At 51.3% G+C, this 64,619-nt stretch overlaps 3 protein-coding genes across 4 annotated transcripts in view; 2 read left to right on the forward strand and 1 right to left on the reverse strand.

Annotated features, from left to right (window-relative positions):
• Window positions 1-15,411, forward strand: part of Adamts14 (ADAM metallopeptidase with thrombospondin type 1 motif 14) — a 76,572-nt gene extending 61,161 nt beyond the window's left edge. Inside the window, exons 16-22 of the mRNA XM_052744894.1 lie at window positions 2,912-3,075; window positions 6,426-6,597; window positions 7,047-7,179; window positions 8,828-9,035; window positions 10,350-10,479; window positions 11,237-11,347; window positions 13,480-15,411. Coding sequence (XP_052600854.1) covers window positions 2,912-3,075; window positions 6,426-6,597; window positions 7,047-7,179; window positions 8,828-9,035; window positions 10,350-10,479; window positions 11,237-11,347; window positions 13,480-13,955 — 1,394 coding nt within the window. The 3' untranslated portion in view covers window positions 13,956-15,411. The remainder of the gene's footprint in view (window positions 1-2,911; window positions 3,076-6,425; window positions 6,598-7,046; window positions 7,180-8,827; window positions 9,036-10,349; window positions 10,480-11,236; window positions 11,348-13,479) is intronic.
• An 8,616-nt stretch (window positions 15,412-24,027) lies between these two features.
• Window positions 24,028-36,574, reverse strand: Tbata (thymus, brain and testes associated). Its single transcript, XM_052743937.1, has 9 exons — window positions 36,513-36,574; window positions 35,032-35,261; window positions 32,409-32,564; window positions 31,545-31,618; window positions 29,181-29,357; window positions 27,297-27,378; window positions 26,410-26,551; window positions 25,075-25,127; window positions 24,028-24,113 (listed from the first exon to the last, which is right to left on the reverse strand). Exons 1-9 carry the CDS (start codon window positions 36,557-36,559, stop codon window positions 24,028-24,030), a joined length of 1,047 nt encoding a protein of 348 aa, XP_052599897.1. The 5' UTR covers window positions 36,560-36,574.
• Window positions 36,575-63,498: 26,924 nt separating this feature from the next.
• Sgpl1 (sphingosine-1-phosphate lyase 1) overlaps window positions 63,499-64,619 on the forward strand; it is a 52,767-nt gene continuing 51,646 nt past the window's right edge. The window contains exons 1-2 of one of the 2 annotated variants that reach the window (XM_052744897.1): window positions 63,499-63,618; window positions 64,283-64,357. In XM_052744897.1, the coding sequence (XP_052600857.1) occupies window positions 64,331-64,357 (27 nt within the window). In that variant the 5' untranslated portion in view covers window positions 63,499-63,618; window positions 64,283-64,330. Of the gene's footprint in view, window positions 63,700-64,282; window positions 64,358-64,619 lie in introns of both variants that reach the window. The other variant, XM_052744895.1, reaches the window with a different exon arrangement.

The following is a 64,619-nucleotide window of genomic DNA, read 5'->3' on the forward strand; positions in this document are numbered from 1 at the left end:
ATCCCTCAGGGCTGGCTTCTTCCCACGAAGAACAACTACTGTTTGAATTTCTTATGTGAGCAGACGGCTTTTAAAGAAAAGTCAGGTTCACAGAAGACTCAGGCAACTCCTGCTTCATGGCACACCACCGAGAATGTAAGGGTGAGAAGCAACAGTTGTTACAGGCTCTCGGTTCTGTGGCCATGGCCATGGCTGGCTCCGCTGGGTGGTTCTTCTACTGGGTGCCTGAACCCCGACAGGTAAACACTGGCAGCTGGTGGGTCGGTTGGGAGCTACTTGGCCTAGGAAGTGTGGAGATGGTATCGGCAGGTCGGCTGAGCCATGATTGACCCCAACAAGCAAATCCGGGGATATCCATTGGACATTTGTGCCGTGGCCATCTGCAGTAGCAAGAGGAGGTGGGGCCCCCAGGGTGGAAGCTCTCTGCAAGCCTCCACACTGTTTCCTGACATTGCATCGACGCAAGTCATGTGGCCAAAGTCCTGGGTTCAGTGGTTAGAAACACACTCCGTGTTTCCTCATGGAGGAAGTGGTAAAATCACAGGGCTAAGAGGAGTGGACAACCATTTCTGCAGTCCACCGTATGGGCCCTGTGTCCCTATTCTAATGCTGTTTAAACAGTTACTAAACAAGGTGTAATGGTTATACAAACCCGAAGCCAAGACACATGGAAGATTAGATCCCCGGAGGCTGGGAAGATGGCTCAGTGGGCAGAGTGTTTGTCATGTACGCACGAGGACCTGGGCTTGGCCCCCCAGGACCCACATCAAAGCCAGCGTAGCCGTGTGTGCCTATAATCATAGCATTCGAGCAGTCGTCGCCAAAGATCCTTGGAGCCGGACCCAGCTAAATTTCTGAGCCTCGTGTTCATCTAGAGACCCTGTCTCAAAAATAAGTAAAGAGATGAATATGGTAGAGTGATTGAGGAAGACTGTGATGAAGATTCCTGCCCTCCACGTTACACCACACACACCTATACACACATACACAAACATGTACATATATGAAAAACGCGTGCATGTACACACACACACACACACACACACACACACACACACACACACACACACAAACTAGAACCCCCCAACAGATTAAACTTGAAAAGTCAAGGCCAGACTTAGTGTTGGTAGTGATGCACACCTTTTATCCCAATCCCCGGAAGACAGAAGCAGACGGATCTCTGTGAGTTCAAGGCCAGCCTGCTTTACATAGCAAACTCCAGGCTAGCCAGGAGTACATAGTGAGATCCTCTCTCAAAATAGAATAAAATAAACATCCAAGTTAAGAGCCACTAAGATGGCTCCACAGGTAAAGGCTCTTGCCACACAAGCTGAGTTTGATCCCTGAAAACCATGCTAAAAGGTGGAAGAAAACTGACGCCACAAAGTTGACCTTTGAACCCCCACACGTAGGTCATCACGCATGCTCCCCTCACCGATAATAACAAACTTTTTTTTTCAATTTTTAAAGTTCCTGTTAAGACATTAATGCAATATGAAAGATGTTTTTATTTGGTTTGGTTTGGTTTTTACTGAAATGAAATTGGCAGTCAAAGAAATAAGCATATCCAAAAGAGATTCCTCTATAAAAACATCCCATAGACCCGTGGTGGTCGGGCCTGTGTGTGGGAGAGGTGGGATGAATGCTTATGTGTGCTGGGGTTCTTTTGGGGTGGCGGAAGTCTTCTGAGCTTACACAGTGATGATGATTGAGTGTGTTCAACCATCCCTGGGTTGCACACTTTAATAGGGTGAATGACACGGTGTGGATTTGCATCTCAGTTGCAAACCCAAGAGCTCAGTTTGGAACCCAGCCTGGCAGCTGCGGGCAGCGACTGCTTCTGCTTCAGGGGGTGCCTGTGTTTTCCAATGTCAGTCTCTGCTCAGACCCCCTCGTGGAGAGTATGCAGGCTATCTCCGTGGCACGTCCCAGAGGCCTTTCCAGCCTCTTGGGCTACCGAGTCCTGCCGCTTTCCATTGATCCATCACAAACACGAACATGAAATGCCATGTTTCTTGGCAAGCTCAGCTATCACAAAAAAATGTTCCCAATCATCATCGTTGTAGATTATTATCGGTAATATGCGACGCTTCAAGCTTCCTGGAGCTGTGTCTCTTTCTGTCACAGCTGCGGTGGCTCCCACTCTTCGGCTTTGAGGGCACCCGAAAGGCCATAACACATGGACACAGTGGCCACGGGGAAACTGAGGCCTGGGGTCTGTTCAGGGCCTTCTCTGGGTTCTTAGTCACTCGTGGGGGATGAGGCAGAACTATCCTGGGTCCTAATCTCCCAACACCAGCATCATGCCTTTGTCATTTCTGTGGCTACAGTGGCAGCCAACTGGTACCCATCACAGGTTGCGGAGGCTGTTACATACATGAGTTCCTTTCATTGCCTGGGACGGTGTGTGTGTGTGTGTGTGTGTGTGTGTGTGTGTTGGGGACTACTGTAAGATCTACCTGGGCAAGCAACCCTGGGTGCTGGCTACAGTGATCAGTCTCACTTTCGAGAAGGGCAAACTGAGGCTGCCCAGGGACAAAGGGACTTCCCTGTGATTAGCTTCTTCTCCTGTGCTCTGGGCTTTGCTGTAGATCCTACAGGGACAGCAGCATCCCTGAGGGCTGGGCTTTGGGAAAAACGTGAAACTGAGTCATAACTATAGGTAGCCATTCATCAGTGTGGAAGAAGGCGGGGGGGGGGGGGGGCGGGTGTGATACAGGATCGGTGGTGTGCATCTGGGCCCAGAGGCAGCACAGGTTTGCGGCGGGCTTCTAGGTGGTCCTGATGGGAGAGCTCAGGGGGATAAGTAGACGAGGAACCTGAGGAGGGGCCTCCTGGGAAAGCCTTGAATGTCAGAGTCACGGGCCTCTGTAGAGGGGAATAGAAAACTCTGCCCCTCTCCCCTGGCCAGCGGTGAAGAACCACGTGACTGGAAACTTCATCCTCAGCCCCAAGGGCAAGGAGGCCTCTACCAGGACCTTCACTGCGTTGGGCCTGGAGTGGGAGCATGCAGCAGAGGACACCAAGGACAGCCTGAAGACCAGTGGGCCCCTGCCTGAAGCCATCGACGTCCTGGTGAGCCTCCTTGCCTGCGGTGGCCTTTCCTGTCCTTTGTGCCCACTTTCTGGTCCGTACATTTTAAAATGGCCTCCCCCAGGTGTGTGGGAGGCCGAATGCAGCAGTTATATGTTCCTTTGCATGGGGTGAGAAATGGGGTCTGGAAGGGCAGCTCTGTGAAGCTAGGGCTAGTTCCTGTGACCTCACAGTATCCCTCAGCATCCACGTGCACTGTGGCAGGGTAATATATGTGTGAGGATTAAGGTGGTTTTTGGACCTTTAAGGCAGCTGGCCTGAAGAGACTGTGGTAGTGCCAGCCTCTGAGAAAGGGACAGGGCCCTTATCCTAACTGAGGTCCATTGCTGCCCATACTTCCTCTCCTATTCCTTCGCCAGGGCTCATGGAGCAGGAATTGGTAATTCCTCAGACTGGTTTACAAAAGCTTTGTGCCCATGTCATCAGCCTGAGCTGACAACAGGGGCCTTGGATGGGCTGTGTTCTTGGTATTGCCCTCAGTGGTCAGTGGTGTTCTGGAGGGCAAATTCTGAGGCTGTTGGTGCGAGAGTTTCCTCTAACGCATCCTTTCCATTCACCTTGTGTTTGTGGCCACCCGTGTGTCTGGAGCCAGCCGATGTTTGCTCAGGGGACAAATAGTCTCAACAATGATGCTGAGACAACACGACCTTCACATATAAAAGGTTGAGGTCCTACCTCATGCCCTATACAAACAACTCAAGGTAGACGAAAGGCCTAAATGGAAGAGTGGTAGCCTGATGTCGGGGGGGGGGGGGGGGGAGGGTGGCGGCGGTGCACGCCTTTAATCCCAGCACTCAGGAGGCAGAGGCAGGTGGATCTCTGTGAGTTTGAGGCCAGCCTGATCTACAGAGAGAGATCCAGGACAGGCTCCAAAACTACACAGAGAAACCATGTCTCAAAAAAAAAATAATAAACAACAACAACAAAAAAAGAATAGTAGCCTGTAACACTTAGAAGGAAATGGGTAAAATTTCAGTAACAAGATAAGCAACAAAAGGAACAGATGTGCAGCATTAGACTTCATCAACTTGGAGACATTTGTGCATTAAAGGACATTGTCCAGAAGTAAGAAGAGAGGCCATCAAGATAGTTCCTGCTTCAGGGTACTTGGTGCCAATGCCAAGCCTGATGACCTGACCTCAATGTCCAGGGTTCACATGGTGGAGAGGGAGAACCCACTTCCTCAGCCTGTCCTCTGACTTTCATACTCACACCATGGCGTTCACCCCTTCCCCAGTCCTGCCCTCAAATAATTAAAAAAAAAAAATGTAAGAAGTAAAAATGACCAGGCATGGTGGCACACATCTGTAATCCCAGCACTTGGGAGGTGGGACTATACATGAGTCTTTGTCTTTAAAAAAAGGAAGAGGAAAGAGAGAGGAAGGGAAAGGGGGAGATGTCGCTCTGTTGGTAGAATGCTTGCCTAGAGTGCAGGGGTGAACCTCCATGCCTGGTCTACACAATGAGTTCAAAGCCAATGCGGACAATGTGAGACCCAAGAAGAAGGCGGGGGGGGGGGGGGGGGGGGGAGGCGGGGGGGGCGGGCGGGGGGGGAGCCCGTTCTCAGGTTTCTCGTGGCTTTACCCAGCAGGTCCGCATAGAGGATGATTAGAACCACGGGCCTGAGTGCAGGTGTCTGGGATGGTCTGCACTTGGCTGTGCTGGGGGAGGAGGTCTTTTGCTCCACCCCTTGGCGTCTCTATAAATACCCTGGGGCAGAGACAGTGGGGCCCTTTGGAATAGGTTCCAGGCCCTCTCGAGGCTATCCTGTGTTTTCTATCTGTTTATCTCCGCAATAAATCCTTCTATCTAATATTTCCTGCTGCTCGCACTCAAGAAAACCCTGGGGAACTGTGGGGGTGGTTGGGTAAACGCCCCATGGGGGGGGGTAGGGAGGGTGAGGGGAGCTGTGGAGAGGAGGAGGAGGAAAGAGGGAAAGTTAAAAAGGTTGCTCACTGTCCCCATTACTCATCTGTCATGTGGCTGCATGCGTGGGGAGAGATCCACCCCCACCCCACTCCCCTGCCTCGGGTGGGAGAGCTGGCCCTGACATCCTAAGAGCGAGAGAGCTGTCCCTGTCCCTCATCAACTGCAGCACTTGGAAGCATGGCCCCTACACCTCAATTGAGCAACACGGTAGAGCTGGCCATGAAGGTGTAGGTGTGGGAGAGCCGACCCAGAGGATGTGAAAGCTGGAGAACCGGCCCCCGCCCCTTGCTCATCACTGCAAGGGGTGAACTCCCCAGGGCAATGCTGGAGAGCTCACCCTGGTGAAGACAGGGGAGAGATGGAGGGCTGGCCAACCCTGCAACTCCCCAGGCCCAGAACCAGGGTTAAGCATTGGCCCGCCCCAATGTCCACCCCACCTGTGATCTGCTGGAGCACAGGTGTGTGTGTTGGGTGGGGGAGTCCTGCAGACCCAGGGCTATAGGCTCTCCATGACACAGGGCAGCAACAGGACGTCCAGGAAGAGTCCCAGTGAGGACCCAGTGTCAATACCATAGCAGAGACCAGGCAGGGGCCTCAAACCCAACCAAGATTCTTTGCAGTTAACGCCTGCATGTAAAGATGTATGGATAAAGGGGTTTACGGCGTGATTCACTGTGTCACACTGCAGCTTCCATGCCGAGATTTTCCCTCTCTTCCTTTTTTTTTTTTTTTTTAAAAAAAAATTGTTTTATTTTGGGGTGGGAGAGGTTGCAGGGGCAGAGGGCAGATTCGAGGGGATGGGAGATGGGTGGGATCGGGATGCATGATGTGAAAGACACAAAGAATAAATTTTTTTTAAAAGTTAAAAATAATAGGTTGCTCACTGGTGGCCTGCTTAAGTCAGACAGTTTGGATGCCAAAGACTTGGGCCTAGGGTCTTCCTCTCCTCAGGGTGCAGGTCTATGGGAGAGAAAATGGCTCATGGCCTGGTCCTGGCTGCTCTTGGGTACATAGCAGGTGCTTATTCTGGGGAATGGGAGTTTGTGAATGTCCTGCCTGCCCCCAGCTAAGCACTGAACAATTGCTGGGTTGCACGCTTGAATAGGGCAGATTACATGCTGTGGATCGTGTCTCAATTACAAACCCAAGAGCTCACTTTGGAACCCGGTGGCTGTGGGCAGTGGCTGTTTCTGCTTCAGGTGGTGGCTGTGATTCCCCCACTCCCCACCCCGGTCAATCTGTGATTAGACTCCCTCATGGGGAGGGTTTGTAGGCTACAATATCACCGAGGCATGTCCCAGGCCCTCTGCCTAGTCCCCAGCGTGTTCCTGACCCCTGTGGACCCCACTGGACCTGCTTCTGTCTCGGGCCCTGCGCTGCCTCCTCCTTGTCTCCCCACTCAGGTGCTGCCTCCGGCGGTGAAGGGTAAGCCCCGAGGTAGCCTGGCCTACAAGTACGTCATCCACGAGGACCTGCTGCCCCTCATCGGCAGCAATAACGTGCTCCTGGAAGAGACGGACACCTATGAGTGGGCTCTCAAGAGCTGGTCTCCTTGCAGCAAGACCTGTGGAGGAGGTATCCGCTGTGGGGGTCCTACAGTTCCTTGTGGGGAGCGGCGGGGGGTGGGGGAGAACAGACCAGAGATTCTGGGTGGGGGAGTCAGGAAGAAGCGTCTCCATCTGAGGTGCCACTGTTCTTGTCTCAGTGTCTCCTTGATGATCTCCCATGCCTGGAAGCCTTTCTGAGCAGGGCTTTGGGTGGAGCCGGGGCCTGCAAGAGCAGGCTGCAGGGCGGGTTGTCTCTTCAGCTGTCCGAGGCCACTTCTCCCTTCACCAGGGCTGGCAGAGGGAAGAGTCCTATAGAAAGTCACTTGTGTAGGACAGAGTGCTGGGACAAGGAGGGAAAGAGGCTCTCTAGAAAGTCGTCCCCCCCCCCCCCCCCCCCCCCCCACCGAGGACAAGAACAGGGCAGGAGGCCTGGAACAGAAGGCCTCCAGCTGGCCCACAGCAGCCCGACCTTTGCAGGAATCCAGTTCACCAAATACGGCTGCCGGCGCCGCCGGGACCACCACATGGTGCAGCGGCACCTGTGTGACCACAAAAAGAGGCCCAAGCCTATTCGACGGCGATGTAACCAGTACCCGTGTCCCCAGCCCACGTGAGTGTTCGGATCCCTGCCTCTCTCCACCCTGGCCCACGGGGAAGGTAGCTAGAGTTGCTACGCCGGCACTTTCTCATGCACAAAGCCTGCGGCCAGGTCCTTGGGGGACACACGGCTGGCACTGTGGCCACCCTCCATGGCCAGCCATCCCTGTTGGGTTTCGTCATTGCCAATCTCCACTGCCCCAAAGAGGAAGGTACCACCTGGCTTGCACCAACTAGCATTCTTTCACTGATAGGGCCCGGGCTTTCTCTTGGTGAGGCAGGGGGTTCCTATCTCGGGCAAGAATGCTATCTACCGCCTTCTCCCTACCTGGTCTCTGGGGGGACCAGCCCCCCCCCCCCCCCCATGGCTAATCCCTGGTTAAGATTCCCTAGCCTGAGGAACAGGCTGATCCTCAGAGCCCAAGGTCATGTTCTTAGGATTATTCAGAAGAGTGTGAAGGGAGGTACTTGAGCTGGGCTTAAGAACTCCAGGTTGGTCCCCTCAGCCTGGGGTGGTGCTGCCCGGGGTCCCCCAGAGAGGTGGGGGTAGCTGCTTGGTAGGAAGCTGCAAAGGGTCTTCTTCACATTCTTGCTTCCCTGGGAGTGCCCCCTGGCTGGGAACAGGGGTACCCTGGAGCCTGGGGGATCTCCAGGGCTGGACATGTGATGGGGCTGGGATGGGAACTGATACCCAGCATGAGTCCACTGTGGTCCCCTGGTGCACACCCAGGCCAGGACAGAGTGTCACCCCCTGTCTGTGCGCCTGCCCCCGTTAGTTTCTGCTGTCATTCATAGGACTTCCTACAAGTGGGACCATGAGGCGTGCATGCGGGACAAACTGTCTAGGATTTGGGGGTGGGGATGGGGGGGTTATTCCCCAACCTGCCTCCCCCCTTCCTCTCCCCTCCCCCTCCTCTTCAACTCTCTCTCTCCCTTTCCCGTCTCTGGGGTGTGTGTGTGTGTGTGTGTGTGTGTGTGTGTGTGTGTGTGTGTGTACCCAGGCCGGCTTCCAACTCTCAGCCGTCCTCCTGCTTCAGCCTCCCAAGTGCTGAGATTACAGGCATATGGCAAGATTTGTCCTTTAAAGAGAAGGGTTGACTTTGAGAATGTGCCTCCCACCCCTGTTAGCTAAAAGACAAGGAGTGGGGGGGGGGGGCCCTTCCCTCTACCCCCGGAATGCCTGCACTGTTGCCCTGGCTCTGCTGCTGAAAAGTTTGCAGACCCTTCCCCCACCCCCGCTATAAAGCTGCAGGGGCTGAGAGCAAGCCTGGTCACACTCTTGTCCCCACCAGACGGGACAGCCACAAGAAGGGTGGCTCTGGTGTGTTTGCGGGCACCCTGGAGTCTCAGCATCCGGTCCAGTTCCTTCATAGGGTAGCTCTGAACTCCTTATGGTGTGCTAGAGCAAACCCGATGAAAAGATGGGGGAAACTGAGGCTTGGTGGAGTTCATGGCTGCCCAAGGACACTCGAGGGGCCAGGATTTAAATAGGTACCTTTCCCTTACCCAAGGAGACAGCAAGAGAGACTAGGGACCACCCCGAGGCCGGCTGATGAGGCAGCAGCATTCTGAAGCACGTGCCTTCTCTGGTGGGATGCAGCACCAAGGGCAAGTGTCCCCATGGTCCCACCTCCCTTCACCTCTGTCCTGTCTGTCTCCAGGTGGGTGGCCGAAGAGTGGGGTGCCTGCAGCCGGAGCTGCGGGAAGCTGGGGCTGCAGACCCGGGGAGTACAGTGCCTATTGCCCCTCTCCAACGGCACCCGCAAGGCCATGCCAGCCAAGGCTTGCCTAGGTAACCGGCCAGAGGCCAAGAGGCCATGCCTCCGTGTGCCCTGCCCAGCCCAGTGGCGGACAGGAGCCTGGTCCCAGGTGAGTGGTCCTTGCAGAGTGGGTGGAAGCATGTGGGACAGAAGTGGGTGTGGGTGGGGAGGGGAGGAGTCTGAGTTCTGATATACCCGTGGGCGGAGTTTCTGGGCCCACCTGTTGAGCTGACATTTCTCAGATGGAAGGAGAGCGGCCCTCAGGCACGCTGTGCATGATGGGTCTTCATGGAAACCCATGCCTCCATTCTCACCTCTTCATGCCCCCCATGTCATAGAGGAACAAATTAAGGCACGTCCTTCTGTTCCAGAGATGTTTACTGAGCAACAACTGCATGCCGGATGTTATTCAAGGAAGGCTGGAAGCCCAGTATTACTGGACAGGCAGGCCTCTCACCCTCCTGGAGCTTTCAGATCAGTGAGGGAACAAGACAAACAAGCCAGTGACAGGTGTTACACACCACAGCTGGACCTGCAAGGGTTACAGAGGATGTGACAGGCACAAGGGAGGAGGAGCTATGCGTTCCCTGGTTCCCTTTGGTTCGGTGACACTTGGGTCTTGATCAACAGTCACAGGTCCCAGTCCAAGTTCTTCCCCATCCTGCTAGGAGAGGCTGTAGGAAGTGCCTAGAAGTGACCCAGTCACTTTGGGTGATAGGACTTTCCCAGGGACCCTGCCCTGCCCCCCACAGTGCCCCTCAGTCCGTTTATCACAGTCAGGAGTGTGTCAAATACAAGGAAGGGAGGTGAGTGGCATTGATAGCCTTACACACAGAGGTCAGTTTGTCTTCTGTCCTGAGTGATGCTTCTCTTTGGAGGAAGACCCTGAGGACATACCCTTGCAAATCAGCGTTGGATAAAAGGAGTCCAACATTATTAAAGGTCTGGCTCCTGGTTCACAGAGTTGGAAAGGGAGCCAGGGTGGCAGCAAGTGCCACAATCCAGGCTCCTGCAAGCCCCAGGTCATGTCGCATGGTAAGTCAGAATTAGAGGAGCCTACCGGAGTGAAACATAAAATAGCTGAGACTTGGGCATAGAGTGGATGGAGACGGTGAACCCAGGTTGCGGTCGATGGAATTGGGGTCCTAGAAGACATCTCCTGAGTCGTGTTCACAGTTCAAGTTGTGGAAAGAGCTGGGGAGTCCCAAGCTTGGGTAGTGCTCTTCATACTGGCTCAGGAGAACCGTCATGACGGTAGCAGGGTCCTGGTGAGGCCACAGGCCTTGTGTGCCCATCTGATCCAGTGAAGGCATAGCAACCTTCTTGGACCTTTCCATCACCGAGTTCACTGCCCCCTCTTCTCTCTCCCCTACCCACCCCCTCACCTGGCACTGTGGCTCTTGACCTTCCTGCTCCTGTACAGTGCTCTGCCACCTGTGGAGAGGGCATCCAGCAGCGGCAGGTGGTGTGCCGGAACATCTCCAATGCCCTCGGGCAGTGCGAGGGAGTCAAGCCAGACACCGTGCAGGTCTGCAGCCTGCCTGCCTGTGGAGGTGAGCAGATAGGATGCGTGCGGGAGGCCCAGTCCAATCCTCTGGCCGTGGCCACCAGCAGCACGTATCCTGGCCCCTTGAAAGTCCAAAGACAGGTTGAGTATCCCTAATCCAAAATCCAAAATGCTTCCCGATCCAGAACTTTTGGAGCGCCGGCCAGCTGGCCGGCATGCTGCCGCAGATGGAAGATTCCATGCCTGACTGCATAGGATATGTTGCGATCAAAATATAATACCCAGTTAGCCAGCACCCTTGAGGGTAAAAAGACCTTCCCAGCCCCTTCCACTTGGATATACAAACCTCATTTCACTTCCCAAATCATTTAAAACATTGTACAAAATTCCCTGCACACTTTATGTGTAAGAAACGAATGGAGCCACCAAGATGGCTTAGCGGAGAAGGGCACCTGCTGCCAAACCTGATGACCGAGTTCAGTCTCCTTGGAGATTCTCCCGCCACATGGTGGAAGTAGAGAACTGACTCATCCAAGCTGTTCTCTGACCTCTGTACATGCTTGGGGCACACATACCCATGCTCGTACACACACAACAAAATGTAAATACATGAACTAAAAAAAGAAGAAATCCATGCACCATGTTTAGACTTGGGTCTCATCTCCAAGAGTCCTCATTAAGTCTATATGAGTATTCCACATCCCAGGAGAAATTATTAGAATTGGAGTGCTTCTGGTCCCAAGCATTCTGGATAAGAGATGCCCACCGGTGTGTGTATACTACAGCTCTGTCTCTGTTCACAGGAGCTCTCCAGAACTCTACAGTGAAGGTTGAGGTCCAGGACCCTGTGACCAAAGTGGGACACTGGGAACCCCAATCCAGGCCCCTGACTCCCATGAACAGGACTTCAACAAGTAAGCATAGCTGTGGGACCTTCCCCTCCCCCAACCTTGCAGGGCTTGGAGCCTGACAATGGAACAGACCTAGTGCCTGCCTGCCTGGGTGGCCTCAGAAAGTATGAATGATGCCATTGTGGTCCATGTCCTCTTCCATGATTGTAGTTGGAACTTTTCCTGTGTCCTGCCTCATCCTGCAGCCGCTCAGACCCAAGTAAACATACAGAGGCTTGTATTATTTTCAAGCTATGGCCATGGTAGGCTTCTTGCTAGCTAGCTCTCATATCTTAAATTAACCCATTTCTATAAATCTATACCTTGCCATATGGCTTGTGGCTTACCAGTACTTTACATCTTGCTTCTCCTGGCGGCAGCTAGCAGCATCTCTTCATTCTTTCTCTCTTGGATTTTCCCACCTGGCTCCATCCTGCCCTGCCATAGGCCAATGCAGCTTTATTTGTCAACCAATCAGAGCAACACATATTCACAGCATACAGAAAGACATCCTGCAGCACATGCGTCCCATTAACCCTGAGAGCTTTGGTTCTAAGTTTGGTGTTATTCCTGTGGTGGCCAAACTTGATCCAGACTGAATAGAAATCACATAGGCTTCTGCTGCAGAGACATTGGTCATGCTTGGTGACAAGGTACTGTCCCACCGTTGTGAGGGCGTCCTGTTTTAGAAATCCACAAAGCGGGCTGGAGAGATGGCTCAGAGGTTAAGAGCACTGACTGCTCTTCCAGAGGTCCTGAGTTCAATTCCCAGCAACCACATGGTGGCTCACAACCATCTGTAATGAGATCTGGTGCCCTCTTCTGGCTTGCAGGCATACATGCAGACAGAACATTGTATAAATAATAATAAATAAAAAAAAAAAAAAAAGAAATCCACAAAGCATGCCCCAGAGTTCTGAATTCTAAATCCTGGCTGCATCCACCCTTTGGGGATCTGCAGCTGTAGATACAAACTGCCTTCCCCAGGGCAGCTGAGAGAATGAACTATCAGAGTGAGCATCCTCCGCTGTGAGGATGCTCCTACACTGCAGTGAGCTCATCACAGGGGTAGCAATTCATTCCTCCTGTGGTCTCTCCTTTATGTCTCTGTGAATAAAGACTTGCCCTGCGCCTGCTATACTACACTTCCTCCCTAGGTTACCAGAGTCCTCTCTCTGCTCCCTCCAACCGGGGTCTGGCAAGATGAGCTGTAGAAAGAGCAGAATTCAGTTCTAGTTAAAGATGTGACCCTATGCAACCCTTTGACCTTTTTGTCCCTCCATCCTCCCCCCCCCCCCCCCCCCACCCCACACACACACGAGGCGGAGGCAAATCTTTCAAAGCAGAAGCTGATTCTGACTCTGGAGCTTTGGCGCCATCTAGAGGCCACTGGCTTCCATTGTTTCTGCTCCAGAGCCTGCTCTCGATCACAGCAGTCCTGAGCACCAATTAGTCCAAAGCTGCGCTCTTGCCATCACGTTTTTTCTCTAAAGAGCTGCGCCTGGACCAATCCTAGCAGCATTTTGGAACACCTCAGCCACAATCTTCTTGCTTGAGATTTAGTGGTAGGGGGTTAATGTTCCACTTGTACTCCGACAAGTGGCTGGAGACTGATCTACGGGTTACAGGTGAGCTCACTGGACATTCGCCTGACCATTGGCTGCAGGGATCATTGGGTGGCTAGGGGAGGCGGGGGCTCCAGCTTCCTCTAGATTCATACTTGGTGGTGTCTAGACTTTCAGGCCCCAGCCCAGACTCCCCAGGCAGAGCTTCCTGATGAAGACAATGTATAACTGAGTATATGGTTGAACCAGACAGAGCCCTAGTTCTTGGGTTTTCCAACGCACTGGAAGTTGTTGGAAGATTTGTTAAAACAGTGCTGCCCTACTCCAGAGGTTCTGGTGCAGTAGGTCTGCACAGAACCTGACCATTAGCCTCACCATCAAGGTTCCAGTGATGCTGATGCTGGGGGTGGGGGACATTTTAGTTTCTCTTCCCTATGGAAGGGTTCTGTCCTCTTGGGTGGAACTATGACCCCTCTGGAATGAGCTATGTAGCGATTCCAGCCAGGGCAGAAGAAGGAGGAAGGATTGCTGGTGGAGCAAGTCATCGTGTCCTCTCCTGATGGGCATCCCTCTGCCTCCGTGTTTGTGCAGTGGAGCCCTGTGTGGGAGACAGGTCCGTCTTCTGCCAGATGAAGGTACTGGACCGCTATTGCTCCATCCCTGGCTACCTCCGCTTGTGCTGTGAGTCTTGCACCAAGAAGGCCTCAGGTCCCAGTGCCAGCCTGGACCCACCCCCCGCCTCCTCCACTCCTGGGAGTCTCCTGCCAGAACCCAAGGCCACCCAGGAGGAGGTGGAGTCTACAAGGGGGCCAACCAGAGTAGAAGACCATCGGCAAAGCCATCCCACACAGCGGCCAGGGCTGGTGGACAGTCTCTCCTCAGGGACTCGGCATCCCTTCACCCCTCAGATGCTAAGTCCTAGAGCACTGGAGGGTAATTCTCCTGCCACCCCACCACCTTCGGGCTGGACCCAAACAGCTGTGCCAGCCTCTGAGGGTCCAGGTCAGTCCAGGGAGGAACCAGGACACGGAGGCACCAGCCTTCCTGCTACCTCCCCAGTGACTTGAACCCACCCCTCAGGTCACGTTTACACTCTGCACGTGGTCCCAAGTGACCTTGGCTCAGAGGACTCAAACACAGGAGACAGGAAGTAGCACAGGTTTCCTTTTAAATTATTTGCCCTCATGTTCTGTTTGGGGCTGTGATGCTCTTAACCCCATGAACAGGGTTGGGGGAAGAGAGAGATCAGGGATTGCCCTAACCAGAAATACCTCAGCCAAAAGAGCTTGGGCTCCACTTCCAAGTAGCTCCTGAGATCTGGTTCCTCCAGGCTCAGTAAAGCCCCTTCCCACAGCCGCTGGGAGGGGTGGGGGTGGGGGAGCTGAAGCTCATGCAGGGGTCTGTCCGAGATGCTTGCTTGTCCTTGACTTCTGACTGCCGGGGAGACCTGCACAGTCCCCCTCCCACAAAGGCAAAGCAGGGCTGGGGATGTGGGCTTGCTCAAAGGCAGGCAGGGGAAAGGAATTCTTCTCAGGCGTGGCTCTTGTCAGCTGAGGGCTGCTCATAACTCCAGGACAGAGATCAGTTCACCTTTGCTGGCTATGGGGTCACTTTTGTGACTCACTCTGTCCCTTGTAGATGTCACTGCTGGTGACTCCAGGTTATAGACTGACCTTCCTTTTTTTTTTTTTTTTTTGCTTTTGGTTTTTTGAGACAGGGTTTCTCTGTGTAGCCCTAGCTGTCCTGGATCTCACTTTGTAGACCGGGCTGGCCTCAGACTCAAGGAGATCCACCTGCTTCTGCCTTCCAAGTACTGGGATTAAAGGCATGTGCCACCACCGCCTGGCTCTGACCTCCCAATCCTACACCCACGCCACCAGAGAAAGAGGCCTGGATATATAACTTTAACATCCAGGAGTTTCCCAACTAGGGCTTGACCCCTGGTTGGACCAGGAAATGCAACTTCAGTCACCCCTAGGGCTCGAAGGAGGCCCAGCCTGAAAGGTGACCACCAGGTACCAGAGAGATGTCATTTCCCAGACTGTACCCCTCTCTGCTGAGGACTGCTCCTGCTACAGTTGGGGTCTTCCCTTCTGGCTCCAGGTGGGACAGAGTGTGTGATGCTCAGAAGTTCAGGCTGGTGGGTCACAAGACCTAGAGTCCACTCAGCCAGACCCTGTGGATGGCCTGGGCAGGATGCCAGCTGCTGCTCCTGGATTGGGGTAGGGAGGGCGCACGGAGCCCGGCTCACCTCCCTTGGCCCTCTGGCTCTCAGGAAATGGTCTAGCTCCTCACTTGGCAGGGTCAGTGGCATCGGTGCTCATCTGTCCACCTTCCTCAGATGGAGGAAGGGAAGCCTTAGGCCCCTGGCCTGCAAGCTTCGTGGGATGCAGGGACCCTGGGGACTCGGCGTGCTTTTCCCGTGACTGCTCCCCGCTTGGCAGGTGGCTGGGACTACTCTGGGTCAGTCCCGTGTGGACCAGCCTGGAGACTCTGATTTTTAAAGTGTTACTTATTTATTAACATTGCCCTCAGTGTTTTTGTTTGGGGCTGCAAAAGTGGTGCTGTGTGTGTGTGTGTGTGTGTGTGTGTGTGTGTGTGTGTGTGTGTGTTTCTGTTTTGGAGTATGGGGGCAATGAAACCAGTGCTCTACAGGGTGGGCCCAGCAGCTGTAAGATGATTGCAGGTGAGAACTAATTAGGAAGGGTCACCGAAGGCGCTGACTAGCTCTGGGCAAGCTGCCAAGCCAAGGATGGAGATGGCTGGGCAGGTATCTTTGGGGCCCCCGGTAGGATGATTTTTAATAATCAGACCTTTGCAACCCTACAAGGGGTGGGTTCCTTGGAAGGTGGTGACGAAACAGTGTTTCCCTGGAAGGATCAAAGCAGGAGCTGGGTGCCAAGCAGGAGGAAGGGTGGTGGCATCTTATTGGGCAAGAAGGGCTGGTGTGCAACTCACTGATTTTTAAAGTACCAGTCCGTTGGATTGGATACGGTTCAGTTGGTAGAGTGCCTGCCTGGCATGCGAGAGTCCCTGGGTCCCCAGCACTGCAGAGGTTGGGGGACGGGGAGAAAGAACCCATCTGTGCCTCAGCTTCTGTTAGTAGAGTGCTTGTGTAGTCGCGTGCCTGAGACCCTGGGTTTAATCCCAAGCACTTCTAAGAGAGAGAAGTGCTTGGGTCGTGGGGGAGGGATGGATGATGGAAGAATAATCCATATCTTACATTGTGTCTGTGTCAGACATCAATAATCTATTACTACACTGGCTCTTCCCTGACATTTGTGGGACCTTGGCCAAGACTATACAGACCCCCCTGAAACACACACACACACACACACATACACACACCTCCAACCTAGAGTACCTGCCTTTTTTCTGCTAACCTGCAAGGATTTCCCATGCCTGTTCAGACAGTGCAGGCTTCACAGCCAAGCTCCGTCTCCACTGCTCGACAGAATGCTTGCTCCTGAGAGCTGCCTCTTTGTGGACAGCCACATGGGCCTGGGAGTGCACACCTCAGAGGCCCGACCTAGGGAGATGGTGTTAGAACAAGGCAGAGAGACATGTAGAACACACGCTGCGTGTCCCCAGCCTGTGCTCACATCAGACATTACCAATCCATTGCTGCACTTTTACTTTGAATTGCTCTGGGCATTGGCAGTGAGTCTGTCTAAACGTTATACAACACGAGAAACCTTTGCTCAATAAACATCTAGGTTCCAGGGCCCAAGCAAGGAAGAGGGGCCCAGAAACCAGCCCAAGGGACCTCCAGGGCCGCCACATATCCTTGGGGCCCACAGAGTCCGGGCTGGGCATGAGGCCTCACCAAGGAGTCCTGAGGTCTAGCATTCCTGGGGTCCCTGAGCCCATCTGTACACATGAACAGGAAATGGGCTGGGGGTGTGACTCAGATGGTAGCGTGCTTGCCTGGCATGCTGGCAAGTTTCTGTCAACTTGACACAAACCTAGACCTATGCAGGTAAAAGGAATCTGGGTTGAGGCATTGTCTCCATCAGATTGGCCTGTGGGCATGTCTGGGGAGTCAATTTTTTGATTAATGATAGGAGAAGGCCCAGCCCACTGTGGACAGTTCCACCCCTGAGCAGGTGGTTCTGGGTGGTGTAAGAAAGCTGAATAAGCCAGAAAAACACTTTCCTCCATGGTTCCTGCCTCTGCTTTTACTTGAGTTCCTGCCCTGACTTCCCCGGGATGATTGACTGTGATCAGGGCATGTAAGCCAAATAAACCCTTCCATCCCCAAGTGGCTTGGGGTCAGTGTTTTATAGGAACAAAAAAAGCAAACTAATACATCTAGCAGGCAGGAGACCCTGGGTTCCATCTCCGGCATCACATAATGAAGATGCGGTAGTACATGCCTGTGATCCCAACACTTTGGGAAGTGGAATCAGGAGGATCCAATTTTTTTTTTTTTTTTTTGGTTTTTTGAGACAGGGTTTCTCTGTGTAGCTTTGCGCCTTTCCTGGATCTCATTCTGTAGACCAGGCTGGCTTCAGACTCACAGAGATCCGCCTGCCTCTGTGTCCCGAGAACTGGGATTAAAGGCATGTGCCACCACCTCCCGGCAGAGTCCAAAATTTAAAGTTGTCCGATGCTATATGGTTCAAGGCCAGCCTGGGATACAAGAGACCCTACCTCCGAAAGAGATGAAGTGGGGGGTGGAGGGTGAGGAGATGTGGGGTGGGGGAGCACACTTACTTATCTTGACTCCCTTGCAAACAGCATGATTGAAAAGTGGGCCTATGATAAAGGCCTAACAGGGGTGTCGCTGAGCTTCCTACTGTGTGACTATGACCATAGCTTCCCTTCCGGGGGGGCTTCGCTACTGCACACTAGGAGACTGAGATGAAGACCCGCCTGGCAGTGGCGCAGCCAAGAGATGTGGAAAGCACCTGGGAACGGCTCCCAACCTGGAGGCTGCGGGTGTGTGATGGGATCCTTGAACACGGGGTATGAAAGGACTGAGTTCTCCAGAGTGGACAGCCAGGGTCTGTAGCAGAGCTGAGGAGGGCTCTTGAACTCCAGGCAAAACCATGAAAACGAGGGTGTGCTGCCTGAGAGCTCTTGGCCAAGAATAAGAACCAGGTGTTCCCAGAATGTCCAGAGCAGACTCAGCTCTGGTGTTGCAGGTTCAAAACAAGTACTTCAGCCCTCTCCGGGCCTCAGTTGCTTTCTGTGTGCTGATGAGAAGCATAGGCCACTAGTGCCTGTTAAATGCAGCATCCTGCTTAGCATTTCTATAGATTATCTGAGTCTTCCTGGTAAGATCAGGGCTGTTATTATGCACACGTGTGTAGGGGGCTCATAAGACAACCTCAGCTGTCAGTCCTAGGCTTCCGCCTTGAGAGTGAGACCCTTGCTACCCACTACTTTGTGTATCAGGATAGCTGGCCCATGAACTTCTAGGAATCTCCTGTCTCTCTCGCCCATCTCGACATAGAAGTGCCAGGATCACAGATGTTCACTGCTGTGCCTAGCTTTTCGGTGGGTCCTGAGTATCCAAACCCAGGTCACTGAACCATCTCCCAAGCCCACACATGGTTTCTTTAAGCGCCTTACCTAATTGTGACAAGAGTATCTGCCTCCTAAAAGTTCTGTGTAGATTAAATATTTAAGAATCGAAGACGAAACTAGACTTGGTGGTGCATGCCGGTAGTCCCAGGACACAGGAAATGGAAACAGAAGGATCGAGAGTTCAAGGCCATGCTCCGGTAGTACATACTGAGTTTGAGGCCAGACTATGGGACAGGCTTCCCTGCCATTGATGAAAATGTTTCTCTGTCCCTTTCTCATCTATTGATGTGGAACAGGGCGGGGGTGGGGGGTGGGGGTTGGGGGGTCGGGGGTGGGGAGCTGATTGTTGAGCAAGCAGACTGGGTGAGAGAAACAGGAACTGGAACATTCCTATGTATGTCCACAGAGCTGTCTTCAGTCTTCATTGTAACACTATCTCGCCATCTCTTTCGATCAATACTCTCCAAGAAGATCAGAATGTTCTAGTAGCAGACTAGGTGAACTTCGGTGATGCAGAGAGACAGTTTATTTAGAGTAAGGGAGACTTTTAAATTTACAATTATTTTTTTTTTCATTTCATAGTCTTCCCCTCTCCCAAGTCCCTCCAGATCCTCTCCCCCTCCCTACCCAGTTTTTTATTTTTAAAAGCTTTTATTACATTTTATTCACTGTGTGTGTGTGTGTGTGTGTGTGTGTGTGTGTGTGTGTGTGTGTGAGAGAGAGAGAGAGAGAGAGAGAGAGAGAGAGAGAGAGAGAGAGAGAGAGAGAGAGAGAGAGAGAGTGTTTTTGAGGACATGTGCCAGGACACAGTGATGGGAGGTCAGAGAACTCACAAGGAGCCTGTTTCTTCTTCTACCATGTAGGTCCTCGGGAATCTAACTCAGGCCGCTAGGCTTGGCAGCAAGGGCCCTTACCCACAGAGCCATCTTGCCAGCCCCAGAATTTATTTTCATGTACGGGAGAAACTTTTATGAACAATACACCAAAACCACGATGTGGAGAGACTATTGCTTGGAACAGGATTACATCAAGGAATAAAATGGATAAATGCAAACAAATATTAACACTAGAATAGGCGATCAGCAGTTGTAACAAAATTCATGGTGGGGAGGTAGGCATGGCTCATATTTAGCAAGGAAGGGGCTTGTCAGGAACTGAGAACAGAACTCTGGTGATAAAGATTCCAATTCTAGCCGGGCGGTGGTGGCGCACGCCTTTAATCCCAGCACTCGGGAGGCAGAGCCAGGCGGATCTCTGTGAGTTCGAGGCCAGCCTGGGCTACCAAGTGAGTTCCAGGAAAAGGCGCAAAGCTACACAGAGAAACCCTGTCTCGAAAAACAAAACAAAACAAAACAAAAAAAAGCCAATTCTAGAACCTTCTCTCTAGCATATTACATACCTTTAGGTTAGTTCTAGGTTCTTTTGTTGACATGTGACACAGAAATCTATTGCTGTACCCGTGATGCTTATTCCCAGAGAATCATCATACGCAATGGGCAGAAGTGGGAGCCACCTGACATTGTGCATCAAGGAATAAATACACCAACAGTGTGGTCTAGGGGCAGGACAGGGAATGTAACTCAGTGATGGAGGGTACCAGGCTTTTTCTTCTGGGCCACCAACCATCTCCCAAATCATGACACAGAATTATTAGTTATGATTGCTCAGCCTAGCTTAGGCTCATTTCTGGCTAGCTCTTTTAACTTATTAACCTGTTTCTCTTATCTATCTTTTGCCTCAGGGCTTTTTACTTTTCTTTCCTTCTGTGTATCTTACTTTCACTGCTTCTTGTGTCTGGGGCCGCCTGGCTTCTTGCTCTAGGCGTGTCCCTCTCTTCCTCCCTCATTCTCCTCTTCTCCTGAGCCTAGGTTCCTCCTCCTATTTATTCTCTCTGCCCGCCAGCCCCACCTCCTCTCCTGCCTAACTATGGCCGGTCAGTTTTTTATTAGACCAATCAGGTGCCTTAGGCAGGCAAGGTGAAACAAATACCACACATCTTTACATAATTAAACACACGTCCTTACATGTTAAAAAAATGCAGCATAAACAAATATAACACACCTTTATACAGTTAAAGTAGTATTCTGCCACATAAACAAATGTAACACATCTTTGCCTGGTTAAAATAATATTCCACAGCAGTAGAGCACTTTTCTAGCAACACACACACACTAACCCCAAATACATGATCTATCCATGCAGTGGAATATTATTTAGCCTTCAAAAAGGTAGGAAACCCTGACATGCTACATGGATGAATCTTGAAAGCATTGTTACGTGGAGTAAGCTAACAGGAAGAGGTGCTCTAAATGAGGCATCCAGAGCAGCCAAACCCTCAGAAACAAAACAAAGAACAAGGGCTGGAGTGCCTTGGAGGAGGGAAGGAGAGTTCCTGTTTCATGGCAGCAGAGGTTCGGTTTTTGCAAGAGGAGCCACTCTGGGAGAGGATGAGGAAGATTCCAGAGCAGATGGAACATTATTGATGCTTCTGAGCCGTGCTCTTAAACATGGTGAGGTTTTATGTAACAAATAAGCATAAAAGTTAACACTTGGGGTTTTGTTTTTGTTGTTTGTTTGTTTTTTCTAGACAGGGTTTCTCTGTGTAGTCCTGGCTGTCCTGGAACTCACTCTGTAGACCAACCTGGTCTCAGACTCAGAGATCCACCTGCCTCTGCCTCCCAGGTGCTGGGATTAAAGGCTTGTGCCACTACCACACGGCAACGCTTAGTATTTTAATGCCTCACGTATGGGAATGAATGTGGGAGAATCAAGGACATAAAGTGGGTGTGTCCAGCACTTTGTCTCCATGGAGTGCTGATGACCAACGATAGACAGCATCCTGTGAAGTTTAGGGGTCAGCATCCTGTGAACTTCAGGGGCCAGCACAAAATCTTCCCAAGGTCGGCTTATGCTTGGCCCAATGCTTGTCTTCCCCGTTAGTCAGTTCTGTGCTCTGATTGGACAGAACTGGGCTTTCTGCAAACCTAGGAAGAGGAGGAGTGGACATCCCAGGTAGTTGCCCCCCACCCTGCAAACAGCTGAACCCATTCAACTCCAAGTGATTAAATTACAAGGGGCTCCTACCTCAAGATGAACCCATTGATGGATTCCAGCTGTTGGGAGGTGATGGGAACTTTTGGAGTTGGGGTGGGAACTTGAGGACTAGTTGGAGGGAAGTGCCCAATTCGGGGGCGGGGGGGCATGTCCCCAGAGACTACATCTTGTCCTAGACTCCTCTCTCTTCTCCCTGCTTCTTGGCTGCAATGAACAGCCTCTTTACCCCATACTCCTCTTCACCATGACATTTTGTCTTCATGACGTTCTGCCTCTCAGGACTGTAGCAGGGTAGCCACTGACCAGGGACTGAACCATGAACCAAAATGAACGAGAATCCACAGTGACAGGTAATCACGCCTTAGCAATACACCTTGAGAAATTAAAGAAGGGCCCACCATAGGGCCAGGGTTTTCATGCCAGCTGTGGTTTATTTTTGAAGCAGGTGTCGTCTAGGATTCTTTTCCTATGTGGATATTTTGGAGGGCACTGTTAGCGAAGGTGGGTGATGGTATTATGTCCCCTGCGCTATGAACAGACCTTCGGTGGGGCTCGGACCTTGATGAAACTGTGTAGTCTGGGCTGGAGAGCTTGACTGCTCCATCCATAAAACCAGGTGGCAGGAGACTGTGACACAGGTCACAACTTGTTTGACTCTCACAGATGTTATGCCAAGCAAAACAGACCTGCCACAAAGAGACAAAGAGGGTTCTTCTGGTAGACGCCTAGGAACCGTTCCACTCTCAGACACAGAAAATCGGAGGGTGGTTTCCAGCAGTTGAGAAGAGGGAAATGGGGGCTTACTGTTTTGTGGGTGCTATGGTCTGAATGTTTGTCTCCCCCCACAAAAAAAATTAATATGTTGAAAAGTGGTAGTATTAGGTACTGTCCCCAGGGTATCTGATAGTATTAAGAAATTGGAACTTGGCCAGGTATGGTGGCTCACATTTTGTAATCCCAGCACTTGAGAGGCTGAAGCAAGAGGATTTTAAGTTCAAGGCCTGTTTGGGCTAAATGGTGAGTCCCTGGCTCAATTTGAAAACATAGACCTTTGGAAAGGATTGGCTCATGAGGGTTCTGACTCTGTGAATAGAAAGTGAATAGGCACCCTTACAAAAGGGCTCACCTTCTAAAGACTTATAAAAGACTGTCTTCCCATTCTGCTGTGCATGGCATACAGAAGATACCATCTAAGAGTGGCAGATCCTCATCAGACCCCAAACCTACCCGAGCCTTGACTTTGGGCTTTTTGACCTCCAGAGCTTCGCTTGTCTGTGAATTACACAATCCAAGGTATTTTTGTGGTGGTAGTAGTTCAACTTCTGCAAGACGGAATAGCTTCAGCGACGCATGGAGTGATGGTCCCACAAGGGAGGGACCACTACCCTTCTGTCTCAGTCAGTGTGCTGTTGCTGTGCAGAGACACCATGACCACAGCAACGCTTATAAAAGAAAGCATTTAGTTGGGGCTTGCTTACAGTTTAGCCCATCGTCACGGTGGGAAGCATGGCGGCACACAGGCAGACATGGTGCTGGAGAGGTAGCTGAGAGTTCTATGTCTGGATCCACAGGCCGCAGGGCGAGAGACAGACACTGGGCCTGGCATGGCTTCTGAAACCTCAAAGCCCACCCCCAGTGACACACTTCCTCCAACAAGGCCACACCTCCTCATCCGTTCAAATAGTGCTACTCCCTAAGCATCTATGTGAGCCTGTGGGGGCCATTCTTACTCAAACCACCACACCTTCTGGGTGGCTAAGATGATAACTTGCCTTTTATATTTGACCTTATTTTCCAAAGATGGGTGAGGTAAATGTGGAAGCAACTAGTGACTGGGTGACAATAAAGCCAGAGAGGCAGCGATGGGCACAGCTGTCACTTATGCTGCCCCTGGGGGAAAAATATAAACCAACAGGTTGGCTAAGGGCTTTAAGAATGGGTGCTTTAATATTGAAAGCAGCAGCCAGGCATGGTGGTCGTGATACTTCACGTTAGTTGTCCGTTTGACAGGATCTAGAACAGCGGTTCTCAACCTTCCTACTGCTGCGACCTCTTAATACCATTCCCCACGTTGTGGTGACCTCCCCCCCAACCATAAAGTTACTTTCGCTGCTACTTCATCAATGTAATTTTGCTACTGTTATGAAAATGTAAATATCTGATACATGGCCTCCTAGAGGGGTCATGACCCAGAGGTTGAGAACCTCTGATCTAGACCCCACCCCCCCACAAGATAGGCCTCTGAGCATGCCGGTGGGAGATTATCTTGATTACATTAATTGATGGGAAGACCCTTGCTGACTGTGAATGGTACCCGGGCTTTCTCCATGGGAGGGCGTTCTACTCTTCTAGAGTAAAGCATCTAAACACAGACACTCCTGTGGGAGGGTAGAACTGTCCTCATCCAGGGGAGGCAGCACTTTATTTAGTAGAGTGTGGTTGGAGACCAGGGGCTGGTGTTGACATAGTGGGACAGGAGCCCCACCCTTCACAAGCTTAGAAGCTGCCTTTGAGCTAGGCAGACGTCTGTCTCCATGCTCTGGGCTGTGCTGCTCAGCTCTCGGCCTTTGTCTTGGTCGTTTTCTCCTCTGAGTCCTCGTCGGAATGCACGCGGAGGACTTGGGCTTTGCCCACAAACTCTGGAGGATGGGAGAGGCAGTGGCAAGAGACGGGAGAGCAGATAGGGAGGTAGGCCAGCTTTGCCTTCGGTTCAGTGAGGGAACTGGGACGGACGAGCTGGCTTACTTCTGTGAGCCATACCGCTCCCTGGTCCTTTCTTATCTGGATACCAAACCCAAGTCAAGCACCTACTGTGCGCTAGACACTCTGCTGGGCCCTTGGGAGGGCCACACAGCCTGACAAGGGAGAATCCTGTCCACTGTTGACAAGCATTCTCTCCCCTCCAGCTGTGCGCCCTCCGCTGTCCGTCGTCCGTGTCCCCACCCCCCGTCCCCCCCCCCGTCCCCCCCCCTCCCCCCCCCTCCCCCCCCCCCCCCCCCCCCGCGCACTCTCTGGTCTAAGATGCTATGCCCACTGCAGGGGGCTCCTGTCTGGGATCCTTTGTCCCTTCTTGCCAATACCACCTCCATCCATGCCGTGTATAGTGACCACGGGGACATACCACATCCTGCTCATAACCTCCAGAGTGTCCTACACTCTTCAAAAGGCTGGTCCTGTCTTGTCTTACCTCATACTGCTACCCTCCACCCAGAGGCCCAAATACCCTGGCCAACGTGTTCTTCCATCAGTATACCAGGTGAGGAGAGCTCTACTTGAAGACTCTCCCTGGGCATTCCCAGGTGGAAGCTTCTGTGGCTCAGGATAAGGAGTGCCCCCTGCCCACCCCCACCCCCGAAATTAACTTGCTGTCCTCCTGTGAGTTCTGTCCTTTGTATACACTTCTTCTCTAAGATGTAAGCCCCGATGACATAGGAACTTGTCCCAATTCCTCCCTCGTGACTCCCCAGAGCCCAACACATAGTAAGTATACAATAAATGTTTGCTCCATGAAGAAGTGACCCAGCTTCCTTGGGCAGGAATCCAGCCAGAGTTGGCCTCCGTGACCCTATGGGATCAATAACTCCCTTGGAGGGCTCTTACCTGGTTTTTCTGCCTTGGATAAAGGTGGTGTCTTTGTCTTCTTCAGGGATGGACTATAAACAAATACAAAAGACGGGCTTGGGAGGCCGAGTCGAAAGATGGTAGGTTGGTTAGGCGTTGGGAGGTGGCATCGGTGTGGTCAACCACCAGCTGCCAGAAGAGGCGAGACACCCCCTGCTGAAGAGCTGGTGCAGGACTGTCCACAGATGGACCCAGACAGTCTCCCTGCACCTCCAAAGCAGGAACCAGACAGCTCTGATTCTTTGTCTGCTGTAGCCATGGGGAACCAAGATCCTCTTGTCTGGGATAGCCAGGGCTGTGGCCTTTCTTACAGTCCCTTGCCTGTCAAGCTGGTTCTGGACAAGTGACTAGTAATCTTCTACCTTGTGTGATCTGTAAGCTACTGTTGCCCTTCACACACACCCGTGTCATTTCTCCTACAGCTCTGGCAGGAAGCTTTAGAGAGGGGTGAAGAGGCTGACGTGGGATCTCTCGTCTGAACCCAGTAATGCCTGCCTCTCTGTTTAGCTCCCCTTCCATTGGCACGTTTATTATGTTGTCGCCTAGGAAATGAACCCAAGGCCTGGACAACTCTTTACCAATGAACCCCAAGCCCTTGGTCTTCCTTTCTTCTCTCAAAAAGTAAAAGAACACCAACTCTAGGGCTGGAGCAAGAACCTATGTCCTAGGGATGAAGTTGTAGCTCAGTTGGTAGAAGGCTTGCCTACCATGGGTAAAGCTCTGGGTTCCATCCTCAGCACTGTTTAAACAGGATATGGTGGTGTACACCTGTAATCCCAGCACTCAGGAGGCAGAGGCAAGAGGGTTCAGTTCAAGGTCATCTTCAGATACAAAGCAGGATTGAGGCCAGCCTGATCCACAAAGCAACCACCCACCAAAATATGCCTCCTCCAAACCTAAGCCACTTTCTCAACCATGCCCCAGTACCCCAAAGTTTAGTCCCTACAGTCTGCTCATTCCCGGCCACCAGGCCTGGGCGCCTCCCACCTCCTGAGAAGGCCTTTTCTCAGCCTTTCAACTTTTTGGTTTCCAGTCCTCAACGTACGGCTGGGGAGATGGCTAAGTACTTAAGGCATTGGCTGTGCAAGCGTGTGAGATCCTGCACCCACATGGATGTTCTCCACCCTACTCCTTGAAGCAGGATCTCTCAACTGCCTCCAAAGCACACTGATACACCTAGTCTAGCGTTCTTCAAGGATCCCGCCTTCCTTTCCCAATGCTGCAGTGCTGGAATTATGGGGGGTCACTCAGCCAGGGAAGGCAGATGCTGACCGTCAGGGCGTGGTTCTGGGAACGGAAGGGCCCGGAGCCCACCTGTAGGTTGTCTGTTGTGTCTCTTGAGGTTCTTGAAGCTCTTGGAGTTGATTCAAGAGATTTTCTTCTGGGAGGGAGAGGAGGGGCTGGGGGATTAACTGAGCCAAAGCTGTCTGCAGAAGTCCCAGCGCCAGGTCTTTCTCTGAAAGCAGCACAGGGCATGTCCTCAGCCCTACCCCTTTCCTACCTCATGCAGCTAGTCCCAACCCTGGCGAAGGACAGCTTCCTCTAATCATCCTACACTTCCTCATAGGTTCCCCAATGCCAAGGAAGGTCCCCCACAGTGCTTGTAGCTCTGCGTGCAGAGCCCTCAGCCCTACATCACTCTCTCCTACCAGAAAAGCCTGTATACACTTTGGTTGTGACCCCTTCCGCCCGCTCCCACCTCCCTTCCTCTCTACTCCAGGGCCACATTTGGAAATCTCCTGGGATTTACCCTCCTCCCCCACCCCTCCAGTGCCTCCTTCCTCCCATCCTTCCTCCAGTGAGCTTAGTCCCGGGGGATTCAGCCTCTACCCCTACCCTCACTGTTCCAAAGCGGATGTGTCACTTTGGGCTCTGTGGGCCAAGCCTGTGTGTTCTTGAGTTCACATCATCGTGCATATGTTTCCTACAGCAGCTAGGAAGGGCTGGGTCTGCTAGGGACAGTCTTTGGCTGTTTTCCTCGCCCAGACACCTATGCCTGAGGTCAGTACTAAAGAGGGGTCCCCTCTGAGGAACAGAGCCACAGAAGTGCAGAAGTAGGGCATGAGGTGGTGCTGGGAAATCTTTGGGATGCTTTGGGACTCCCAAGAGGGACATCTGTCCTGCGGGATCAGGAACAAGGACAAGATCTTGGCAGCACACCGCACCCCCATATAGAGAGGGCCACATTATGGTGTCCTCACCCTTTGGTGGAGCGTAGAGCAGCCAGAACTGGATAGCGTGTAGGGAATCTGTTTGTAGAATCTGACAAAGAAGTTCCAAGATCTGTGTGAAAGAGGACAGGCCAGGGTCAGTGGGAGTCCCTGTCATACTCTAGCACACAGAAGTTCCGGCAAATGTGGGCTCCGGGAACAGCAGCCTCCTCCCCTTGACATGGGGTCTCTGGGCCACATGCTTGGCTAAACTGGCTCCCCCTAAAGGTTCATCCATGGGTCCTAACACTTTGAGGAGGGGGGGACTTTTTTTCTCACAATTGTCCTTAGGATTCCTGCTGGGCAGGTAAAGAATGTGAGGCTTTGAGAAAGGAAGGCATCAAGTGGGGGACTTTAGGACAGAATCAAGCCTCAGATATCAGACCGGTTAGACCTCTCAACCCCATAGTCTCCACTGGGCTGGTTGGAACCTAGGGCCCCTCACTGGGACAGCAAAATCAGAGCTGGCCAGTCATCTCCTCAGAGACGCACCGAATCCTACATGCTGGTATCTTTTGGGTGGTGATTTGGGGTACCCCACGGGCCTCCCCCCCCAGGAGCTCCAAGAATCTGGAGATGTTAGCCAGGAGGTAGGGGATTCGCTATAGGCAGCCTGCTGGCCAGAGTGGGCTGTTTCTGCCAAGTGCCTAGTAAGGGGCTCCATCCAGTGAAGTAGCCTGGACTCTTGACTCCTAGCTGCCTCCTCAGCCAGTGGCTTCCCCTGTCTCCTCCAGTCAAGTAGCCGCAGTATATGGTCCATCTGTGTCCTGGATGTGCTCTGGGGACTTCCTAGGCCAGGTTGCAGGTGGCGGCTGTAGCTATGGAAGGCTGGAGGGGGGACCCACCGTGGGAGGTGGAGCTCTGGGAGTCCTAGGAAAGTAGGGTTCCCTTAGCCCTTTCCAATCAGCCTTCCCAAGGACCTGGAGGGGCCTATCAGACCCTGGCAGGCCCACCTTATCCTTGGTGGAATAGGAACTGGATTGGGCTTCTCCCTCAGGCCGGTACCTGCTAGATGCCCACCCTAGCCTCCCTGCTTGCAGCACCCACCCTGAACTGGCCTTTGGGCCTTCCTTCCCCATTCTTCCAATGCTCCTTACCTGCCCTGGGCCCCCTCCCCACGGGACCTGAGAACCTAACTCCAGATGCGGTGAGGCTGCCCTATGGTGGAGAAAGTACCAATTCTAGCCCGCCTAGGCTAGTCGTCCATTGTGGGACCCAGTCACAGAACATCACCACCACCACCACCACCACCCCCCCCCGCAAAAGCCTAAACCTCTTCATCTGTTGAATGGGGATCCTGAGATCTGTCTGGGCCCCAAAGCAATGCCGTTCAGCAAGAGGTGGCGACACTTTGGCTCTGGGGGGCACTCATGCATTTTTTCATAGGGATCGCCAATGCCCTCATCCCCTGCCACACCGTGGGGCCTCATTTCAAGTTTTGAGGAGGAAAGGAGCACAGGAAGCCGAGTCCAGGCTAGCCTTGCAGGCTGTGGATTGAGAATGCTCTGGCAGGCCCGTCCCTCCCAGCTTCTCGGTCCCGCATGCAGCTTTCTCAGAACAGTGGATGTTGACACTGGAAAGGCGCTTCGGTGGTAATGCAGTGGTAACATACACATGCTCCCAAATTGCCCAATGACCCATGAGGGAAGACTTACGCAGAGAGGGTCAGGATGATAACAGGTCTGTCTAGAGGCAGAGAAGCTCAGAGCCCAGGACACTGACTCCTGGGGCATGCATGGTCTTGGTGGTCTTACAGTCTTAGGGGGCAGTGTCTCTGGAGAAGCCACCCTAAGGCAGGCCAGAAGGCTGGCTGGAAGGCCTGGGAACCTAGAGGCTGAGACCACTGCAAGCCCCTGCCTCCAGAGTGGGGCTTACCAGCAGGTCCTGGTCCTGCAGAATGGAGGCTTGGACTCCTCCATCTCTGCCAGAAGAGTGGCCCCGCTGCCCCTGGTGGCCACGGCGGCTGAGGGCTTGGCAGGAAGCTGGAATAAGCCTACCGGTCTCAGCTGAGTACTTTGCCCCCTGCTCCCTCAGAGGAGGCTCTTCCTTCTGCTGGAAGGAAGGTGATAAAGACAGTCTAGGAGCTGGTGAGAGTGGGAGAAGGCAGGGGGAAGAGATGAAGTAGAGGCCAGGCCACACCAGATGCTGCCTCCCCCAAATCCCAGCAGGGACCTAGGATGCTATCAAGCCAGCTCCACCCTGTCCCAGGTCCTCCTTCATTGGCCCTGGCTCCTCCTGCATCCTAACTCAGCATCCCAGGGCAGATCCTCTTCCAAACATCAGAGGTATGGGAGTAGTGTCCTGTGCCAAGGCCCCTGTGTCGACCCTGATTCCTACCTCCACTGCTCCTATGTCTGAGGTCTGTTCCTCACAGCTTAGCATCCTTTATTCTCCGTGCCCTGCCTCTGTGCATGTGTGTGCATGTGTTTTTGCATTTTCATGTGTATACAAGTGCACATGTGTGCTCAAGTGTGCATGTGTGTGCAGAGAGGTCAGAGGTCAACCTCAAGAGTCATTCCTCATCCTTTTTTTTTTTTTTTTTTTTTTAAGATTTATTTAGGAGTGTTTGCCTGCATGCATGGATGTGCCCCACGTGTGTGCCGCATCCTCTGTGGATGCCCTGGAACTGGAATTACAAATGGTTGTGAGCCACCGTGTGTGCATGCTGGAAACTGAAGCAGGATCCTCGGTAAGAGCAGACAGCACTCTTAACTGGCTGGAGAGCCATCTCTCCAGCATACCCTCACCTTCAGGCTTTTTTAAATGTGGGTTTTGAGGAGTGAACTCAGGTCTTCAGACTTATAAGGCAAGTGCTCTCTACATAGACCTGGCTGTGTTATAACTCACTATGTAGACCAGGCTGGTTTCAAACTCACAAACTCACAGATTTGAGCACCTCTGTCTCCCGAGAGATTAAGTGTAAGTGTGTGCTCCGCCATGCTTATAAGGTAAGTGCTTTTCTTTCTCTCTCTCTCTTTCTTTCTCTCTCTCTCTCTCTCTCTCTCTCTCTCTCTCTCTCTCTCTCTCTCTCCTTCCTTCCTTCCTTTGGTCCTCCTCCTCCTTCTTCCTCCTCCTCCCCTTCCTCCTCCTCCTCCTCTTCTTCTTCCTCTCTCTCTCTCTCTCTCTCCTTCCTTCCTTCCTTTGGTCCTCCTCCTCCTTCTTCCTCCTCCTTCCTCCTCCTCCCTCCTCCTCCTCCTCTTCCTCCTCCTCCTCCTCCTCTTCTTCTTCCTCTCTCTCTCTCTCTCTCTCTCTCTCTCTCTCTCTCTCTCTCTCTCTCTCTCTCCCTCTTTCCATTTCTTTCTTTGTCAAGTGCTTTCTGAATGAGCCGCCTTCCCAGCCCTTGACACCCTTTCTCTGCCTTGGGAAATCTCTGGGGACAGGGCAGGCTTAGAGTCTCCTGTCCATGTAATTCTAGCTAAAGCATGTACTTCCACTGGGTTTTTTGGGGGGTGGTGGTGGTTTGGTTTTGTTTTGTTTTTCCTTTGCTTTTATTTGGTTTGAGAGAAAACCTCAGTAAGCAGCACTGACAGGCCTGGAACTTGCTGTGTGAAGCAGGCTAGCCCTAAACTTGCAGTCATCCTCCTGCCTCTGTCTCCCTAATGCTGAGATTAGAGATGTCATCACCACAGCCATTTACCCTTACATTTTAAAGAAAACAAGCCCTGGACACTTAGCTGAGTTATCCTGAGCACTCTAATGAGCAAACGGGACCGGAAGCCATGTCCCTACCTCTATACCTGGATTACCCCATTACAAAGGTCTGTCCCCAGACCCCCTGCCTTTACCACTTTGTCCCTGAAGGGCACCTGGGAGCTCATCCCCATTCTGTCTGAAAACCTCTAACGATTCTCCACTCCCGATGAGGTTGGATGCTAACCTGTGTGGGGAAGTCAGGAAGAAATTCTTCCTCCCCCCATTCAAAGTCTGCCTCCTCCTCGCCTCTCCATCACTACCCACTTCTACCCTGTGCTCCAGGCTCTGTTCTTTAAACATGTCCTAAAGTGGGCCAGAGGGCCTCTGCTCAGACGTCTTCCCCATAAGCCGCTATGGATGACCCTAGAGGGTGCTTCTGGGGGACCCGTCTTGGATTTCTCTGCTGGGTGTGATTTTGTGTTTCTCTGGCCTTCACTGTCACTGCCCTCCCTGAGGAGCCCCCCCCCCCGCCCATGCCCACAGCAGAGCTTTGGAAGGACTCACGAAGGCTTTCTTTCCAGGCTCGCTCCTTTGCTCGGCACCAGCCTCATTGGTCCTTGGCTCGATCTCCTTAGTAAATGCTCGGGAAGCTAGGTCCTTTAGATTCTTCCGCCAGGTGTCTGAGAGGACAGGACAAGATCTTGGAGGCCCTGTTTGCCCTCTCTGTGTCGCCAGGACTGGGATGGAGGGAAAGGTTCTAGGCAGAAGTGCCCCCTCCATTTTGCAAGCCTTTCTGCCCCGGGAGAAGCATTAGAAACCACATGGGAAAAGGGTTGCTGATGTTGACAGTCTCCCTGAGTCCCCTCTGGGGGATGCTGGAGGACATTAGGCTACTGGGTCTAAATGCAAATGGTTTGATCTGGCTTCTCTTCCCTTTTAGATGCCTGGAGCCAACACTGAGATTCCGGAAAGATGCCAAACCTGTTATTAAGACGGTGAACCACTCTCTAGACAGGTATAGTGTTCCACAGCCAGCCCTCAAACGTCTCTGCCCTTCACTGGCTGTTACCCTGTCTGACAGGATTTCTACCACACCCCATTCTCCTGACTCTCCCAAACCCTAGCAGCAGAAAAGCAGGGCTTGACCTCCAAAGCCCCTCCTCCACTGCAGCTGGAGGTCCTGATAAACTACTGCCTGAGTGTACATGTCACTCTCATCTCTAGCTCCAAGTCACACGACTATGTCCGAAATCAGCTGACTCCTGCTCTTTGTTACAATCCAAGCATGTGCACCTTTTGAGGGTTAGGGTCTGGGGAATAACACATAAGATTGGTCCCGGAAATGAGGGGAAAGGGGGAACCCCAATTGAAGAGCATTGGACCTTTCCTTCTCAGGCCCCTGCCCAACCACACGCTTTGGGAGGAGAGGTTATGAGCCCCCAGGTAGAAGGGTGTGGCCAAAGTACCCACCAGAAGAAAGCTGGGGGTTCCGATTGGACTGTGGGTCCCCAATGGGGTCAGAGATGGTGGGCATCCCCATCAGACAACCGGATAAGAGCGCAGACTGAGTCAAGGGTGCCAAAGAGAACCCGTCCCTGACCACGCAGACAGGCTTCCCGGTGAAATCTGCGGAGAAGATGAGATCTGTGGTTTGGGAGGCCTGGGAGACACCCAGGAGCTCCGGGGGGCTGGAAAGAGGTGGTGAGGGGCAGGGAGCCCTTCAGGTCCTCCTCTTCCTGTTACCACAAGCTCATATATCATCAGAGCCAAAAACCTAGACCAGCAACCACTGCCACTATACTCATGGGCACAAGAACGAGAAGGACCCGCCCAGGGTCACCAGTGAGTTGGGCAGAGGTAAGACAGAGTCACGCCTTCATGAGACCTCCGGAGGTCCTTCTGGCTTCCTGGGGCAGGTCAATGAATTGTAGGTGGATTAAAGAAGATGACTGTGAGGACCAGGGAGACAGTTCAGTTGGTAAGTGCTTTGCCTTGAAAACAAGAGGATTTGAGTTCAATACCTAGACTCATGTTGTTGTTGTTGTTGTTTTTTAAGATGGCTTAGTGAGTAAAATCTCAGGCCATGCAAATGTGAGGATCTGAGTTTGAATCCCCAGGACCCACATAAAAGTCAGATGAGCAGTGTGAGCATCTGTAATCTAGTGTATGGGGAGATTTTGGGAGGTAGAGAGAGGGTATCCAGGAAGCTTGCTGGCCAGCTAGCCTGGTATAGATAGAGGAAAAACAAAGATACTCTGTATCAAACAGGTGGAAGGCAAAGACTGGCCCCTGAGGCTGTCCTCTGACCTCCACACACGTACCTTGGCATAGGTACATGCACACTCATAGACGTGAATGCGCATACACACATATACACACAAAGCCAAGACACACGTGTGCGCACCTGTGTGTGTGTGTGTGTGTCTGTCTGTCTGTCTGTCTGTGTATCTATGTCTGTGTGTCTACCCATGCATGTTCATGTGTGTGCAGGTGAGGCCAGATAACAACCTTGGCTGATGTTCCCCAGGCACCATCGACCTTGTTTTAGCTGAGATAGAGTCTTCATTGGCCAGCAGCTCACCCATTTTGCTAGGATGGCTGGTCCCTGAGCACTAGGGATCCTCCTGTCTCCGCTTCTCCAATGCTCAGATTGCAAGCGTAGGCCACCATGCTTGGCTAGGCCTTTGCTGCTTTGGTCCCAGGACCCCCACTCTACTGGCTTCTCCAGGCTCTTTGGCTTCTCCTCATCTTCTCTAATGTGTCCTAATCTTCTCAACCTCTTAATCCAGAGCTCTGCTCTCGTGTCTTCACAGTGCGTTGTTTCTTCTCAAGCGCCTCTCACAGTGATATCTCCCCAACTTGCTCCTGGCTGTTTCCTCCACCCGAGGCTCCTCCCCACCTCTATCCCCTCCTCCACTGACCCTTGATGGCTTCTTGGAACTCTGGTTCTCTAGCTGCTCAAGCTGACCATTAAGGAATGGCGTCCATGCCTCTCTCTGCCCTATACTCCACCTTCAGTCGGTGGTCAAGTCCTAGACCTGTACCTCTAGACTAGAGCTGTAGAATCTTCTACTTCTTAATGGTTCAACTTCCATCGAGGCCAGCAGGACCTTGCTCAAATACCTCTGATGGTCACTTCTGTGCTATCACCCTCCCCATGGCCCCACTTGATTCAGTGAAGTGATTACTACCATGAATGTTAGACAGAATCTCACTAGGTGGCTCAGGCTAGGCAGGACCTCTTAGGTAGACCAGGGTGGCCTTAAACTTGTGGCGATCCTTCTGCCTCTGCATTGCAAATGCCAGGGTTATCGGGGTACACACCGTGTCAGGCTGAGGTGCCTTCAGACAGTACCAATGGCCTGCAGGGTCCACCTGATCCAGCTCTAGTGCCTCTCTGAAACTGTCTGTCTCTTCCTTTCCACTTCTGACCCTGCTGCAGACACCCCAGGAGCTCTCCTGCTGTACCTCCAACAGAGCCAGGGCCCTTGTGTCCGTCTGCAGGACATTCTAGTGCTGGGTTGATTTGTGCTCATGGCTCCCCCCTTACTCCCTTTAGTCTTTCTCAGTATCACGCCATTGACTAGGACTCTGGTGACAGACCTTTTCAAAGTGGCCATCTCCTCTCTGCCACCTAACAGTGACATCTAGTCTATGTCTCCTCCTTCCCAGCTAGCCGGGTGTCAGTTCCAGGACAGCAGGGACAGTAGTCTGTTCTGTCTATCCTCATGTCCTTGGAGTCCAGACAAGTGTCATCCTCTAGCTCACACCCTGTAAATGCTGCAGATGGGTGGGTGGGTGGCCAAAGGGACAGAGCAGCATGAGTTGGAGGTCAGAGCATAGTTATGAGGTGGTTTCTCTGACTCAGAGGGAAGGGGATTCTGGAGGGAACCTCTGATGTGCCCCCCCCCCCCCCGCAGCCTCCATATTTCTCCTAGCCCCCAGCCCTTGAGATGCCCGCCAGGCCCCATGCTCTCTAGGCTCTGCCTGGAAATGGGGTAAGAATGCATGCCTCTATACCAGATCTCGTGACCAATTAGGGATACCCACTTCTGCAGGGCCCTAGAGCCAGATCCTGCCCACTTGGCCCTACCTGGGATGTGCGTCACACGCTGTGGTTGGGGGTGGTGTCGAGAGAAGAAGGAATGGTGGCTGAGGCGTCCAAAGCGATAGGCACTGGGTGTTTGGGGCTTAGGGATCTTCAGCTCCTCTTGGATCAACTCAAAATCCACGATGCCTGGGACCATAGGCTCTTTCTGGAACCCAGCATCCCCGTGGCTCCTTGAAAAGTGCTCTGGCTTCTTCTCAGGCTCTGGCTTTGGACTGAAAGGGATGGTTAAAGAGAGCTGAACGGTGTTTCCTCTGGCTCACCAGGCCTCAGGACTCAAGTGCCTATCATGGAGCCCAAGTCCCAGAGGCCGAAATCTGCCTTCATGGCACCCGCACCATCCTATGGCCCCCAAAGCTTGGTTCCCCCAGAATCCTTCCCCAGTGATGCCATCCAGTCCCAGTGAGCCTCTGTCTTCCTAAGATGCCTTGGTAGGGAGCTGGGGTTCATCTGTCAGAGAGCAGATGGAACCTCCCAGGATCCCTGCTTTCTTCCTGAGACCACATCTAAAACCAGAAAGAGAAGCCTCAGACCCACCTAGTCACCACACCCCTAGGATGAACAAAAAGCCCCTTAGATATATATGCTCTGGGAACAGAGGCTGGCCCTATTAGAGGCCTCTCCCCAATCTAAAATTTTGACAACCCCAAGAAGCCAGCTTCAGGCTGTCACCCTCCCCTGTTCCATTCTTATCTTAGACTCAGCCCCCAGGGGTCAGAACTAGAGCCAAGGCCAGGGCAGTCCCAGCGAGTCCTGTCACCATGTGGTCCCTCCCAGAAGACGCGGAGCTGATACCACAGACGCAGAGAGGGAAGCGTCCAGCTCCTGTCTTGTTGGCCTAGGCTGGAGACCAGCTGTCTCAGGTTCCCAGCACCCCTCCCCACCTCCAGGATCAGAGGATGTCCTGTCCCTGAAGGAGAGGAGGAGGTCAGCCTAGATCCAAAGAAATCCCAGGAGGGCCTGCTGCACCACCTGCCTGGTGGCTTTCTGCACTTCCCTCTCCTGATGGCCCTGGCTGCAGGGAGGTCCCTTGGTCCAGTGGAGGTGGGCTGGGAATACACTAAGCAAGGCATGCCTCCCCTGATTCCTGGGAGGATGTTGCTGCGAGGCCCCCTGAGTATCCTGTTCCAGTCTCCTTTCAGCTCTAGGCCATCTGGGATTTAAGGAAATAAAGCAAACTTCTCTGAAATGGTAGTTAGAAGACTCCTCGACCCCCAAATCAGGAAGTCACTGGAAACTCTGAGCACCTGTGCTTCCAGCAGTCCGCCTCCTAGCACGCATTTCAGAGTCCTGTGCATGGCATTCCAAGGTGCGGGGGGGGGGGGGGGGGGGGGGGGGGCTTTCCTGGAACTTGGACCCCAGTTTACCAAGTTCCTCCAAGCTACCTTTGTCTTCTATCCTGCCTCATCTCCCTTTGGGCGCCCCTCCCCCACACCTTTCTGGCCCCGTGGGCATTCAGGCCTCACCTCTCTAGTAGATGCTCAGCCAACTGGGTTTTCACCTCCGTGTTCATCACAGGGGTTGCAATGAGAGATATAAAGGCTCGAATCCTAATGCCAGTGTCCTCGGTGGATGGCACAGCTCTGGTGGCCTGGTGGTGGGTGCATAAACTGGAACAGGCAATCTGAGGGGGAGGAGGCGACAGCATATGGTAAAACCCAGTAGTTTCTCTCCCAGACGTAAGAAAAGCTCCTACAGCTGTGCAGCATGGTTTGTCTGTGAGAGCAGTGCTATTCAGAGGGTCCAAAGCAGCGGGGGCACGGGGGGGGGGGGGGGGGGCGGGGACAACGGACAAAAAAAAAACCCCAATGACATCACATATATCTGGAAACATGAGTAAGCCTGGGCTACATTCAGACCATGGAGCTTTTAGATTGCTGTGAGAAGCAATGAACCCTGGTGACATAGCACGGATAAATCTTAAACATAGTGCTTAACATGGTTTAGAAAAACGATATAGGGCAATGGTTCCAACCTGTGGGTCACAACCCCTTTGGGGGTCAAAGGGCCCTTTCGCAGGGGTTGCATATCAGATATCTACATACGATTTATAATAGTAGCAAAATTACAGTTCTGAAGTAGCAACAAAATAATTTTATGGTTGGGGGGGGGTCACCACATCATGAGGGTCTGTATTAAAGGCTGCAGCATTAGGAAGGTTGAGAAGCACTGATACAGGGTCTCACTACTGTAGCCCTAGTTGGCCTAGAACTCGACATGTAGACCAGGCCAGCCTTGGCCTCAAACTCACAGAGAGCGAGTTTGATCCATCTGCCTCTGACTCCAGAGTGCTGGAATGAAAGGCGTCCCACACACACATACACACACACACACACACACACACACACACACACACACACACACACACACCACGCCAGCTTGGAAATACTTTTGAAAAGTCAAAGTTCACCGGGCCAGCGAGATGGCCCAACAGGTTGAGGCAAGTGTCACCAAGCCTGAGTTTAATCCCTGCAACCCACGCGATGGAAGAAGAAACCAACCAACGCCTACAAGTGGAGGAGGCTGCTAATGGCTTCTACACACACACACACGCACACGCACACGCACACGCACACCTGTACATACCATTTTTCGGGCAAACAGAATTGCCACAAACATGAGGCCAGACAATAAAACAACTAAGGAAATTCCCTAGTGGCCCTTTTGAGTAGGACAAGGAGTGGGGTACACAGGAGATGTGTGGGTGGTACATTTACTACAGTTCAGTGCACTAGTAAGTAAGCCAATTAAGGAAATGATGAGAGGTGACCGATGTCAAAACCAAGAATTGTGATTACGCGGGGCGGTGGTGCTGAACGCCTTTAATCCCAGCACTCGGGAGGCAGAGGCAGGTGGATCTCTGTGAGTTTGAGGCCAGCCTGGGCTACAAAGTGAGTTCCAGGACAGGCGCCAAAGCTACACAGAGAAACCCTGTCTCGAAAAAAAAAACAAACAAACAAACCAAAAAAAAAAAAAATTGTGATTCAATCTATAGACCCGATGCAAGTGTAAGGGACAGAGTGGAGTGCATTCTGAGGAAGACCCTCGGGATCACAAATCTGTAAGGTTCTCTGTGAGGCCTCAGTACCACCTCCATCTGGTTTAGTATATGATGGGTTTGCCTCATTTGAGGCTGCACAGGCAAGGACCAGCATCTGGCATCTGACCTATGGGCTCCTGACCTTTTGTCTAAAAACAGTGAGCAGGGCTCCCTCTTCAGAAGCTTCAGGCAGGTATCATCGATGGCAAGGGCTGGGTTCTCCTAGTGCTTAGATGCTTCATGCTTGAAGACAGGGCATCTGGAAGTCCCTCTTCACCTGCCTACGGGGAAAAGGTGCTCTTTAGAGTGGAAACTCTCCAGTGATTTTGACCATCACAACAGCAAGAAATCCATTTTCCCCCCTCTGGTCTCAATTCAAGTATGTGTTAATGTGTGTGTGTGTGTGTGTGTGTGTGTGTGTGTGTGTGTGTGTGTGCGCGTGTGCACTGTGCTGCGCGCTCGCACAATGGACATAAGAATACTCTGAAGTAGTATCTACACATGTGATGTACACGGATACTTGCGTCTTGTGGGTGTTTTTTTTTTGTTTGTCTTTGCTTTATGAGTGTTAGACATGACCCATTAACAGCTCCAATGAGCTTATGAATCACCACCCCACACTAGAGGGGTCAGTAGGGACCTAGCAGGAGAGACAGGTGAGGTCACTGTACTGTCACTGTCCCTACCCTCTCCTGCCTCTGACCATGGGCTCCTTGAGAGTCAAGTACAAGAGATCTGAAGAGAACCACCAAACCCAGGATGCCCTCTTACCCCCCATTCCTTTGTCGTCACCTGGAGCCAGAGTCTATTTCATTTCCTGCCCTCCAGAGGACTTACCAGGAAGATGTCCACTACAGCATATGAGCAGAAGCCCCTGGTGCCTGACCAGGATGGAGAAGAAGACTAATCAAGGGTAAGGCTTGTCGGAACTGTGGGCAAACCTTTGTGACTGCTGAGCCCAGTGGTTGCTAGGTTACCCCTTCCCCACAACTCCAGAACATAGCCCCAGTACCTTTCTCCCCCACCCCCATACAGTTCATCATTTCCCTTCCTGGGAGGTAGACAGCTCAACAGAGGACTTTCTCTTGTCTCATGAATCTCCTCCTCCACTTCCTAGCCAAGCACTTCCCTGGGGACCCAGACAAGAAGGTTGACTACCTGGTCCAACCAGCCAGTAGCAGACGGAGGGAGCATGTCTGGCCAAGGATTCCGGTTAGGCTGGATTCTGGTCTTGCCAGGGTGATGCAGCGGATGCTGCTGGTGCAGCAGTCTGCCTCTGTGAGCTTTGATTCTTGGGATCAGTACTCAGCGGAGTTGGTTACCTCTTAGGTAGAGAAGAGGAGAGCACACGGGACCTGGAGGGTCCCTGTGGCTTCACTTGGAGGGGTGGCAGGGAGGAGGATTTGGGTTTTCAGTTAGTTAAGCGGCCTGCACTGCCTGGGGTGTTCAAATCCCCTTCTGCCATTTCATGGAGGTGAGCTCAGACAATTAACCCAATGTCTTTGAGACTCAGTCCCCATGGCTCTGAAACAGAGATGGGATTCCCATTTACTGCCCCTTGGAGAGTGCGTTAACACCCATGGAAGGGCTTCGCACTGGATGTGGCATCCAATCTGATCTCTTACTATTACTGTCTAGTCTAGAGAGGTGAAAGGAATGCCCTTGCCTATTTCTGGGCTTGTTCTGAAGAAAAAAGGAACCGATGAGAGTGAAGTGCCTAACTAAATGCATGCAGGAGATGCTCAAAGTGGGGGTGTGGGGATGTGGGGGAGTGATAGTGAGGGGCGGGGGGACTGGGAAGGTGACTTGGTCGGCAAATTGTTCACCTTGCAAGCTTGAGGACTTGCAAGCTCAACACCCAGAACCCACATGTTAAAAAAAGCAGGGAAAGGGCTGGAGAGATGGCTCAGGGTTAAAAGCACTAGCTGCTCTTCCAGAGGACCTGGGTTCAATTCCCAGCAACCACATGGTGATGCACAACTGTCTGTAACTCCTGCTCCAGGGGACCTGACACCCTCACACAGACACCGGTGCACATAAAGTAAAACCACGTTATTTAAAAAATAAATAAATAAAAATAGGCAGTGGTGGCACACGCCTTTAATCCCAGCACTTGGGAGGCAGAGGCAGGTGATCTCTGTGAGTTTAAGGCTAGCCTGCACTACAGAGTAAGTTCCAGGAGAGCCAGGGCTACACAGAGAAACCCTGTCTCAAAAAACCAAAACCAAATAATAATAATAATAATAATAATGATGATGATGATGAGGAGCTGGGCCTTAGTGTCACATCTGCAATCCCAGCACCAGGTAGACATATTTAGGTGGCTTTCTGGCACTCCTGGCCCTAAGCATAGTATACTGGCGAGTTTTTTGACACAAGCTAGAGTCATTGGAGATGACTAGCCTCAACTGAGAAAAGACCTCCTTAAGATTGGGCTGCAGGCTAGACTGTAGGGCATTTTCTTAGTTAGTGATTGATGGGGGAGGGCCCAGCCCATGGTGGGTGGTGCCACCTCTGGGCTTGGTGGTCCTGGGTTCTATAAGAAGCAGGCTGAGCAAGCCAGGGGGAGCCAGCCAGTCAGCAGCACCCCTCCATGGCCTCTGCATCCGCTCCTGCCTCTGGGATCCTGCCGTTTTGGGTTCCTGTCCTGACTTCCTTCAGTGATAAACAGGGAAAAGGAAGTGTGAACCCTTTCCTGCTCAGTTGCTTTGGTCACGGTGTTTCATCACAGCAGTCGTGACCCAGCTAGGACACTAGCCTCCTTGGTGAGTTCTAGGTTAGTGAGAGAGCCTGTCTCAAAACAACAACAACAACAACAACAACAACAACAACAACAACACCACAAGTAGACGAGGCCTGAGGAAGGATGCTTAAGGCTGCTGCTCTCGGACCTTCACACGCTCACACTTGTTCTCCAGCAGCTGCACGCACATGTGCACACACCAAACAGATGTTCAGAGGATAATGATGACCACCATTATGGGTCACTAAACGGAAGGAGAATCTACAGTAGGGTGACTTCTTTGTCCCTAACTACCTTCTGTGATTAATTCACTTTACTCCTCTGAAGTTCGACCTGGATACTGTGAAGTGGGAGCAAGGTCAATCCTTGGTCCTGGGGCTATTATGGGCTGGGAGGCATCTGTATAGACTCTGTAAGCCAAGAAGGCTTGAGAAAGCTGCTGGAAGCTAGCCCAAGGACTAAGCTGATTTTTGAAACCGATGGCATGGCTTTAGGTCGGGGTTGGCTCCGGTCAGTGTCCTGAGGCGTCTGTGGGTAAACCCCGGGGAGCGAGGGGATTGAAATGGATAGCTGTGGGCAAACCTAAGTTCTTCCAGGACTCTGCCCCTCCCTGCTGAAGGGGGACTCCAGACACTGCTGAGGAGGGCAGCCTCTGACTTGGCCCTTGCTTCAGAGGTTTCTCCACTCCCATGAAGTGGAGAACATTCTCTCTCTGAGAAGGAACTTTTCCCGGGCCTGTCTTTGCGGAGTTTAGGTGACCCTTTGGATGTCTTACTGTTTTGTTTTGCTTTTTAAAAAGGGCTTTCTTCCCATGACCAGCCCCTTCCTGCAGCTTCCAGCACTCTGGGGGGGGGGATTTCTCACCAAGTCTGCTGACACAGCTAAGGGGAAACTCCCCTCCCACCCTTCCCGCGAGTGCCCTTTAATGCTTCCATTGTGTACAGAGCTGCCACAGGGTCTGTGTGCACAGTACAGCTGGGGTTGGCAAGGCAAGGGTAGCTTAAATGTCTTAAGTACGGTTTTCAGAGGAGCTGGAGAACCCTCAGACCCTCCCCTGAGTAGTGTCAGAAAGAAAGTGGGCAGGGCAGGGCTGCATTTGGTTTCTGGAGACTGAGACAGGTGGATTACCTCTAGCTCAAGGCCAGCCTGGGCTAACAGAGAGATCCTATCTAGAATAAATGAGAGAGAGAGAGAGGAGAGAGAGAGAGAGAGAGAGAGAGAGAGAGAGAGAGAGAGAGAGAAAGAGAGAGAGAGAGAGAGAGAGAGGTGGGAGGAAGGGAGGGAGGGAGGGAGGGGGGAGGAGGAGGAGGAGGAGAAGAAGAAGAAGAAGAGACAGAAATCTAGAAATCTATGAGAGTGGGTCTGAGGGAGAGTCCTTTGCCTCAAGCTCTCAGAAAAAAGAGAAATAATGCCAGACTTTACAGAAGACACAGAACAAGAGAGTGACATGTCAAGAGGTCGATCACTTAGTCCCTGTCCTAGTCAAATAATTATGAATTCATATCGAGACAGAAGGCACAGAGGTTAGTGCCTTCTACCAATTGAAGGCATGTTATTGATTTTGCCTGTAAGTAGCACGTCTTCCTGGCAGTAATTTCACAATAAGCTCCCCCACCGTGAAAACTTTGGCAGGCTTCTTGTGTGCCAAGGACTGTGACAGCCCTTCCAGATGTTATAGCTCATCTAGCCCTCGGCCCCAGAACCTCATGACCAGAGAGATCTGGTGTTGTAAATGTCTCTCATCTGTGGCTTCGAGCTCTGATTCATTGGTTTTCTGCTCTCTTCCGTGCTGGGGATTGAACTTGGGGCCCTGAACTGTCTCTGTAACCTTTCTAGAGAAAAGGTTTCCAAAGTAGCTTAGGTTGGCCTTGAACGTGAGTCTTCTGGCTCCACTCTGAGTGTTGACATTACAGGCATACACCACATGCCAGCTCTAACATAATCCTCTGATAAAGATAAATTCCTAATTTCACCATAGTCCGGTTATCAATCTTATCCTTAATGGTTTGCCTACCTGGAGCTATGAAGACACTCTCCGTACAGAGTATATTTCTAGAACACTGGTTTATTTTTGAAATTTGAATCTGGGGTCAACTGGAGACAGGTTTTGTGTATGGCACAGGATAGTGATAAAGATTCGTTTTCCAAATAAATGCTTATTTGAGCTGGGCATGGTCCTTCATGCCTGTAATTGTAGCATCTAGGAGACTTCGGTAGGATTGCTTTGAGCTCAAGGTTAGCCTGGGCTACGGAGTGATACTCTTTCAAGAACAAACAAAGCTGGCAGGATGGTGCAGGTGGGTGGTGTCGCTTGCCACCAAACCTGATGATCTGAGTTCAATTTCCAGGACCTACAGGGTTAAGGAGAGAACTGACTCCTGCGAGCTGTCCTTTGACCCAGACACACAGACACACACACACTCTCACACACACATATATACATACACACACACTCTCACGCATATACACTCTCACACACCATACACACTCTCACACACACATATATACACACACACATATACACATACATGCACACAAACTCACTCTCACACATACACTCACACATACATACACACTCACTCTCATGCATAAACACTCACACCCACCACACATACACTCTCACACACATACACACTCTTTCACACACAAGTGAAATTGTAATGAAATTTTAAAAGCAACAACAACAAAGCATCCTTTCTTCTGAGTCTGTCTCTGAACTTCCTGTTTGTGGAATTGGTACACCAAGGCTGCACTTTCCTAGTCCCTGCCACTCTTAGATGCATCCTCCCCCTCCCTCCTCTCTCCTCCTCCCCTCCTCCCTGCTCCTCCTTCCTCCTCCCTGCTCCCTCCTCCCTCTTCCCCTCCCCTCCTCTCTGTCTCTTTTCCTTCCCTCCTGTCCTCTCTTTTGCTCTTTCTTTTCTTCCTTTTTTTATTTTTTATTGTTTGTTTTGTTTGCTTGCTTGCTTGTTTATTGGTGCTGGTCAAGTGCTGTCTCACCAGGCTGCGTTTGAGGCCCTTGCTCCAATTTGTGTTTTGAGACAAGGTCTTGTTAGCTTGTCCAGGCTGGCCTTGAACTCTCTACCCTCTGCCTCAGGCTGGGGTTAGAGGCTTGCAGCCCCAAGTGCAGTTTAAAGCCATCTTGATACCTAGTGGTCTAAGACTTCAGCTCTGGGGTTTTTTGTTGTTGTTTTGTTTTGAAGATTGATTGATTTTTATTTAAGCATAAGAGTGTTTTGCCTGCATGCATGTCTGTGTATCCCATGTGTGCCCGGTGCTCTCAGAGGTCAGAAGAGGGCACTGGATCCCCTGGAACTGGAGTTTCAGATGGTTGTGAGCCACCATATGCATGGGTGCTGGGAACTGAACCCGGGTCTCTTGCAAGAGCAAGTCCCCTTAACCAGTGAGCCACTTCCCCTGGGTTTTAAAATTCCCTTGGCTATTCTTATTCGTTTGCCTTTTCTGTATCAAGTTTAGAGTACTCTTATCACTGTCTACAGAAGCTTTCTGGAATTTAGTAGGAATCTGTCCCTGGTCTCTGAGCAAAATTGCACTCTTCAGTATATTGACTCTTTCAACCCTTGAAGATGCTGATGCCTCTCCATCTACTTGTTGGTCGGCGTTGGATGTTTGTTTTGTTTTGTTTTTGAGTTTGTATGTGCGCATGTATTTAGACAGATTCTCACTGTGTAGCTCTGGCTGGTGTCAACTCACAGATATCTGCCTGCCAGGAAGCAGAGAGTGATGAATGTCACTGCCCAGCTCTGTGTCCCCTTTCCACGTGGGAAGGCACAGCAGAGGGGTGACGTTGATTTTATGGCTGCAAATACATCCTCACAGACGACAGTTTAGAATCATTATTTGGGGGGATGGGGAGATGGTTCAGTGGACCCAAGTGTGATTCCCAGCACCCCAGGCTGCTCACACTTGTGTAGTTCCTGCCTCAGGGGGGCTCTAATGCCTCTGGCCATCGAGGGAATCTGCACTCGCATGCACACACCCATCCTCCATATGCATAGTAAAAAAATAAACAAATGCTAACAATTGATTCTTTTTAAGTATATAGGACAGAGTCTAAGGAATTAGAAATAAGTCACTTCATTGTGTTTGGCCTGTAAACAAGGTCAAGGGCTTGTCTTCATGAGGGAGACTCACCTACAAGCATATGAACCCGCTATTATTACCTGTGACCTCGGTGAAGGAGTTTGCACAGGACACCACCTTAAAGAACTTCCTAGTTTCTTTCTCTTCAAGCTGGACTTCCCCTGGTAGCCATCTCCTTCATCTCAGCCATGGTGGGCCGAGTGCCCGTGGACACCCCACGAATCATCTTGGCAGCAGTAGAGAAGGTAGCAAGAGCAGATGGAACAGGTTTGGAACACGGCACAAGCCACCATGCTGTACAATGTCAGGTTTTTCCGGGAGGGCCAGGGGCCCTTAGGTTGTGCTCTCAAGGGCACCCATTTTTTTTTTTTCCAGACGGGATTTTTCCTGTGTAGCCTGTCCTGAAATTCACTCTGCAGACCTTGCTGGCCTCGAACTCACAGAGAATCCCCTGCCTCTGCCTCCTGAGTGTTGGATTGAAGGTGTGTTGTGCCACCACTGCCAGGCCTCAAGTGCAAGCTTCTGACCTATGCTTCTGGTTTTCCTTGCTTTCGTAGGGACTTTCTTTCTTCCTTCCTTTCTTCCTTCCTTCCTTTCTTTCTTCCTTCCTTTCTTCCTTTCTTTTCTTTCTTTCTTTCTTTCTTTCTTTCTTTCTTTCTTTCTTTCTTTCTTTCTTTCTTTCTTTCTTTTCTTCTTTCTTCCTTTCTTCCTTCCTTCCTTCCTTCCTTCCTTTCTTTCTTTCTTTCTTTCTTTCTTTCTTTCTTTCTTTCTTTCTTTCTTTCTTTCTTTCTTTCTTTCTTCCTCCTCTTTCTTTGCCTACTTTTTGATTTGTTTGTGTTTTTAGAGACAAGTTCTCGGTATGTAGTCCAGATTGACCCCAAACCCATGATCCTCCTGCATCAGATTTCTGAGCCGGCGGATAACAGATGTGTGATGCCACACTTCGCTGTTGACCCTCTTAATTACCCACATCATCCTGCTCTCTCTTTGGATTTACATTTCTGGGTTTTATAGTTTGTTGAGAAGACTAAATTATTAATAATTGTTGTTGGTATTTAGTTGATTAAATGTTCCATCTCTTTACGTAGCCATCATAGCCTCATCACATAAATCTGTCCAATTTACAGGAACCAAATGCTACTTGAACCAAATGCTTTACTCCGCCCTATTCAGTGAGTACAACTATGTATAGTTTTCATATGGCTGAGTGCTGTGTTTTTGTGACCTTTGTCATATCTTTCTGACATGGAAATATAGATTTAACTACCTCTCTGTGATATGAACAATCTCTTTCCTCCTTTGTGTAGCTCTTTGTTCCTGCTGTAAACTCATACTTTGGACTCTTCTCTGGCTACACTGTACACTAATGAGGGCTTACTTGTTTTAGGAACTCAGAGAGGGCAGCGCACTTTGACTCATCATGCTTTAGTGGGTTCTCCTCTAACTCCAGGAGAGGGTCCACAGAACAGACAGGAAACCCCGGTGTGTGTGCATGTGTGTGCACATGCACGGTGTGTACGTGTGTTAGGGGACAGGGCACATATAGCCAGAGGATGACTTCAAAGAGTCGGTTCCATCCTTTTACCTTTACACGGACTCTGAGGTATCAAACTCAGTCCATCAGACTTGAGTAACAAGTGTCTTTACCACTGAGCCATCTTGCTGTCCACAATTACCCCTTTCTAAGGATACCGGACATTTGGGGCCAGGCACCCCACCTGTCCTGACAGACAGTTGTGAGCCGCCATGTTGGGTGTTGGCAATGATCCCGGGCCCTCTGGAAGAGCAATCAGTGCTCTTAACCACTGAGCCATCTCTCCAGCCCCATGATTTCATTCCGGTGGTTACAATCTGGGAACCTGAGAGTTAGGTGTTCCACCCAGGGATTGTCAGGGCCATAATTCATCCCTGACAGAGATGGTCCTAGTATCAGCCCAGATACCACTCTGTTGGGTACCTGTTGTGCTGATTCTGACTTATGAGAAACCATAAAACCCAAAATCTTGATGGTTAAGGGAGATGGCCCACTTCTGCTGCATAAGTTACAGGTATAGCCCATTAGGGATGCGGAGATAGCCCAGCTGGTAAACTTCTTGCTGCTCAGGCCTGACCTGACTGTACCCACATGCCCTTGTCTCCCAGGCTGTGTGCTTTCTGCTTCGTCTGGATTCTGGCCAGTATCACGGAGTTGCTCTGGTGAGGGCTGGCTGCTCTGAGGTCTTGAGTCTGTGCCTGACTCTTGGCGCATGCCCTGGCACATTACCTGTGCCCTTTCATCCTGAGGTCTGTGGTAGCCTTTCAGTGGAGTCGGGAAGAAAGGGGGGTGTGGCCGCAGCCCACCTGTCACCTCTTGGCTGACCAGCTTGGTTACCTGTCATCTGAGCTCAGCTCTGGGGCTGACACGTGTGGCCTAGTCTAAGCCAACTCGGAGAAGGGTCAATGAACTGGAGGAGCTGGCACAGGAGACACAGGCACCTGAACTCTCTAGAAAGTCCAAGGTCAGGCACGAACAAACTTCCTTTTCAACTGAAAGCTTCCTTTCTGGCATTCACCCTGGTTCTCTGCTCACATTTTTCTTAGTGCCCAGTGGTCCTCATAATTACACGCATCTCTTCTGCAAGCGTGTAAGCACCAGGAAGTGAAAGCCTTCCTCTGTCTTGTTTGTCCCCCAGCATTGGACCTTGATATGTGTGGTAGCTACGTAGGTATGTATTTGTTTTGTGCTCATCTTTCAAGTTCTTGCTACAGCACCTGGCGCTCAGTATCAACAAATGAAAGAATGAGCGGATGAATCAATCAATCAGTCCTTCAATCAGTCAATCAATCAGTTTCAGGTATTTATCCAATCCATTTATCTACTTCTTGCCTGGATCCCTGCCTGATTCTTGATGATCTCATATAGTCTTTAGTAACTCTGTACTGCCCAAGCTTGCCTAGAAGTTTATGGTGTAATTCTGTTGACTGGAAAGTTCTTAATACTAGCTGAAATATGTTTTTCTGGAGACTTCCAAGGCATAAGTCTTTTTTTTTTTTTTCTGTGATCACCCTTCAGATATTTGAAATTGGTTCTTATGCCCACCCCCTCCTCCAGGATAGCTCCAGAATCATTTATGAGATACATCATAAAACAGGCTAAAGAGTTTACAAAGGGGAAGGAATGAGTGGGCAGGACAGATACTCTTTGATTAAGAGCACCGGCTACGCTAGCAGAGGACCCAGGTTGAGTTCCTAGCACTCACGTGGTAGCGCACAAATGTCTGTACCTCCAGTTCCAGGAGACCCGACAGCTTCCTCTGGTCTCCACAAGTGTTTCCCATAGTGGTGCACAGACACACATGGAGGAGTGCAGTCTGAGGGTGAGGAGGACGTAGGTGAGAAGGTAAATCGAGGCAGAGGCCGATTATAAAGGCCTTCAGTACTAAGTCCAAGAACGGCTTCAGTCAACCAGGCTCTGGGTTGTGTTTTTCTCTGGGATGTCTTCTCCAGATATGGTGGGCTTAACTGGTAGACCCGTACCACCTTCTAACAGATGATTACTGCCCTAGTTTACCATGTACTGAGTTCTCACCAACCAAGAGCTTTCCACGTGACCCAGGGGAAGGCCCAGGCCACCTCTGTTGACCCTCACTGATGCATGTCCTGTGACTGATTCTCTGCCAACAGGCCTTGGGCTTTGGTTTGTTTTTATGGTTGTAATGTTGCGTCCAGAGACATTGGGCAATTCCCCACAGGGCCTTCTCTTCTCAACCAGAAACTCTGTAAGGCTTCCCTGGGGTCAGCAGGAAGACTTTGTTGCTATAAACAGTTCGTTTGAAAGGACTGGTGTGATTTTTTTGGTGTGGGAGGGACTTGTGTGGCTTCATAAAAGAAATCGGTTTAAACTGACTCTGAGATGGTATAATAGTGAGGAATGCTAGATGGCTGAGTAGACAGCCTGTGGACATAACCGACATTTAAAATGCTCCAATGAGTGGACCTTTAAAATATGTCTGAGCAAGTAGTTTTCTCTCAGTGCCCCTTGTAACGCTGCTTCCTGTTTCTACTCAGTAGTTGAGAACAGCAGTCCCTTCAAGCTGACCCACAAAGGCTAGCTTCAGGCTGTTCGTCCACCAGGAAGCAGGTAGGCAGTGGTTACAGCAGGGTTCTGAACACCTTCCCACCCACTTGTTCCCACTGATACTCAATGGGAACAAGAGGCCATTTTGTACCGAGAAAAGCCCTGGTACTTGTCCTATTTCCTCTGCCAGTCTCTTGAGTGTCATCTTGTCCCATCTGCTGCCTTGACAGTACCCCCACAGGCTGGGAAATTTATAACAATCAGAAATTGGTTGGCTCATGACCCTGGAGGCTGGAAGTCCAAGATCCAGGGGCCAGCATCTACTGGGGGCCTTCTGATGCTGCCATACCCCAGCGGAAGGGCAAAGAGAGACAGAGAGAGCAGGAGGAGGTGGAACTTGATGCTACTGACATTAGGAATTCAGTCAAGAGGTCAGCACTTCTTAAAAATCCCCATCCCCCCATCCTTGCATTGAGGACATTTACAACACCTGATCTTTGTAGGGGGCATGCACCTCTAAACATACAGGGCATGTTAAGTTGGACAACCTGAAAAATCTAGGTCTATTCGTTTGCTAAGTAGGGTGTTGAGATAAAATACCGCTGTGAATAACAGAAACTTATTGTCTCGAAGTTCTTGAGGCTAGAGGTCTGAGGCCAAGTTGCTGGGAAAGGTCGGTACTTCCGAAGGCTGTCTCTTTCTTACCTCCTGGTGACTGGCTGGTGAAAGTCATCACTTGCGTTCCACATCTGTCCAAATTTCTCCTTTTTAAATTTTACTTAAAAAAAAAATTATTGCCTGGCATGGTGGTGCGTGCCTTTGACTCTGTGAGTTCAAGGCTAGCCTGGTCTACACAGAGAGTTCCAGGACAGCCAGGGCTACACAGAGAAACCCTGTCTCTCTCTCTCTCTCACACACACACACAGGATTACTGTGTGTGCACATGCACGGTGTGTGCGTGTGTTAGGGGACAGGGCACATATAGTCAGAGGACAACTTCAAAGAGTCGGTTCCATCCTTTTACCTTTACACGGACTCTGAGGTATCAAACTCAGTCCATCAGACTTGAGTAACAAGTGTCTTTACCACTGAGCCATCTTGCTGTCCACAATTACCCCTTTCTAAGGATACCGGACATTTGGGGCCAGGCACCCCACCTGTCCTGAGACTACAACTATGTCTACAATGATTTCACTTTTTTTTTTCTCTTTTCTTTTTTTTAAATTTATTATTTTTTATGTGCATTGGTGTTTTGCCTGCATGTATGTCTGTGTGAGGGTGTCAGATCCCCTCGAACTGAAGTTACAGACAGTTGTGAGCCGCCATGTGGGTGTTGGCAATGATCCCGGGCCCTCTGGAAGAGCAGTCAGTGCTCTTAACCACTGAGCCATCTCTCCAGCCCCATGATTTCATTCCGGTGGTTACAATCTGGGAACCTGAGAGTTAGGTGTTCCACCCAGGGATTGTCAGGGCCATAATTCATCCCTGACAGAGATGGTCCTAGTATCAGCCCAGATACCACCCTGTTGGGTACCTGTTGTGCTGATTCTGACTTATGAGAAACCATAAAACCCCAAATCTGATGGTTAAGGGAGATGGCCCACTTCTGCTGCATAAGTTACAGGTATAGCCCATTAGGGATGCGGAGATAGCCCAGCTGGAAAACTTCTTGCTGCTCAGGCCTGACCTGACTGGTACAGCACTTGCCAATGATGTGTGAGGCTTTGGACTGGATTGCCAGCACTGCCAAAAATAAAATAATAAAATAAAATGATAATTATCTCAAGATAAATAACAGAGACTAGGAAATGAAACTGAGAGAATTTATGAAGGGAAATGGGGTTTTTGTTTTGCCCCATTCTCTCTGTTCCAGTACTCTACCTCACTGCTGTCTTTCCCAGGGCCCCAGCACCCTCTAAGGCATCATAGAGAAACCTGTTTATTATGCTTATCTGTCCCCTCCCACTAGATCAGGATCACTGTTTTGCTCAGTGAGATACTCCACACCCAAGGCACTATGCCTAGCATTTTAATAGTTGAATGAGTGGATGATTGAGCCTACGGCCTACATTCCCAGATGGCAGGTCATGTGGCCTGCCTGGGGCAGCTGAAGGCAGGCACATTGACCATACATGGCCCTATACATCTGTGGCTGCTGACCTGCACGCCAGGCCCTCCTTTGGTCTTGTCTCCGGCCACACTGGCTTTTCTGCCCCTACCAGTGGCCGAACAAGTGCACTTTGCTCAGCCAGAGCCTCTCCTGCCTGTCTCTGCCTGGCTAATCCTCGGGTCTGTGGGCTCAGCTGAGACTGTCTAGGATCCCTCTGTTTAGGTCAATGCCACTCAACAAGGAAAGGAACTGACTTTAGACTTAAAAAAAAACAAACCCTCTGGAGAAAATTCTTCACATTCAGTTTTGTGGGGTGTGTGTGTGTGTGTGTGTGTGTGTGTGTATTCATGTAGAGACCAGGGGTCAGCCTTGAGTGTCTTCCTCAATTGTTCTCCACCTTATTCTTTGAGGCAGGGTCTCTTATTGAACCTGGAGCTCATTGATTCACCCAGACTAGCTGGCCAATGAGGTGTAGGAATCATCTGTCTCGGCCCCGCCCCCTAGTAGAGGATTATAGGCATGCACTACTGTGTCCAGCTTTTTTTTTTTTTTTTTAAAGTTTTTAATTTATAAAAAAAAATGTGTATGGACGTTTTGGCTGCCTATGTGTCTGTGTACCGTATGAATGCTTGTCTTCTATGGAGACCAGCAGAGAGTGTTGGATCCCCTGGAACTGGAGTTAGGAGTGGTTGTGAGCTGCCATGTGGGTGCTGGAGATCGACCCTGGGTCCTCTGCAAAAGCATCAGGTGCTCTCAAGCTCACATCATCTCTGGTCTGTGTCCAGTGGTTTTTTGGTTTTGTTTCTGGTTTTCTTTTTTCGAGACAGGGTTTCTCTGTGGAGTTTGGGTGCCCGTCCTGGATCTCTCTCTGTAGACCAGGCTGGCCTCGAACTCACAGAGATCTGCCTGGTTGGGCCTCCTGAGTGCTAGGATTAAAGGTGTGTGCTACCACTGTCTGGCTATGTGTCCAGCATTTTTATAGGTATTCTGGGGCCTCAAAGAGTCAGGCCCCCATGTTTTCATAAGTACTTTACCCACTGAGCCATCTTCCCAGGCATTTTTTAAAAAATTTTATTTCTTTTTTTTTTTTCCAAGACAGAGTTTCTTTGTGTAGCCCTGGCTGCCCTGGAACTAGCTCTGTAGCCCAGGCTGGCCTTGAACACACAGAAATCTGCCTGCCTCTGCCTCCTGAGTGCTGGGATTAAAGGTGTGCACCACCACCACCACCACCACCACCACCACCACCACCACCACCACCACCACCACCACCACCACCGCCTGGCCTTTTATTGTTTTACAGACAGGGTCTCACTATGGAGCCCTGGCTAGCCTGGAACTTGCTACCCAGACCAGGCTGGCCTTGAACTTGCTTTGGTCCTTCCACCTCCACCCCAAATACTCTCAGCCTTTGTGTTCAGTCTTCAAAGACGATAAAAGACTTTTCATCACTGCGTATGATGGGTGACTGCCTGAAGACTCTGACCTCTGAACTGGAGACTTGGGTACAGCCTTGCCTTCCCTGAGTCCAGCCCCTCTGAGTCACCCTGGAAACTGGTTCTACAGGGACATACCAGGAGGAACTGTGTGCCTAGGTTTGCAATGACTTTACTGGTCCTCTGTTTACCCAGGATTTAGAGTACCCGAGGCTGTCTGTGCTAACAAGGCAGGGAGCCAGCCTGGCCTCCCAGGGCATCTGGCCTTATTGCCCATCCTCCCAGCAGGACCAGGACAAATGCTTCTCCAACAAATGACGGCATGACAGACAGCCCTTCCTAGGACCCTGGAGTTACCCAACAGAGAGCTCTGGGAAGTGAAACCCAAGTAGGCCGTAGAGAATTCTAGACCACAGACATGGAGAGTAGTTTCCCCCTCTCTACACAATCATTATGATACTTAGTTTTGCTTAGTGGGGGTGGAAAGAGTAAGACAGGGTCTCACAGTGCAGCTCAAGCCTTCAATGGGAGATCCTCCTGCCTCAGCTTTCCAAATGCCAGGATTACAGGCTTACACCAGCACACTCAGTTTTGAGATGCGGAAATTTAGACAGAGGGTAAGCAGTACATTTAAAGCCATATCGCACATATTCTCAAAGAGAAACACAAGAAACAACTATTTTCTGGGCCCAGGTTCTGGGGTTAAATATCTGGAATTCTGGGTTCAGTCTCTGCTAGCTGTAGGACCAAGGCCTAGGAAGAGATGAAGTCAAATTTACCAGCTTTTACTCAGAAGTGGACCATATACACATGGCCAAGGGTTCCAGTCTCCATTCACTCTATTTGTAGGAGAATCTCAACGTGTGGACTTTGAAAAGCTCTTTGGAGGCTGGGCACGGTGGTACATGCCTGTAATCCTAGCACTTGGGAGCTGGAGACAGGCCAGCCTTGGCTACATAGTGAGTTTGAGGCTAGCTTGGGTTGCAAGTGACCCCCTCCCCCTTCCCTGTCGTTCCCCCCTCCCCCCGAAAATGTATAGCAGGGGCTGGAGACTTGGCTCAGCAGTTAAAAGCACAGGCTAATTTTCCAGAGGACCTGGGTTCAGTTCCCAGCACCCACATGACAACTCATCATTGAAAGGTTTCCATACTCCACCGATGCAATACATCAGATCAGGTCGAATTAAAGTCCAAGTTTTAATCTGAGCAAAGCATTCCCCGGTGGTCTCAGGGGAAGAGGGGAAATCATAAGGCAAGTCTATGGGCTGGACCTTAAATACCCTGTGAGGTGGTCTTGAGGAGCTCTGGGGCAAGAGCGGCCCCTTGGTGTGCTTTCTGGGGGGCGGGGTCTGGAATGGGGGTGTGGCAGAGTGGAGCTTCCCAACAACCGTCATCTGTAACTCCAGCTCCAGGGTATCAGATGCTCTGTTCTGGCTTCTGCAGGCACTGCACACACATGGTGTACAGACAGACAGGTAGGCTTCCTCTGTAGCATCCTGGAAATGAGACGTGTGATTACAATTACAGAAGGTTCCTTTGGAGCTCAGTGACAGAACACAGCCCCTCATGCTGAAGACCTGTGCATCATTCATTCTGCCAGAACATTCTAAGGCACAGGATCCAAATTTAAGCTTCACTTCACATATGAAAAGCAGTGCTCTGTTCCTGTTTATTGTTGTTGTTTTTGTTGATTTTTTTTATTTTGAAACAGTCCATAATGTGCAGTTCAGGCTGGCTTGGAACTTAGCCAAGATGGGCCTCAAACTTGTGAGCCTCCTGCCTCAACCTCCTAAGTGCTGAGATTACAAGGGTATAATGTCGCCGGGCAGTGGTGGTGCATGCCTTTAATCCCAGCACTCGGGAGGCAGAGGCAGGCGGATCTTTGTGAGTTCGAGGCCAGCCTGGTCTACAGAGCGAGATCCAGGAAAGGCGCAAAGCTACACAGAGAAACCCTGTCTCGAAAAACCAAAAAAAAAAAAAACCAAACAAACAAGGGTATAATGTCATACTCAGCAGTGGTATTTTACTTTTTGCGGGAGGAGGGCTGGTTTTATTCTTTACTCTTCCAGGAAGGGATACAATTACAGTGTTGCAAGCTGGTGTTTGAAATTTTTTCAACTCTTATTTTTCAAAGATTTACTCGTGTGTGTGTGTGTGTGTGTGTGTGTGTGTGTGTGTGTGTGTGTATACACAAAGGTGCATGTAGGTGCCTGCAAAGGCCAGAAGAGGGCACCAGATCTGCTGGAGTTGGAGTTACAGTTGTGAGTTGTCTGTCATGGATTCTGGAACTCCAACTCATGACCTCTGAAAGAGCAGCAAGTGCTCTTAGCCACTGAGTTATTTCTCTAGCCCAAGGAATTGTGTGTTCTGGAGTGTTGGAAAATGACATGTCCTGTGACAAGACAACTCACATAGTAACTGAGTCACCAAGACACCACCTCTATCTGGCCTGCATGTGTGGCTCTCCCCTTCGGGAGGATAGTGTGTTATGGGTTCTGTGACAAGCCTCCTGTGGCTTTTATTGCTTTGGCACGCTGAGTGCTTTGAACAAAAGAACCAAGGCACTTCTGACCTCCTGCTCCCGCCTGGAACCCTCCTTCTCTTCAGAAGTACAGGGAGGGGCTTTCCCTGAAGGTTCCTTATCTTCCTGGAGAGCCAAGGAAAGACTCAACTGTCACATGCTTCTCCCTCCCCAGCAATCTCAACACCCAGGGCAGATTACCAGGAGGGGAAGAGACTGGAGGTTAGTGTCGCAGATGTCCGTCACCTGTTCTAATGGCCGCCCCAGGCAACTTTCATTACCTGCGGGACCTTTTATGTGCTTCACAAGACAGCCTTCAGTGACCGCATTCCCTCACTTCTACCTTAACAAGCATTGCCCCATCGTCTTCGCAGACACCCAAAGCTTCCATTCCTCTCTGTAGCTCAGGATGCTAGGCCAATGGCAATCATCTAGATCCCTTCAAGGCTTATATTTGTGGGGCTTCTGCTTGGAATCCCAGGGTATAATCGTATGGTTTCTCTCCTGTTCGTCTGCCTACCATCAACTCATTTCATAGATAAATCATTGAACCTTCAGGAGGTTAAAACACGACCCTTTCCACTGAGGTTTGTAGGAAATTGATTCTGAGGGGCTGGTGAGAGATGGCTCAGCAGTTAAGGGTGCCCACTGCCCGAGTTCAATACTTGGGACATACATAAGCGGAAGGGGAGAACTTACTCCCGGAAGCTGTCCCCTGTACTCCACACACACATCATGGCATGCCACTTCCCCTGCAAAAATGTATCCATAAGCATAAAACATTTTTTTTTTTTTTTTGGTTTTTCGAGACAGGGTTTCTCTGTGCAGCTTTGCGCCTTTCCTGGAACTCACTTGGCAGCCCAGGCTGGCCTCGAACTCACAGAGATCCCCCTGGCTCTGCCTCCCGAGTGCTGGGATTAAAGGCGTGCGCCACCACCGCCCGGCCAGCATAAAACATTTTTAAATGTGATTTTGGAGTTAGAAAAATGAAAGTATGGGATCCGATAGGGTTAGGGACTTACTAATCTGTGAGGAGCAAAACCTGTAGGCAACCAGTAGCTTGGTACTCAGACAAGTCTCACAAGGCCCAGAGAGAGGCTGGTGGGAGGGGACCAATCAGCTTGCTGAGATAAGGTCCATAAAGAATGGAGGTCAGACCTAACACAACAAGCTGGACCGAGCTTAGCTCATCCTCGAACTCTGACAGGGACCTGGCTGTGGCGGAAGCAGGTGGAGTGACGATGCGTAAATGTCACCTGGAGAGACAGGCCCAGTGTGGGTGCTGGGCACAGCTGTGACAATAGCCCCGAGAGCGATGTTACACACGCTCATTTGAGAGCCGTGGAAGCCCAGCTCAGACAGTGAAACAACCTGCCTGCACCTTACAACATCAGACCAATCTCACACCCCCTGCATTGCTGAGTGGAGGAGAAGTCTGATAAGACAGAAACAGAGAGAAAAACTCAATGCTTTCCAAAGACGCCATGGAATCAGACATGATGCCACACGCATGTGACTCCAGCACTCTGGACGGGGAGGCAGGAGGATCAAGAATTTAAGGCCATCCTCAGGTACATATAGAGTTTAAGACCAGCCTGGACAACATGCGACCCTATCTACAAAAGCAAAACAAAGACACACACACACCCCAAAACTAAAGCAAACAGCTTGGGAATATAGCTCAGTTGGTAGAAGGCTTGTTTAACATGCACAAAAGCCCTGGGTGCGATTCTTAGCACTGTGTATCTGAGCCTGGTGTCCAACACCTATAATGCCAGCACTTGGGAGGTGGAAGGAGGGAGAGATCAGTTCAAGGTCATCCTTGACCACCTAGTGAGTTTGAAGCCAGCTTGGGATATATGAGACCCTGTGGTGATATACTGTGTACCCTAATAAACTTGTCTGAGGATCAAAGGAAAGGACCAGCCACTAGATTAGACATGGTGGCACACACCCTTAATCCTATCACTCAGGAGGCAGAGATCTGTCTGGATCTCTGGGAGTTCAAGACCACACTGGAAACAGCCAGGCAGTGGTGGCACGCACCTTTAATCCCAGTACCCGGAAGCACACATGCCTTTAATCCCAGGAAGTGATGGCAGGGCGGAGAAAGGTATATAAGGTATGAGGAAACAGGAACTAAAGCTGTTCAGCTGAGATCCATTCACGTGAGGACTCAGAGGCTTCCAGTCAGAGGATTCATGGAGTTGGTGAGGTGAGGTCGGCTGTGGCTTGCTCTGCTTCTCTGATCTTTCAGCTTTCACCTGATATCTGGCTCTGGGTTTTTTATTATAAGAACATTTAACATTCGAACAACAAGACCCTGTCTGGAAAACGGCGAAAACAAATGAAATAAGCAGGCGAGTTGGATGAGGCCCATAGCATACATTCTACAAGTACAACCTTCTCATTCGGCTTCTGACAGCTGTGTAACTTCAGTGTGTTTGGTTTTTTTTTTTGTTTTTTGTTTTTTTTTTTTGGTTTTTCAAGACAGGGTTTCTCTGTGTAGCTTTGCGCCTTTCCTGGATCTTGCGCTGTAGCCCAGGCTGGCCTCGAACTCACAGAGATCCGCCTGCCCCTGCCTCCCAAGTGCTGGGATTAAAGGCGTGCGCCACCACCGCCCGGCTTCAGTGTGTTTTTTTAAATTGCATCTGTGTGTGTGTGTGTGTGTGTGTGTGTGTGTGTGTGTGTGTGTGTGTGTGTTCAGAGAAGAAATTGTGAGTTCGGTTCTCTCCACCAAGTGGATTATTTCAGGGATCGAACTCAGGACATTAGGCTTGGCAGCAAGGGTCTTTCTGAGCTATCTCACTGGATTCTGCTCGATAACTTTGTCACATGCAAAGATGTTGGATAGAGTTTAAAGGACGGCGCTTCCCCTTTCATCTCAAAGAATAGCAAACCCATTGGCAACAAACACACATCCACCCCTCACATCCACCTGGCTGGCTGGCCGGCCATGAGGAAAAAAGGAACTTATGTGTTGGCAAAGGAGGATGCTGGGTAAGAGCACAGACATCCAAAGTAAGATCTGTAAAGCTATTTAAGCCGTGTGTCAGGCCACGACATGCAGTTTCACCTGAATGTCCTTTATTGTTCAAATTATTCTAATTATTGGGAAGTCTTAAAGTCTCTGTATTGGGGTGAGGGGCGGGGGAGGGGCTGGCTGACGACCTCATGGTATGTCTGGAGGACAGCTCATCTGTCTGTAAAGCTGTTTTGTTGTGGGTCTCACTGGCTTCCTTCTGCCAAAGGAAGTTCCTATTTGTTTGGCTTTTGATAAAGGCACCGTTTTTGATCTTTTGTCCATAGTCGGCATCTTTGAGAAGGGTGGGGCCTCCTTGGAAAATCAGCCTCAGTTTTGTGATGGTTTGGTCACCGTGACTTTGGGGATTGGTACCCAAGACACGACCCTAGAGAGAACAGGGGCCACTCGAGTGCAGTGACACACTTCTTTCTGCTTCTTGTCACATGGCAATGACCAGGCACTTGCTTTGTTCTCTAGGCACACCCCCCCTCTCCATCCCCCCCCACCCAGCGGTCCATCTACTTTACCATTGGCTAATCTTGTCAGTGGCTCCAAAGGCGGTAATGAACCCAGCCTGCTGCTGGAGCTGTGTGCCTGCTTCGGGCCCCTGTCTAGGCGTGATGGGCTTATGAACTTTTTTTTTTTGAGATGATTTCTCTATGTATTCCCAGCTGTCCTGGAACTCAGTATGTAGACTAGGCTAGCTTTGAACTCACAGAGTTCTGCTTGCCTCTGCCTCCCCAGTGCTGGTATTAAAGGCATGTGCCCCCATGCCTAGCAGCTTATGAACTCTTTGTTGGATTCTGCGGGTTACTTTTTTGATTTCTTCAAGCTCATATTTGGGGGGCTCCTGCTTGTAATCCCATGATATAATCATGTGGCTTTTATCCTGTTTATCTGCCTGCTGTCAAGGTATTTTTACCTTCCCAGATTCCTTTTCAGCAGGGTCTCAGAAGTCACAAATTTCAGATCTCCCCACAGCCCTGTACACACACATATACATACTTCACACACACACACACACACACACACACACACACACACACACACACCCCACACACACATCCCAAAAGCTCCCCAGCTGAGCAAGGAGTATTAGGAATAGAAGTCAGGGCCCAATGTGGTGGTATTTGCCTTTCACCCCAGCACTTGGGAGAGAAGTTTGAAACCAGCCTGGTTACTACATTGCAAGTCCCAGACCATCCAGGGCTACACAGTGAGACCCTATCAAGAAGAAAAAGTGTACTGGGCGGTGGTCCCAGCAGTCAAGAGGCAGAGGTAGGTGGATCTCTGTGAGTTCAAGGCCAGCCTGGTCTACAGAGCAAATTCCAGGATAGCCAGAGCTACACAGAGAGACCCTGTCTCGAAAAACCAAAAAGAGGAAAAAACGAGGAGGAGGAGGAAAAGGAGGAGGAGAAGAAGAGGAAGTAGTGTGTGGGGGAGGGGATGTGTGTCTATATATGGAGGAGATATCACTTACTAGGCCATGGGTGGCTAACATTTTAAGCAGAACCAGATGTGCTGGTGTGAGTGCTTTTCGCAACTGGGTAGTGCAGGCTTTGCCATGAGATCTTCTCAGCCTAAACTGAAGATGCCATACAGGAAAATCCCAGAGTGGCCTCTTCCTTCCCCGAACTCTGGGCACCAGGAGGATGTTCAGCTCTTCACTGGTTCCCAGCTGCCTTCAGTCTCTCTCAGTCTCCTGTTATCTAGGGAGGCACCAAGGGTATCAAATGACAGTTTGGGGACCTTAGTTCCCCCTTCACACACGTCGAACTCCATAAACAATTGCAAACAAGTGCGTCATCATAAGAAACCAGTTATCTCTGCAAACAGGGTGAGGGGTGGGGCAGGGTGAGTTCGTTTTTCTCAGATCTGGTTATGTACAGACCACCTGGGGAGGTTGCTAAAGTGTAGGTACTGATTCAGGCCTGATTGGGGGCTCTTAAACCCCGAGTTTCTAACAAGTTCCCGGATGATGCCAAAGCTGTTCTCGGGAAATGACAGTTTGGGCAGCCCTACCTCTCCCTCTCCCCAGCCAGCGGAGCTCTCCTGATGCTATTTACAGATTGAAGGACTGGGTGGGAGGAGGAGAGTCCCAGAGCTTTAGGTTTCGATTAGTCTTTCCCCATCCCATCCCATCCCATCCCATCCCATCCCATCCCTACCCTCTCTCTCTCTCTCTCTCTCTCTCTCTCTCTCTCTCTCTCTCTCACACACACACACACACACACACACACACACACACACACACACACACACACACACACGGGTGGGGGTGGGCAAGTCACATTAGGGACCGGCAGGGACTGTGCGGGTGCAAGCCTGCAAGCCTAGACCTGTGTTACAGTCTCGACTCTACTGAGAACTGCCAGGAGCTGCACCCTCTCCAGCCCCAGTGTGCTGCTGTGTGTGCTCTCTGGAGTCCATCAGACCAACAGCTGAAAGTCCCTCTCACTCCTTGTTTCTAATGAATAAATACGAATAACCAACAAGTCTCCCCCTGGTTCATTGGAAGCCTGAAGCCTTGGCTTGGCAGTCCAACTCCATTTCCCCTCATGTGTCTTTGGAAGACATCATCTTTTCTGGTCTCTGTGCCCTTGCTTGTCAGTCGCCAGGGAGGGGTTGAAAGTCAAGGGATCTGGACAAGCCAGGACAGAAAATGAGCTTGCACACGGAGACGCTTAGCATAGTTCTTGCCAAAAGAAAAGATCAGTCAAAATGGTTGACTTGGTTTGTATTTCTGTGAAGAATCAGATGCATGGGGGGTTGGGGGGGTGTGTGGAACCAGACATTGCCCTCCGGTCATCTGGAAATGTGAATTCTAGATTCAAGGGTGAGGGCTAGGGAGATTGCTTAGCAGGTGCAAGCATGAGAAACTTCAGTTCAAATCCCCAGCCCCATGCAAAAGGCTGGGCATAGCCGTGCTCACTAATGTTGGGGTGGCGGTAGGGGGCTCAGACAGGTGGATCACAGGGTCTTGATTGTCCACACATCATCCTCAGGCCTCTGTACTCATGCATGCTATGCACAGCCACACACATGGGACACACACAAGGGGCTATTCTGAAGTACTAAATAGTTCTACACGTACAGATGGCAGGTAAGGAGACGACTGGGGGCAGTACTTCTGACCTGGAGAAGTAAAAAACAAGAAACCAACCAACCAGGGGATGGGGAGGATGCACAGCCAGCCTGAAGTAACTCTTGAAGAGCAGGCATTGGAAGGGGTGCCGACATCATTTGACCCTACAGCCCCGAGGAAACACTAAAGAGCGGCAAGGGTATGTGGGCATCAGGGGCTGACCCAGGGGATCTAGATGGCAGAGAGAGATGCCTGGGGCTTTTGGTTGTGGAAGGGTGAGGAAAGATCTACACAACTTGCCAGACTTCTTCAGGGTCTTTGCTGCTGTGAGAGGGAGACTGGGAGGTGCTACCATGGGGTGCAGAGGGGGCAAAGTGTTCCATCCTAGACACACCAGATGGAGATAAGGATGCTGCTGCTAATACACTCTCATTTAAATATCACCGTTCATGCCGGGCAGTGGTGGCGCACGCCTTTAATCTCAGCACTGGGGAAGCAGAGGCAGGCGGATCTCAAGGTCAGCCTGGTCTACAGAGCGAGTTCCAGGACAACCAGGGCTACACAGAGAAACTCTGTCTCAAAAACAAAACAAAAAAACAAAAATAACAACAACAAAAGGTATCACCATCATAAGGGGATGAAATTGGGTATCTAACACAGAAAAGAGACAAAGGGCCAATCCCTTGCTTACTCAGTGTGCTGGATAGTTTTATGCCAACTTGACACAAGCTAACCACCTGAGAAGAGGGACTCTCAATGAAGAAAATGCCTCCATGGCCGGGTGGTGGTAGCACACACCTTTAATCCCAGCATTTAGGAGGCAGAGGCAGGTGGATTCCTGTGAGTTTGAGGCCAGCCTGGTCTATAGAGCAAGTTCCAGGACAGCCAGGGATACACAGAGAAACCCTTTCTCAAAAAACAAAAGAAAACAAAAAAGGAAAAAGGAAAGGAAATACCTCCACGAGAGCAGATCCGGGCTACAGGCATTTTCTTAAGTAGTGATTGAGGGGGGAGGGCCCAGTCCATGGTGGGTGGTGCCATCCCTGCGCTGGTGGTCCTGGGTTCTACAAGAAAGTAAACTGAGCAAGCCAGTAAGCAGCACCCCTCCATGGCCTCCATCAGCTCCTGCCTCCAGGTTCCGCCCTACTCGAGTTCCTGTCCCGACTTCCTTTGATGATGAACAATGCTGTGGAAATTTAAGCCAAATCGATCCTTTTCCTCCCCAAATTTCTTTGGTCATGGTGTTTCATCACAGCAATAGTAACACTAAGACACTCAGTAAAATCCCAAAGCCCTTCCTTACAGACCCGGGTCAGGCAGTGGCTTAGATCTGTCTTGTCTGCAGGCCACCGCTGGCTGAAAGTGACCAGCTGTGTCCGGTATGTGGGGGTTGGAGTGAGGTGGGGCAGTGGGAGTCTTGCTTTGAAGAAATGGTCCTTGCTCAAGCCTCTTGGATGCTGGAATTACAGGAGTGAACCACCACACCAGGTTCAAATTGCTTTATGTGTGTGTGTGTGTGTGTGTGTGTGCGCGCGCGTGTGTGTGTATGGTTCTCAGAGGCCAGAAGAGAATGTCAGACCCTGTGGACCTGGAGTTATAGGCACTTGGGAGCCATCTTATGTGGGTGTTGGGAACCAAACTCACTGAGCCCTCTTTTACCAGTCCCTTCAAGCTACCCTTTTAAACAACCAACTTTTCATGCCTATAATTTCTGTACTTGGGAGCCTGAGGCAGAAGGATTGACTCAAGTTCCAGGCCAGGTTATAGCTTTCACCACAGAGTGAGACCCCTGTCTCAAACAATCATCCCCCAAACTGCCGGGCATAGTGTCCCACGTCTGTAACTCTCAACATTTGGGAGGTGGAGGCAGGAAGATTGAGAGTTCAAAGTTACCCTCAGATACACGACCAGTTTGAGGCCAGCAGGGCCTACATCAGAACTTGTCTCAAAACAAAGAATTGGTAGAGGGATGTCATCCTAGCTACTTGGGAGGCTGTACCTAGATCAAAGCCTTGCCTGCCCCACAGAAAGAGCTCAAGGCCAGCCTAGGCAACTGAGTAAAGTCCTGCATCATAAAACAATGTAAGACAAATACATAAAAGGGTAGCCCGAAGGAGACGTTGGAAGCCAACAGGGCCAGACATCGGCTCTGGGCGAGACCCGGAGACACAGCCCTTCCCCGGCCAGCAGGCGGCGCGCACGCGCCGTAGGGCGGAGGGCGGGGGCGGGGGGGGGGCGGCCAGCTCCGCGCCGCGTCCGGGGACGTGCGCGCGCCCTGCAGCCGCGTGGCCGCGCACGCCCGGGGCTCCCGAAGGCGGGGCGGGTACCCCAAGGCCCACTTCCGGGAGGGGCGGGGCCGGCGGAGGCATAACTCCAATCTCTGCGCCGGCGGCGGAAGGGGGAACTCGGGTCCAGCGGCCGGCGCGGGTCAGTCGCTTGCAGAGCGGAGGCGCGTGAGGTGGGCGGCGGCGGCGGCGGCGGCGGCGGCGAGGCTGAGCCACTCTGCGGGGAAGAAGGCGCGGGTCCCCGGCCTGAGGAGGTGGAGCCGCTGCGGCGGGCCGGACGGGGGCTGCGGCTGAGGGGGAGCCAGGCCGGGCTGAGGGGAGGGAAGGGGAGGGGAGGGGGGGCCAAGCTTAAAGGAGCAGGGGCGAGCTGCGGGGCGGGGGGTGGGGTGGGGTGGGGTGGGGTGCGAGCCGAGAGGAGTAGGGGCGAGCTGAGCGGGGAGGAGGGGGGCTGAGGGGATCGGGGCCGGGGGCTTGAGGGGTGCTGAGCTCAGGGGAGCTAAGGGGCGGGAGTTGGAGGCCCCTGCTGAGCAGTGGCGCCGAGAGTCGGGGCGCCGAGCTCGGGCTGAGGCTGGGCGGGGTGGCAGAGCGGGCTGCAGCAGCCCGGGGTCGGGCTGGCCGTGGGGCCCGGGGACCGAGCTATCTCGTGTCCCAGCCTGGGAAGGGGCGTGTCCCCCCTCGTGGACTCCTCGGCTGGGTTCTTCTGGGTTCTGATGTTCTGGTTCGGCCCGAGTTTTGAGTGTGGATATAAGCCCGGACCGTGAAATCCCGAGCCTTCCCAGGAGCTGTGTGCCGACGCCTTCAAGTCTTGGAGTAAACAGATGCGTTTCCCCTTTTCAGACGCTGAAAAAGCGGAGTCCCGAGAAGACTCCCTTCCTGCAGAGGAAGATGCCCAGTACCGACCTTCTGAAGTTGGTGAGTCCGTCCTAGCAGACCCTCGTCCCCTAACTCTTAGTCAGAAGGATCTGAGTCATGTGGTGATTTCACCTCTGATGTTTGGTAAAAGCTGAGCATCTCTGCCACTCTTTTAAAAAAACTGGAGTTGATGATCAGGATAAATACGGCTGAATACAGCATATGTAGAACTTACAAAGTCTTGGGGAATCCTTTACAGAGTCCTTGCAGATGGCTTTCAGCTCTTCCCGCGGTCACCACTAGAGCAATTGCTGTTGTTTTG

Source organism: Peromyscus californicus, unplaced genomic scaffold (assembly GCF_007827085.1).
Source record: "Peromyscus californicus insignis strain IS unplaced genomic scaffold, ASM782708v3 Scaffold_19__1_contigs__length_69161282, whole genome shotgun sequence".
In the NCBI taxonomy this organism is placed as follows: domain Eukaryota; kingdom Metazoa; phylum Chordata; class Mammalia; order Rodentia; family Cricetidae; genus Peromyscus; species Peromyscus californicus.

Excerpts from the sequence above, each read along its gene's own strand:
- Tbata (XM_052743937.1), bottom strand. The coding sequence starts at position 36,559 with ATGAACACGGAGGTGAAAACCCAGTTGGCTGAGCATCTACTAGAGAG. Across the intron at positions 27,379-29,180 it reads TGCAGGACCAGGACCTGCTG|ATCTTGGAACTTCTTTGTCA; the intron begins GTAAGCCCCACT and ends TCTTTCACACAG. Across the intron at positions 25,128-26,409 it reads ACACAACAGACAACCTACAG|TCCATCCCTGAAGAAGACAA; the intron begins GTGGGCTCCGGG and ends ATTTGTTTATAG.